Below are 72,089 nucleotides of genomic sequence, written 5' to 3' on the forward strand. Positions count from 1 at the left end.
GCAGAGCAACATCAAAACGCCTGCCACAAATAGGAGGAGCAGCTCGACCAAACAAACAGAAGTGTACGCGCCAATTGTTTATTTATTTTTTTTTTCTATTATGAGTGGGCTACGCACTGCAAGCCGAAAGGTTTGATTTTTGAATTACAAACTTTCATTCATTATAATTTATTGAAATTTATAAAATTTTTGTGAATTTTTTGCAACATTTGAGTCTAGATTTATAAGGGTTTTACTAATAAAATGAACTAGATTTTTATAAAAAAATACAGAAAAAATTGGGAATGAAAAATATTTTGAATATTGTAAAAAGATAAAATCACTTAATTATGTGAGCTCTAGTGTACATGTAAAATGTTGTACCAACGCAGCACATATAGCTATGCAAATATTAATGCATTATGTAAAATCCTCTATCAGTAAACTTGACCACTGCGTACTGCAAGCAACCTTTGTTGCACTAATTAATTTTTGCTGTTATCAGCGCGATCTAATTAAAAGTAAACACATCACAACTATTGAAAAAAAAAAATAGAATGTGATAAGCAAAAATATGACAAAAGAATAGGTATATTTTATCTTGGTGCTAATTAGTTAAGGATCTTGAATGTGACTCCCAAATGCATACACAGGTGTGAGTTTATAGAAAAATGCAATATATTTTTCATTGCAATAGTTAAACGTTGTCATTAAAAAAAATTAATTAAAATTTTACAAACTTTTTTAGGAAACAAAGAATAGTAATGGAGGAAAGTTATCGCTAAAGAATTTAAAGTGGAAGTAAATACCGAACTGAACACTTAAATGCCACAAACATATTGGGAGTTAGTTAAGTTTCGGTTTCTTATTTTTGAATTCTTTAGTATGGCTTTCGAGTTTGCAAAGCCATTTGGCTCAGCTAGTTCAGCTGTTGTCGTTAAATTCTCGATCAATGTTTTTTACTCTCTTCATTACAAATATAAATGCACAAATGTACTCTCGGCCAGAGGCTAGAGCTCTCAAAGCCACTGGATTAGCTCAGAATATCTAAATCATATTCTTATGACGAAATCCAGAGCTTCCTTGACCTATGATTTATGACCCCCCATGTGAATGTGTCCATCTGAGGACACCGTCTTGGACCTCTACCTCGAAGCAATGCGGAAGCAGTCTCGCAGTCCAAGATAAGAGGAGAGATGATTTGAATGAAATCACCACACCCAACCTCACCGACAAAAAAAAAAAACATAACTGTTAATATATTTCTCATAGAAGAAGTGTAGTTTTCTCCGTATAGCTGCCAATTTCTACTCAAATATTGTTTTTGAGAAACATAAACCAGCCACTTTCAGCATTCCCACAGTTTGTACCTCGGGGTAGTCAGACCGATCGATCTCGCTGGTTAACTAAAATCCTCTAATCGAGAAATAGAATAGCCACAAAAGGTGTTTCTCAATATCTCCATATTGTTTTGCGCGATAGCACCAACTTAATGCAAATGCTTGTCCGCCAAAATAATTCGCCGAGTTTCGGTATTAAGAACTTGTTCAGCATCTTCCGATTCTTGTTGCCAGTCTCGGTCACCAACTTTCAATAAACGTCTTCAAATGAATGTGGTCCATTTTTAGGGCCGTGGGTAAACGGCGAATCATACAGACACCTTTTATGGATTGTCTGGTAATGGTTTCTAATGGTGATCATAAGAATTGTCGTCTCCCAAACACTAGGTATTTTGTTCGTTTGTTCGTGTTCAACCGGTCGCCGTAACCGAATTGGTTTGTGTGTGACTACCAAAATATTAGAAAATTATTTTTTCTAATAGAGGTCGCCCCTCGGCAGACAATGGAATTCCTCCGAGTGTATTTCTGCTCTGACAAAAGTTCATCATAAAAAACCATCTGCCTTTTAAAGGCAGCGTGAAACCAGCGGTCCCCCCCATTGAGCTGGACCAAACAATGAACAAAGGACGTAAGCGCCAATATACAACTATGTATATACATCTCCCGAGAATTCAAAGACGCCTCATTTCCCTTTATCTATCACGAAAAAGTCAATCAATTCGTCACTCAGTTGCTGACAGCTGCCGAGCCATCTAACTTTCTCAACGTTTCAACGGAAACGTCTTTAAATCTTTGGTGAAAATTGTTTGAAGGTACTACCCACAAGTGATCAGATCCGTTGTGCGTTTTTCCGTCAATATTGGTGGCTCCTTCTCAGAACCTCTCTTCATAGCGTAGATGTGCTCAAGTAAAGCGCTTGATCGAGGCCTTCTCGATATTTTTCATTGAGCGGTGGCTCTTGACTCTTCAAGTTGTATAAATTTGGTTAGGTATATCTGAGTGCTCTGAATAGATCTGACATAGGTCCGTAATGTTAGCAGTGTTGTTGGACTCGCGTTAAACATAGTTTGTGATACATGTAATGGAGAGTTTTAATAAAGAGTTTAAACGTTTGTCAGCAATGTTCTTCAGAGATGAAAAGTACATATATCGATCCCAAGCAGTTCTAACGAGTTCTACTTAGAGCAGGACAGTGGCAAAGGAGGTGTTCTAACGTACCCCATAAGTTAAACGCGTCGTTCAAGACTAATCTCATTTTAGCTGCGTCCTAATATATTGCATTTTTTCCCTGGAAGTGGTAAAATAAAGTTTGTTGTTTGATCTTGCAGATTTGTAGCTCTATTTGGCAAAACCTGAGGGTGGTCGAGACTTCCCATATAGACTGTGCTTCTAGAGTTAGTTCCTCCTCGAGTTCCGTCTTCACGTTGTGTAACCAGACGTCGAGGGAGGTTGCCAACAATTGAGAATATTATCATTTTCTTCACGGTGGAAAATATGTTCGATATGTTAAAGGTGCAGAAAGAAGAGTTAAAATCATGGCATTAAGATCGAACAGTGAACTATCTTCCTAACTTGTTTTACATGGTTTTAAAAAACGAGATCTAAATGCCTTAATGCTCGAGAGGCAGCTTTAGGATTAACTTCCGTAGAAGGAAATTAACTGAGAATCGGAACTCTGATTTGGGGCGTAAAAAAATATGCAAGAAAATAATAATTTATGAAAGCAAACAAATTTCTAGTGAGTTCTTTCTAAGTAAGCTTTTAGGTACTTCCAAAAATCTAGTATTTCTAAGGAAAGAAGCTAAGCGTTAAAAAACTAAATGCATACGCTGCGAAAAATTTCTATAACACTAGGGATGTTTGGTTTATTCTCTCATAAAAACCAAATAAATCCGAGTTTTAAACTTTTGGGCAAATGTAAAAAAACTTGACTACGTTTTATAAAAATTTTACAGAATCAAAATTTTTAGGATAAATGTTTTTACTCGTTTTATAGCGTATTGACGTAGTTCAAAAATCTCCTTGATTTTTTAAAAATTTTTTACTGGCGGTCTTGTGCATTTTTTCCCTATGACGAAGGCTCTTTTGGAAGAAAAAACCACACATCGTCAGAAAAAAAAATTGCCAAAAATCAACACGATTTTTGAGCCACCTGAGACTCGCAACTTGTGATATCAAAATTCAATGGGGTATAAAACTGCATACCCCAAAATTTTACTAAAAACTCTGATTAAAAAGTGTGATGAAAAATTTGTACGCACCTTTTTTAATTTATTATGACAATAATAAAACTTTATTTGTTTTCTTTTTTTAATTTTCATGAAACTTGAAACTTTGATTTCTGTGGTTTTCGTAGGAGAATGAACTCTATTTTCATACAAAAAATGATTAAACTCAGATAGGAAGCAAAAAAATTGTCAATAGCTGTCGGTGGCGGAATTGTTGAATGAAGTGAATTTCTGACTTTTCGAAATGGCTTCTAATTTTCCAATATTTGTCCGGCCTATCTATTTACTTATTTATATTAGTTGAGTCATTCATTCACACTGCCTGTCATTCACAATGCAAAGCAATTTTTTTTTCTGATTTTCACAAAAAAATAAATAAACAGTAAAAAATTGTGGTAGGACAGTGAAGAAAGAAGTGTGAAATGCACGCCTGTCTATGTGTGTGTAAGTGTGTATATGTGTGCATGTATGAAAAGGTTAAAAAGCAAACACAATCTTCACTACGAGCAGAGCACCAGAAAAAGGAAAAATTTGTAAATATTTGAATAGTGCAATGAAGCCAAGTGTAGAGCAGTCGAAGAGATTGTCATGTTGCAACTATTGCAACAAATGACACCACATATGCCACACATGCATGTATGGATATGTAGCAGACAATGTCATCGACAAAGCATCCGTTTTTTCCCACTCCTTCGTGTTTTTTGACCGCACAAGTTGCTAAGACGTTGTGTTGGCTCAAAAGTGTTAACTAAGTGAGGGGGAAGCGACAAATCCTGGTAGACTGACAAATAAATAGAAATTAAATAGGTGTCTGGATATTTTTGAATCTACAGAGCCAAATAGGTAAAAATGTGTTTACAAAGCGAACTCAGGCTTAAGTAAAGAAAGTGGCAACAACAACAGCTGTTAGTTGTTAAATATTTAATTTTGTTCTGTGTCAAGTCCGAAAAAGAAGCCGCCTCAGTAATTAGTCAAGTCAATAAGTAACTGACACGAGAAAATTACAATGTTTTGCAAACAACAAAGTTCACTTCAGTTGCATGCTACGTTTGTGACCAGTCAATATGCATACAAGAGGATATGTTGCAAGTAGCAAAATGCAATGAAAGTTGATTTAGCTTTGTGTTGTCTTATTCGTTTTTATGTTTACTTAAATTTGTAGGCTCCCTTATTGGGCAGACGAATTCTTTTCTTGGTTTTGAAGAGTTTAAATATTAAAGGGGGTTAATTTTGGATACCCGGTCTGGACATTCACTACCTATTTGTGAATTTTGAAAAGGCTTTTAATAGCATCGATAGAAAGCAACTGCCTTCAATACTTCGTCGGCAAGGAGTGCCGAAGAAGTTTGCGTCTCGGTAAAGCTCAGCGGCTCAGGATGGGCGACAGCGGAATTACGAAAAATAACTTCAACTCTCTTGTTAAAAGTAGTAAAAATCATGGAAGACCACCAAGAAGATATGGAAGCCGATGTTGATGCAGATTTACGCCTTATACATGGTGGTAGAAGCGACGCAATGAACCGAGGCGTAGGGAGCGCGATTGTGGAGGAAGCACTGGCTCACCCCGAGCTGTAATTGCTATGATGATGATGATGAAACTGAACCTTGAAACTGATTTTTGTGGGATACTTACGAGTTTCTACGAAATTTTTTTTTATTTCAGACTTATTACTTGGGAAGTCTGATGCATAGAATACATTTTATTACTCACAGAGGTGGCTAGTGAGGCGCGAGTTCCCAAATCCGAAATGGTTTAGTCGATTGTCAGGATCTTTCAAACCATCTCGATGCTTTCTCTTATAGTTGAATTACCAGTTGCGAATATAAAAAAGCTGATTAAAGAAACAGAAATGTGCGCTTCAACTTTTTTCTGATAGGGATCGCAAACGACGCAATATTTTTTATTTTTCGCTTGTCATTTGTAAACTTCATTAGTATACATTTCATCATGGCACGCTACACACTTGAGCAACGATTGCAAATCATGCAAATTTTTTATGAAAATAATCGTTCTGTTGCTGCTACTTTAAGAGCATTACCGCCATTTTACGGTCCATTTAACAAGCCGTCCCGTTTTGGGGTTATGTGAAGTCATTGGTCTACAGTAACAAGCCGGCGACGATTTGTGAGCTCAGAGCTAATATTGAACACGATATTGCTGGAATTTCGGCCGATTTATGCAAAAGAGTGGTCGAAAATTGGGTTCAACGATTGGACTTCGTAAAACGTGCACGCGGTGGTCATGCAAAAGAAATCGAATTTCATACTTAAATGTATATGTTCAAACTCGATAATAAAAAAAACATTAGTTAAAAAAGTCAAACCGTTTGTGTTTTATTCAAAAAAGTTCAAAAGTTGAAGCGCTCTTACTGAAAAACCCTATATGTATTTATAAAGTCCAAAGAATTAAATATAGATTTTCGGTAATTTTAGTACAAAAAAATTCAAATTTGAAGTATAGAAATTGGCGCATATTTGTACTGGCGTACAAATCGATGAATTTGTATGCAAATATTTTAGGCATGCGGCAAATACGCAAGCGCTGGGTCGATGACCAGCACTGCATCCATATAGGAATTAATAAACTGCATCCCAATGTCAGCCTGGTGGGTATGCTTCCAAGAAAGCGCAAGGCAACCGGCCCACTTCCATCATATGTCGCTCTGGCTCGGCTCGTGGAGAAATATGATTCATGTACTGTGGTACATTTAAGACAATGAATCCTTAAAAATGCTGTAAATTTCTCAGTAAATAAACAGAAAAGAAAATTGGAGATGTTTCAATCTGAGTCTGACGGAAATGTTTGAGGTTGAGCAAGAAGTTACTTCTCGGCACCTCAGAGAAAAAAACGCAATATTAAAAATCAACGATATTTTTTAGTCACTTGAGACTGTCAGTTTATTATATTATAACTCAATGGCTGCGGCCTAGAAAAATTGTAAAAATTCTGGTTAAACATTTTAATGAAATTTTGAAAAATTCTGGTTACAAATTTTGATGAATTTTTGAAAAATTTTAAAAATTCTGGTTACGAGTACAAATTTTGATGAAATTTTGAAAAATTCTAAAAATTCTGGTTACAAATTTTGATAAAATTGTGAAAAATTTTTAAAAGTCCGGTTAAACATTTTAATGACATCTTGAAAAATTTTAAAAATTCCGGTTAAACATTTTAATGAAATCTTGAAAAATTTTAAAAATTCTGGTTACAAATTTTGATGAAATTTTGAAAAATTTTAAAAATTCTAGTTACAATTTTTTTATGAAATTTTGAGAGATTTTCAAATATTAAAACTACGGGTTTTGTTGTAGCATCAACTATATTTTTATTAAAAAAATTTAATAGTGGTTAGAGCAAGTATCATATATCCTTCATGGTGCGATAGCGATGTGGTACCACGACAGCTGAGTCTATATTACCGGACCGATCAAGATTAATACCCAGTTAAGAGTTTAATTAGCGTTCTTAACGCCATATAAAGGAGACCATTAACAGAAAAATTCATATTTACAGAACCCATTAGCCGATTTTTTATTAAAGTTAAAGTTAAAGTAGTAAAGCCAGTATTTTATGGCTTTATTAGTCTCATAAGTTCTATCAACACCCCATCGCAAATTATTTGCTAATAAGATTTCATTTTTATAAAGTTTTGGTATCAGCAAAGCGTTTGCTAACCTTTACAGAGATTAAACCGTAATTCTCAAATTCACCAACGGAACTTCCTCCAAAACTGTCCTACAATTTTCTGCTCTTCAAATTTTTTCGAAAGCTTGCAACATTCAAGGATACTTATTAGATTTCGCATAGAGCATAAAAATGGTTTTAGGCTAAGAAAGTTCGAAACAGAACACAACTCTATAGTAAATCAAGTGACTGCCTCTAGATTACGGAGTTATTAGATCCGGTAAATCACTTCTGTGAGTAAAACGATCTAAACCGTATTGCGATCAGTCCTGACGGGGCTGAAGCTGCAGCTAATGGAAATCCATCGCATACTCACGGAAGCCAGTAGTTTGAGAAATATAATTGTTTAGTAATTATGTGAAGTCCCTGCTCGAGTCAGTAGATTACTTTCACTGAGAGATTCATGAATATTTTATTTATCACGAATTATGTGTAGGTATATAGTAGTGGTGAAAGAGTAGTGGTGAAAAGAGGGACCATTAATTAGAAAACCAGCTAAGTAATACCCATGGAAACATTTTGAGGCGATTGCAAAAGTGACTTTTTACGTCGTATCTCAAAGGAATTAGCTGTACACTACGGAACGATTTCTTGACAAATGTAGCGTTGGTTCTATTTGGTCTACTTCTTACTAGTTACTGCCATTTCTACAAATAAAAAGTTCCTCAGAAATCCCTTTATGTTCACTTTGACTGAACTCCTTAAGTTTCGTTCTACCGTCCTCACTTTTTTTAATAGTAGAAAGGATCTACAGTTTTATACCGTATCCGAATGGCAGCTGGTTTTTATGAGCATGAGTTTTTATTGCAGAAATGCTTCAGAGATTTATATCCCAAACTGTCTTTGAGTTTTTCCTGGTGGCACATCTATAAGTTCGTGGTTTCGAAAGAGTCTGTTCTTCAAAGTTAGCACAAGATTTTGAGTTAAATACTCTTCACTTTAATCACTTCATTTGTTTCGACTGCCACATCCTGAGATGTTCGCAAAGGGAAGTCTGAAAAAGATATTTATTTCGACGGTTTCTTTAAAGAAGATTTCAACTATAATAATTTGGAACTCCCCTTAAAAGTGGACTGGATCCATCGCATGCAGAATGGTTCCCTGGTTCTACTCTCCGTTTAAATGTTGCCTACAAACCGACCTTCCCTCTTCAATGACATGCAGTAATAGGGTTCACAAAAGTTTCAAGCTATTTTGAATATGCAATGTAACCTCTCCTAACATACGCCTCTATTAGCCAGAGAACTCCCTTGAGCGGACATTTTTTTATATACCAAATTTTGTGTATTGGAAGAAGTTACGCTCTTTTGAGTGTACACCTCTCTTGAACAGATAAAAGTTGACTGTTACACATCTGGTGGTTCTGCTAGCACAAAGGCTACCTCATGCCATGCTTCCTTGCACTTTCTACGGTATTCTTAAATAGAAGACTACTTGGCGTCTAGCACTGGAAAGTCAAACTCCGTAAAGAAGCCTAGGCTTTCTTCTTCAATTCTTGTCTATGGCAGCTTTACACGCACACAAAGCTACAGTGATCCTTTTTAAATCTCTTTTTGCTTCTTGTATTCTCTCAAATATATTAAAAAAACACTCAGATTTGCTGAAAAAAAAAGTTAAGAGATTTTGTCGGTAGTCGATGAAAAATTATTTCGGTATAGTTTCTTTTGTCCGTTAACAATAAGTTTGGAGGCTTTAACTATCCTCACTTTATTTTAATATTTGTATTGCTTTTTTATTTTATAAAAAATAGTTTAAAAATAATTCAAGAAACATATTCTCTTACCCAAAAACACGCACAAAAATTCTTTTCTTGACCCACTGTTAGCCGCCTAACCGAAATGCCACAGCGAAATGCCAAACCAAAATGACTGTGAGATAAATGATGCACTTCAATTTTGCACTCACCTTCCGCACCACCACTCCACTTTACTCCTCACCACTGCACTCGACTAAAATTGAACTGCAATGCTGACATCAAAGTTCGCGCAGAACACTGATCGAATTGGTTGTGTTGCGGTGGATGGGCCACCAAATGGACATCATAACCAACACCAGGCACACAATTACCACAAAGGTACGTTACCAACATGGACAGCATGCCGACTACCCATCTGGGTCCACCTGGTTGTAGGTTGCTATGTAAGCAAGATGATGTCGTGAAGTTCGGCATCAATGAGGCTGAACATACAACAACAACACCAACAGCAATAGCAACAAATAAAGTAAGAAGCTTGCTTCGAGCGGTCAAACAATGTGCGGACAACAATAGATCGACAAATGATTCCAACATTGCGACGCTGGCGGTGATGGTGATGGTGGTGGCCCCAACTTGCCTACGTTCGTTTTGGTTGAGCAATTCAAGTGCGCCAACAATCCATGTGAATGGAGTTGGTACTGCTTGTGGCATGCAGTAGAATAAGAAGACTAAAGAATGCTAAAAATATGAGCTGGATATATGGCTATTACGTGAGACAAACGACAAACGAACCGATCCTCGCAGGCATGTGCGCAACGTACGTATAACATGAATGGCAAACAAGTTGCGAGGAGGTGAGGAAAATAATACGTGCATTCATACTTACATACACTTCTATATGCCGTTTGTTTGGATATTAGTTAGCTGCCATGTGGCAAGTGCCGCATCATTGCACGACGATCAGTTCTGGAATCTATCCCTTGCGCGCTTGCCACATTATCCAGCCAAGGCTTGTTAGCAGTCTCACAGCTGGAGCTGTTTGGATCAAGAGGCCTGGAGATACATCATTAGTTTGCGGTGTTCTTTTCATTTTTCTGTTACTGTTGTTGTTATTGTGTCGTTGTTTTGTTTGCGAGGGCTCCAGTTGGCGCGCAATGTCGAAAGTCTCAAATTTGTTATTAATAAATGACAGTCAAATAAATGATCCTTCAAATACTGGGCACTGGCTAAGTGATCGACAGTGATTTGGCCAGAATGGATTTTTATTTTTTGTTTTACATGAGAATGCGAAAGAAGGGTCGGTAAAGTAGGTGGGCTCACAAAGTAAAAACTGAATGTGGAACGCGTAAACTTAACTGTTAAGTCAAAGGTTTTTGTAATTGATTAATCTCCTCCTCTAATGAACTGTTCAGTTTTTTCTTTAGCTAAACCATTTTCTACTATTAAATCTACAACGTTCCTCCAACGCTCCGCAAATCACGTATTTTATCAAAATTTTATGGTTTAATAAAATTTTAATTATTTTTAAAAAGTGCCCACATTTTTTTACGAGTTTTTGAAAAAAATTGTTTTTGCCCACGTGGCCCAATAAAGTAGTTTTCAAGACAGTGAAGAATTGCCTGTGCTACTGATCTTCATATAATAACTGTGAACTCAATTTCGTGCCCAGAAGAAAGTTTTTCAAAAGGTAATAATCATTTGACATAAGTTTGGGGCTCTTTAGCGGATACGATAGAGTCACCCATCCAAGAAATCGGAGCTGCTGGCGCACCCTTAAATATATTTGTGGCATGGTGCTGTCTTGAATGAGCACAACACCCTTGTAATTTGCCAGTTCTAGTCGCTGTGTATAAGTCTGAATTAAGTGTTTGACCCTATGGGAGCAACTCATAGTGGATGATTCCCTTCCTATGATGGATAACACACACCAATTGAATAAATGCTCACATGCCGATCCGATTTGATAATTTCCATGATTTTACAAAGTAAGGTACAAGTAAATATATTCGGGTTGCCAATAATAAGCGAGAATTTTTAGTCATCGAATGCTTACATTTTTTTTTTTAATGAAAGAAAAAACCCAATATTGTCCACAAAGAACTTGTCAAAGGTCAACTGGATTTGAGCTACTTAAAGCTTGCACTTCACGAGGGTCATTTGAAAAGTCCGTTCAACATCGTGCCGGACGCCCGAGCACTTCAACAACAGACGAAAAAATTGATGAAGTGAAGAAAATTGTATTGGTCAATCGTCCAATTACCGTAAGAGAAGTTGCTGAGGGCCTAGACATATCGATTGGCTCGTGTCATTCGATTTTTTTCAATGATTCAGGCATGAGACGGGTCGCCGCATAATTCGTACCAAAACTGCTCAATTTCGACCAAAAGCAGCATCGCATGAACATTGCTATTGAGATGTTGGACTCTGTCTGCGACGACCCAAATTTGCTCCAGCGGGTCATAACTGGTGACGAACCGTGGGTTTATTGTTATAACGTGGAAACCAAAGCTCAATCATCTCAATGGAAACTGCCGCTCGAACCAAGACCAAAAAAGGCGCGCCAAGTTCGGTCGAATGTAAAAGTTTTGCTTACCGTTTTCTCCTATTGCAGGGGCGTTAGGCATCATGAGTTCTTGCCACAAGAAAAAATGGTCAATAAGGAATATTACCTGCAAGTTATGTGCAATTTGCGCGAAGCAATCCGCCCGAAACGCCCGGATTTGTGGAAGAACAAAAATTGACTCTTGCATCACGATAACGCCCCTGCTCACACATCTTTGCTTGTGCGCGACTTTTTGGCCAAAAGTAACACCAACACACTAATGATACCACAGTCACCGTATTCCCCAGATCTGACCCCCTGTGACTTTTTCTTGTTCCCGAAACTGAAGAGGCCCATGAAAGGACGGCGCTACGCTACGATTGACGAGGTAAAGATGGCATCGAAGGAGGAGCTGAACAAGATAAAAAAAATAATTTTTTGAAGTGCTTCGAAGATTGGAAAAAACGTTGGCACAAGTGCATAAGATCTCGTGGCGATTACTTTGAAGGCGACAAAATAGATATTAATGAATAAATAAATAATTTTTGAAGAAAACACAAAATTCGCGATACTTTGTGAAAGCTGATGGTGATAACTATACATTTTATTGAAAACATTTTGTGTAATAAATATTATGAGTCCATACTATGCAGTTTATTAGAATCGAATTGATCGACTACTTTCAAAATTATGTTGGTCACGCTCCTATTCCTTGCCTTTCCGGTAGCATAGAACCGACTGTCGTGGAGACAATCCTCATTATTTTGAATTACTTAGGTGTGCTAAGGACGGCGTTTCTGATGTTTCATATTCTTTTTGTTGTATGATTTGTTATCGGTGCAAATGAAATATTTTCCATTCGGTTTTTTTCACGTAGTCAATCGCAGACAAGATAAAACAGAATCCTAAGACTTTGGGCCAAGAAGCAAGTTGCAGATTGCACCTTCTGTATAGGTGACAAGAGAAATTGAGGCGATTGTTGAAAGCTTTGTAGCTATCTGTATTATTATTTTACAGTTCAACAAACGCTTTTATGCATACAAAATTTGGCGTATTCACGGGTGGTTTGCTTTATGCTTTCTTCCCGCGTACAGTGGAATCATGCAACTGATTTAAAGAACTTAAGAGGTTACATCCGTCCAGAATTTTCAAATAATCGATTCTTTTTTTCACTATTTAGAAAGCAAGGTATCTTAACAATATACTTTGAAATTTTCATGCGGAAACTCCCAATATTATAGCTTCTGCAGCCCATTAACTAGGTAGAGAGCGGTCCGCGCACTTCAAACTTTTGACTCGTTTTTCTCGAAATTACAATACTTTTTCCGGCATGGTCTGCATGATAACTCATACAGTCTTTAATATTTTTTGATGCGGTGTTTTTTTAATTTGAAAGTGTTTTCTCTATAGATTTGATTTTTGATATTTTTATTCAAAAATCTTATAAACATAATTAAAATGTGACATTTATGACATAAAACGCATACATTTTTTTAAAATGACGTAAATTTCAACATTTTTCAAAGTTCAAAGATCCGGCTCGACAGACTATAACTACAATTTTATTTTACAAGAATTTTTTTACTTTTTACAGATTCATCAACATTTTAAGGAGAGATGACGCAGACCGTGAATCAACTTTTTTTCACTGTGCTTTGGGTCACGTGATTTTTTATATACTAATTTTTGTAAAGAAGAATTAAAATACATTTTTTTATAAAGTTTAAGTGCTAATAAAAAAAATATACCACTTCTTATATTTATTTCTATTGTTCTTCTTCTTGATTGGCGCTATAACCGTTTACGCGATTTTGGTCGAGTTTAACAAAGCGCGCCAGTCGTTTCTTTCTCGTGCTAACCGGCGCCAGTTGGACACACCAAGTGAAGCCAAGTCCTTCTCCACCTGATCTTTCCAACGCAGAGGAGGCCGCCCTCTTCCTCTGCTACCACCAGCTGGTGCCGCATCGAATACTTTCAAAGCCGGAGCGTTTGTATCCATTCGGACAACATGACCCAGCCAACGTAGCCGCTGCATCTTTATTCGCTGCGCTATATCTATGTCGTCGTAAAGCTCATACAGCTCATCGTTCCATCGTCTGCGATATTCGCCGTTGCCAACGTGCAAAGGTCCAAAAATCTTACGCAGAATCTTTCTCTTGAACACTCCAAGCGTCGCTTCATCGGATGTTGTCATCGTCCACGCTTCTGCGCCATACGTTAGGACGGGCATGATGAGAGTCTTGTAGAGTGTTAGTTTTGTTCGTCGAGAGAGGACTTTACTACTCATTTGCCTACTTAGTCCAAAGTAGCACTTGTTGGAAAGAGAGGTTCTACGTTGGATTTCAAGGCTGGCATTGTTATCCCTTCTAAAAACAGTTTTTCTTTTAGCGCATTTTTGGCGCTGCTGGACGTACATATATTTATAACCCCTTAAGCCCATAAGAAAAACAGTTTCCAAGTAGTACCCAGAGAAATGTGGAAAATCCAACAACTGCGGCAGCTGCATCTCGAATTTCGGGATGCAGAATTTGTGCTTATATGGAAATAGTTCTACAACTGAAACCTCAACAAAACCGTTTAAATCGATATGATAATTTCCCAATGAAATGAAAAACATTAATTAGAGGCCCTGTGTGCCGCATATGAGTTGAAGAAACCTATGTTCCATTCGGAAAAAAAATGAATGGATGATGAATCGCATTTTCATTTGCAAAAATTACAATTTTTCTTGTATTTGCCGAATGAAATCTTTGCAGCCTTTTGCGTTTCAGTGCAACTGTTAAGGTGTTAGCTTTTAGTGGTTTTGCGCTTTGAATAGTTCGCGGCAGCAGTTGTTGTATTGAGACATTTGACATGCCATTTTTTTATGAAAAAGAAATAAAATTATTACGTAAACTATAAATTCAAACTTCTGATGTGCCGCTATGAGGCAGAACCAATATGTGCTTCCCGTATTCCCACAGTCAAGCCGTAAAGAAAATGCAAACGAAGCAAACAATAAAAAGTTTTATAACAACTTTTAAAAGTATTCGAACGGAAAATAAATATGAATGTCTATATAAGCAAATTAATGTATGTAATAGGGGCAAAACATTTACTATGATATGATATGAATATCAACATGCAACAAAATGCCAGCTCATGTATGTATGTGTAGGTACTTACACAATTATATGCGATTGCTTTGTGCGTCCATTCAACGCTCTTTCATAATTAAAAGCTGGCATTCAAAGGCATCAAAAAATCATAAAAATATTATTTATGATTTGTTGAACATTCAGGAAATACATAATTGCCCGCTGTAAGCTTTGTTGCTTTTGTTATTTTTGGTAATGCGCATGCTCAGCGGCGCATATCAAACAACGGTATGTGCATGGCTACAATAGGAAGAAGCAAATGTACTATATTACATGTATGTATGTATGTATGTATGTAAGTGCACAGGTTAGTTAGCGCCGCTTATTAGTTCGTTGATTTCATAATTTTTTTTTCGTGTTTTTAAACTCTGACACACCCATACTATTACAAATGGCCAAAAACAATTGAAGCTTTAAATTCTCTCTTTTTTCGATTTTCATTGCCGCCAATGCAATGTTTCTGACATTTAGGTTTTTCATTAAAGCGGCAAACGATTTATTTATGTATTTATTTATTACCCTCTGTTTTAATTAGCTAAGCTCACTGAAATATGAATATTTATTCTAATTGTTACATTGACTTTTACGCACCATCAGCGTGAATATGCAATAAATGGCGTAGGTGCAGTTATGGCGGTCAAATAAGGGTGAATGGTGAAGGTTGAAGAGCTGCTGGGCAATTCACAAGCAGATAATGGAAAACTAGAACGCAACACTTTTTCAGGTGGTTAAGGCTGATCATAAGTATTCGCTTTGAAACGTACAAATATCCAATGAAAAGGAGACTGCTCTGGCGAGGTCATTCCACCGTATTCGGCTTATCAGGGTCCGCAGTGTCTGTACATTACGAAGTTTATAAGGGAAAGAAAGCAGTTTTTAGCCGAAATGAATTTTTAAAGCTACTATAAACACCACTAATATGGTTTAGACATCAAATCGTTCTTTATGCGAGAGTTTCCAATGGTAACGTCAAATGACGCTTGCCCACACTAAAATTGCCCAAGGGAAGAAATTTAAATAGCAATCCTCGTATACGTCTGGTAACATATGAAACAGGACACCGTCCAAAACGCTTACGTGGAATTCCCATATTGAGAGAGTTACTTCAAAAGCCACAAGGGCATTCTTTGCCTGTACAAGGCTTTTTGGTAAGACATGGGGACGAAACCCTAGAATGACCTTCTGGACATTCACCACAGTTGTAAAACCCATAGTCACATATGCATCCTTAGCATGGTGGCCCAAGGTCAAGCAAAGAAAGGCGGCAAACGAATTAAGCAAACTGCATCGCCTGGTATGTGTTGGTATTACAGGGGCTATGAAAACATGTCCCACGGATGCATTGGGTGTGCTCCTGAACATACCACCGCTTCCAATTCTAATTGAAAGGGAAGCTCGCTCGAGTGCCTTTAGATTAAAAGGTATATCTGAACTTAAAAGTGGGGATATGAAAGGACATTTAAAGATCTTAGAAGACTTCCTACATAGTCCCTTTCTTCATAGGGATGATATACTATCACCCAAGCCAATACTCTTCAGGAACTTCCAAGTTATAATCAATGAACGAACAGACTGGAGAACTAACTCTATCACTTTCAAACCTGGCTCCCAGCTATGGTTTACTGATGGGTGCAAATTGGAAAATGGTAGAACAGGAGCAGGAAGCAATGGGCCCAAATTCAAAAAATCGATTCCGATGGGATCCTACCCAAAAATATTCCAGGCAGAAATACATGCCACAAGGCCACATTAATGAATTCCTTAAGTAATGGGAAGAAAGAAAACTTGCCGCACACTGGCTAAACTGTGCCGGTCAGCGTCAAGCCAAACTATTCCTAAGTCCCAACAAAGGAATATCTGACAAACTTCTCTCACTAAACAGAGTAGATCTGCGTCTTTTAACCGGATACCTTACAGGTCACTGCAGCCTGAGGTACCATCTAAATAATATTGGTCTATCCGAGACCAATGTCTGCCGCTTTTGCGAAATGGACATAGAAAGCTCAGAACATGTGCTTTGTGAATGTCCTGCGTTGGGCAGACAAAGACTTCACCACCTTGGTGGTATCGTAGTATCTCCATGCAATCTTTGGAACAACAAACCCAAAACTGTGCTAAAATTTCTAAAAAGCCTAAAACTCTAGGGTTACAAAATAGGCCTTTCACAATAGATCAGCTCTGGTCGCAGCGCGTAATGGCCGTCTAATAATAATAATAACAACTTAAGCCCGGTGTGGCCCTCTAGAAATTTTGTGACACGACACTCTCCGAAAGTACTCTTCAGTGCCAAAGATCGATGCAGGTAGCAAGTTCGCAACTAGGGAATAGAAAAAAGTTTTGACAAAGTATTGCATACTAGAAGAAGACTATTTTCGATAACTTTTCTATATAATTTCTTCGATGGTCAGTCACGAAGAAGTATAAGTATATAAGTATTCCAGATAATTAGGATTTGTAGTATTTCATCATGCACAAAAAGGTAGATACTAGAAAAATTATTTTAAAAACTTGAACATAATTATTTAAATTACTATTACAACCTCCTAAAATAAAAAAAAACGCTTATGCTACATAATCTCAAAGACCTTGGAGTAATTTTGGATAGCAAACTATCATGGAAGCACAATATATTGGAGAGGAAGAAAAAGGCCAGTAACGCCCTACATGCAAGTAAAATAATGCTGGTAGTTACATGGGGTATATCTCCTTCAATAATGTGTTGGTGCTACTCAGGTGTTGCAAAGGCAATATTACTCTATGCTGTTCTACTTTGAGAAAAACGACACATAAAACACCTAGGGAAAATATTGAACATCGTGGTGCACTCTGAACGACAGCGGCCATTAAAACTACTCCTATTGGCAATGCGGCAGAAGATCAGCAGCTAGATCTGCCGCAAGACTTAACGCAACGGGTGAATTTACTTGTAAAATATTCGGGCATAGCTCAATAGGTATGAGTTATTGGACCAATACGGACGATATGACTCCGAAATACAATTGGATGAAAAGATTGCAACCAACAATAGAAGAAGAGGGGTGGAAAAGAGGTATGAAACCAAGCCCCAATAAGCTTAATATATTTACTGACGGCTCGAAAATAATGGGGAGAGTAGGTGCAGAGATTTATTGCGCAGAGCTGGACATCAGGCGGCCAATTAAGCTCTCTGACCATTGCAGTATTTTCCAGCAGAAGTCTTTGCGGTAGGAAAGGCTGCAGAAATAGCACTAGCAAGGTCACCGAACAACTCCAACATTAATATATACGTTGACAGTCAATCGGCAATAAACTCATATAAAATTTCATCTAAAAACATTCTTAGAACAAAGGAAGCTCTCTATGAGCTGCAGACAGACGGCTACACATCTATTGGACATAAGCGCATTGCAGGAAACGAAAGTGTAGATGAGATTGTTAAAAGCGCTGTTGACATAGGCTGACAGGAGGCTACTTGTAAAACCGCGAAAATCATGTGTACACAGAATGCACATAAATACGCCAGATTCGTACTAGCCCTGTCTAGAAAAGAAAGCAGAACTATGGTAGGTATACCGATAGGCTAGAAGTTGTTAGCGACACAAGCATATAAGATAGCTGCAGATTTTGCAAAAAACTGGAAGAGAGGGAAACTCTTGAACACCTTTTATGTTCGTGCCCTGCATTAGCTAGAACCCGAATGAAATGTTTAGGAACTCTACAATATGAGCGGTTAGAATATCTCTCGGGGTTAGAGCTTCAGAGCTTTTTTAAATTCCCAAAAGACGCATTCCATCGCCGCACGATTAGCTTTCGTATGCCAATTTCAATGTCTTTGAGCATCTCTTGAAGCGTCGTTCTTCGGCCTGCAACAGGTCGTAATTCAACTGCCATTCGAGTAGCCCTTTCCTTGGGCATTCTAAACTCGAGTCCGAACCTTCTTATTTCCTATGATTTTATAAATCTTATTACAGTTTAATTGTTTGCTAATTGTTCCAGCTCATGATTATAACTAATTCGATTGAAACCGTCTTGCAGTCTACCAGGTGCATATATTTTTCGCAATATTTTTCTTTCAAATACTGACTACTCTCAGTAGTTGTCTATAGTTCACAACCAGAGGTAAGCACAGGGCGGATCAAGCTTTTGTATATCCTTAACTTTTTGGCGAGATAATAATTTAGACTTAGGCAGCTTCAAATTAGAAAAGTAACTTACGCTTTAAAGGCCGAATACCTCGAAAAGATGGCATTTTGGAAGTATTCTGGTGTCAGTTACGGACTCTGCACATCGATCACATTCGAAAAATTTTACTCTGGTTCTTAGTTCTGTAGCGAATTCAAATTCTGTCGGTCCGTAATATTATTAAAATTTTTAAATTCAGTTTGATTTTTGAGCTTCACTGCTCATTTAACCGAAATCAACATTCGCGATAATTAACGTTAATGCTTAGTAAGCCTATTCAGCGTGGCTCGGAATAAACGATTTATGTCATTTTTTCTACAAAAACGGAAATTAAGTCCAAAGTCAAAAATCATTCTGCGCTAATTTTGTAAGTTTTTTAATTGTAATTTTGTAAGTTTTTTTAATTGTAAAATTAGCTGATTTTTGTGCTCATTGTCGGTGATTGCGAGTTCCAGCTGTGTATTATTAATAACAGACGTTACACAGCACACACACATATGTACATACATACTGAAATAAGTTCTTTCACGTATGTATATGTAGATGGATGGTGTTTGACTGTATTTGCAGTGATTGTAAGTACAGCCCTTAGCGAATTGTATTGATTTGATGATTATTAGGGCTTACGAATATAAATTCACGTTCGTATAATTGCATGCAATTGAATATGTATAACGTGTAAAGGCATGATTATTTTAATTCTGCTTAAAAAAAAATGAATTAATTACAAATAAGCATTGTAATGCATATTCTATCAAAGGAGCGATATTTATTTAAATAAAAGTTGCATAAAGCAATAATTTTTTGATAGCTTGTTTTACAATTTTGACCCCCAGCAGAGTTACATATAAAGGGTGATGAGATTGGAGGTACTCTTTCCAATAGGGGTTTTTTGACAGATCACGCGAGACTACTGCCAAACAAAATACATAGTTTTCTTTTTGGTATTCATTGACATTTCATCTTGGAAATACTTACGCCTCAACAACGTTTACAAATCGTATTACAAAAATCGGTGCTCTGCGAAAAGTTTTCATCGCGCGCTCAAGGCAACTTATGATGAGAGCGATGAGGCCCATTTTTGGCTTAATGGCTGCGTCAATAAGCGGAAATGCCATATTTGGGCTAAAGAGCAACCCGAAGCCATTCAAGAAAAGCCATTACATCCATTGAAAACAACCGCTTGGTGCGGCCTATGGGCTGGAGGAATCATCGGCCGATATTTCATCTAAGACGAGGCTGTTGCCAATGTAATAGTGAATGACACCATGATAAACGACTTTCTGATGCCCGAAATTAAAGCTCATCTTGGTTGCAACAAGACGGCGTTACTTGCCATACATCCTGAGAGACAATGGATTCACTGCATCGTCGTGTCGGTGAGCAATTCATCTCTCGTTCCGGACCAGCGGATTGGCCAGCAAGATCACACCTTTGGACTTAGATTTGTGGGTATATGCAAAATCTAAATGCTTTGGGAATCAACTAGCTTCGATTAAAGCATTGAAAGCGAACATTGCTAAAGTTATTCACGAGATTCCAACCGAAGTCCTTCAGCGAATCAGTCAAAATTCGTGTCTACGTATGGCCGAATTATGGTGCAGTTGCGGCCAACATTTAAACGGGATTATCGTTAAAAAATAAATCTCATGAGTGCGGTTCTACACAAAAATAATAAAGATGGCCTAATCAATCTAAAGTTACTTTGTCTTAATTTAAAATTCGATAACTCTGAATTAATCACCTTTTATTATGTATATCTTCCGATTTAAATGCTGATTCTTTAGTAAATTCTGCAATCTGCTACATTTAAACATAGAGAAGCTTTGAAAAACTGTACCAAATTTAAAAATTTTCATTTTCTCCCAAAAAGTTGGACTAAAAAAAATATGTTTTTAAATTTTTGAAAAATCGGAAATATTTATTGAAATTTAAAATTATTGAAAAAATGTTTTTTACATATATTTGATCTAAAAAAAGCATTAAAAATTCACAAAAATATTTACAAGAACCGCAGTTATTTCATTTAAAACAGTTCTAAATCAAAATTTTCTATCTCAAAATTAATAAATTAAAAAAAAAATCGGTTCACTTCTTATATAATACTCAACCCTACAAATACAACAATCAAAAGAAAAAAAAAAAACATTACGAAAATATCCAAAATACAGTGAGGTGCAAAAATGGAACATAAATAACATAAGTTACGTTTAGTACCATATCTACGCAAACAAGCTTGTTTATTTGAATGCAATTGTACATGTATTATATAATTAGTGTGTAAGCTTTCAACTGAGCCCATAACGGTTAAAATCTAACAACAACAACTACTCATTGGAAGAGCTGAAAATAAAAACACAAATGTTCCAATTATGCACCGCTTATTTATTTATAAAAAAAGTAGAAAAAAGAAATTATTTTAATATTTCGTCCAAAGCCCCTTAGATTTTTGTAATGCCTTTATACGGTTAGGCACACTTTCTGTATATTTAGCCACAGTTTGTGGCGGAATGGAGTACCACACATCCTGGACTCGCTCCCAGACCTCATTCATCCCTTTTGGCGGGTTTACATAGTTTGCGAGCTTTTGTTTTACGAGATTCCACAAATTCTCAATGGGGTTCATATCAGGGCTTTGTGCTGGCCACTGCATAACCGAAAATTTTTGGGACTTCAGCCAGCTGGACACCATTTTTGCCGTATGTTTAGGGTCATTGTCTTGTTGAAAAATAACTTTTTCAACAGCAAGACCGGCTTTTTGGATGGCAGCAGGCAAATTTTCTTGCAAGATCGTCAAGTACTGCTCCTTTTTCATTCGTCCTTCGATTTTGATCAAAGGACCCACACCATTACAAGTGATGCACCCCAAACCATTATATTGCCACCACCATGCTTCACGGTTTCTTTCACGCTTGACTTTGTTCACTGCTGGGGATCGTTTGACCAAAACCATGAACAGCCATCCGATTCAAATCGGTTGATTTTTGTTTCATCTGACCATATCACCTGTAAAAAATAAAAATATCCATTAAATGATATTAATTATTGACTTTACTGCTTAGTACCTGCTGCCAATCTGCATTAGTCCAATCGGTGTGTACTTCAGCAAACTTTTTCCTGCTCATTATGGTTTTTTTTTTTGAAAGCAGCGGTTTTTTCTTCTTTTCTGCAGCTTTCAATCCTAATTTTCTTCTCGCTGTCCATTTGCTGACTTTCAAATTCATTGTCTGAATGCGTTCTGACGGTGTCTACGCTACCGCTTGTAACTAATTTAGCCAAATGCCGGTTTTCCCGCTCGGTCATTTTTTGTGGACGCCCAGGATTTTGCTTAACTTGCAATAAATCACGTTTTTTTTAAGCCTTTGCACTGCGGTGTGACTAACTTTGAATTTTTGGGCACATTCTCGAATAGACAACCCGTCCCGCACAGATTTTACAATATTTTCTTCAACACTTGGTTTCATAGTTTTATTTATTAATGACTTGACTCTTTGACACTTTATGACACCAATTCCAGAAAAAGAACAAAAGAAACCACAGCCAAATTTAAAAATAACCGTTAAAATTAAGCATTGAACAACAACGAAGTAAGCGGTGCAAAATTGGAACATTTGTGTTTTTATTTTCAGCTCTTCCAATGAGTAGTTGTTGTTGTTAGATTTTAACCGTTATGGGCTCATTTGAAAGCTTACACACTAATTATATAATACATGTACAATTGCATTCAAATAAACAAGCTTGTTTGCGTAGATATGGTACTAAACGTAACTTATGTTATTTATGTTCCATTTTTGCACCTCACTGTATTTGGATCACTTTAGTTCCTTCAAACAAAACTTCTTTTCTGAAAGTATTGTTGCATTAATTCAGACCTGAATCAAGACTGTTGAATGTTTTTGTTCTTTACCCAGCACTCTCATTGGATGTTGCGTTCTTCACTCAACTTCTTTAACTCTAGCTCGATTAGAGGCGTTAAATTTTTTCCCTGACAAAACGTGGGGATGAGCGTTTTGCTCAGCTAATATATTAAATTATCTTTGCACACAAATTTTTCCATATTTCCATACTAGTTTTGTAACTAGTTGTATGCATCAATTTGAACTAAAGTTGTGGTTAATTGTTCATTCTAAATCTCAACTGAAAATAAAATTGAGACAAATTGGTGATTAAAAGAAATTCACCGTATGGAGTGAAAGGTTTTGTATGGCTGCTGGTTTGTGTGAGGGGAGTACTTTCTTGGTTTTTTCTCCATATATGAAAGGCAACTGATTGGTGCGAAGAATGAGATATTATCAGGTTTGCTTTTTTAGCTATGGTGAAAAAGAAAATTTTGAGGAGAACTTTAACTGCCACGATCATTTCTCATGTATTCCCCCACTCATCCAATCTGTCGTTGTTCAGACGGCAACGAAGTGTCATTGGTTGATTTTTTCGTATATCACCAACCCAGTCTCAATTTTTTTTTAGTAAACACACCTCAAGTGACGTCAGCCAATCAGCTGATTCTGTCCAGTTCGCTTATAGAGGAATAACGGCATGTTATAGAGCTCCCGTTTGAAATCTCTTCACCACGCATTGATGCCTCATGGATAATAGATACCAGGTTTGCTCGTTAGGTATGGTGAAAAAAAATTTTGAGGTAAACTTTGGATTCTACGTCATTCGTTTTGGTGGTGTCACTAAGCTAAAGGTAAATTTTGAGAAACACACAAGGAATGACGTAATATTCAAAGTTCCCTCAATTTTTTTTTTCTGACAAATTCGCTCAGAGCCGAATAATTATCTGCTAGGTAGTACACCTCTAAAAATCTTTTCACCTTGTTGACGCCTGATTGTTAAAGTGAGAGTATTCTTTCTGCTTTCTCTCCTCTTCCTTCTGCTGATATTTGACAATAGCCGGTCAAATTTTTGTATTTGTAGAAGCGATTTAGCTTTATGTACTGTTGCTTTAGGTAGACTGTTAATAGGAACGCCTGGCGACATTTGCACAATAAGGGCATACTTTTTTCGAGAAAAGAAAAGGCAATGAAGGTAAGAATCACACTTTTCCCGAAGGTGTCTTTCCTGTTCAAAACGTTCGTCGGCATGGCAGTTGGTATTACGCGACTAGCAATTTTATGCCAGCTAAAGCTATAGATAAATAACTAAATTTTGAATTATAGTTTAACAGCATTTTTTTGCGTCGCGCATTTGTCACTTAAAGCTTTATGTAGTTTGATTGCAGATACTTTAATATTTTTTAGAGAGTTTTTAATATGATAAAATCTGAACATAAAGGAAGGCACACAACTGTCAACTAATGGAATGTGAATAATGAATGGATCTACGAAGAAAACCTATTATTAAGTTTCAGATCTATGTATGCCTGTATGTCTTTAGCGGTTGCTTAAAATTTGAAAGTTGATTTGATGTAAGCTAAATGATATGGAAACATCTATGTATGTATATACATATGTACGTTCGCGTGTACATACATATGATTTGCCTTTTTGCTATTGTAGCACGCGTCTCTAAATGCCTTTTGGCTATGAATTGGAAATATGTAAGCACAGACTATTTGTCGTATAATTTCTTCGTCAATCTGATAGCTAAATCGTCTTTACAAGCCTCACACAGCTGAAGGTGAAACCAAAGGGCATGCGTACAAATGCACATAAATAAATAACTTATAATTGGTTACAATAATTGAGCACGTCGCAAAGTTATCTTTTCCGCTTTTTTCATTTAAACAACATAATTTTTATAATTCCGATTTTCCGAATTCTAAATTAGCCTAATATGTTTTTTTGATAGACACAGCACGCAGTTCGGAATCACAAAACAAATCAAAAGGTATGAGTAAAATGTTGTTGTGACATGTGTTGGTACATGTGCAACATGCAACATGCGAGTATGCAGATACAACATCCGAGAAACGCACATGTAAAGTGTCTCATGTAAATCACCTTCGGCCAGTGTGGAACGCACATGGAACTCGACAAAGAGGTGGTCTGCCTGAATGTATGGAAATAGGCTCAACTGCAGGTTGGCTCATTATACTTACACAAATATATAAATATATATATATTTATTATGTACGAATTACGTTGATATATAGTATGCTTACAGCTGCAGTTAAGAAAAAAGCAGCGAGCCAAGGAAATAAAAAAATATTAAATTTGTCTATGAAGAAACGAAATTTTATTTATTATTTCTTCAAAAGCATATCGCTGACTTATTCTGAATTCCGAATTCATATAAATAGGTTTAAAATAAATTAAACATTATTTAAGTAATCCAGGTTCTTCGTCAAGTAAGAAAGTCTAAAAGTATATGTGAAAGATTGTGAATTTTTATAGTAAATAATTGTCCTTTTTGTTCATACCTAACCGAAAGCCTCTATCGCCAGTGCTAAGAGTCAGTCATTACGTATTTGTAGAATATTTACTTTTTCTTGAAATAATTTTAATTTTTTATATATTTTTGTAGCTGATAAACCTTTCAATATAATAAATTACATCATGGAATATTGGTCCAACTGCCCTCTATAGTGTCGCAGAGTTTGAGCGCGATCAGTCAATTAGCTTGTTTTTGGCATTTAATTGCATCAATCAACCACAGGTGTGCTCTGCGATTTTCACTATGGATAAAAATATCGCACAAGGATCTTTTCTTGTGTTTTGAACGGGATTTCGTGAGCTGAATCATAGGAAATGTTGCAGAAAGCCTGTGCCAAGTCTGGTTTATGAAAAACACGGGTATACGAGTAGCATTAGGCTTTTTCAGAGGGACGAAAAGTCGTGGACGATTTGCCCCAATCTGGTCGCCCATCATCGTCTTTAATAAATGGAAACGTCGACAAAGTCAAAGAAATGGTGCTGGAAAACCATCATTTACGTTTGAGGCAGGTAGCTCGTGACACTAGCGTGTCGCACGAATCAATTTGCAACATTTTGCATCATCAATAGGGCATAAGACGCGCGGCTGCTCGACTCGTTCCAAAGGAGTTGAATTTATTTCAAAGAATCCATCGGAAGAAGGTGGCTAAAGACATGCGTGAGCAAGTGAAGTCGGACCCATAACAGATGATGAGACGTGCGTATATGAGTTAGATATGCAAACCAGTCAACAGGCGGCTGAATGGCGCTATCCACATGAGCCGAAGCCCAAAAAACCACATCAAAGTCCGTCAAAAGGGAAAGTCGTTCTACTCGTTTTCTTTGATTATTATGGTTCGGAATTCATTCTAAATCGTTCTACGCTAAATAAATAATATTATTTAGAAGTTATGCGACGTTTGAGAGAGAATTTGGGTAGGAAACGGTCTAATTTGTGGAAAGAAAACTCATGAATCTTGCACCATGATAATGCACCGTCTCAGAAGGCTCATATTGTAAACACTTTTTTGGGCAAAAACTTGACAAATATCATCGAACAATCACCGCATTCACCGGATTTAGCCTCCTGTGACTTTTTTTCTTTTTCTACTCCGCGGACGCCGCTTTGCGTCGATAGAGGCCATTAGGGAGAATTCGCTGAAGGAGCTGAAGAAGATCCCTTCACACGCGTTTAGAAGGTACTTTGATGACTGAACTAATCATTGGCATGTCTATGATGATTCAAATGGAGCCTATTTTCAAAGCGACAAAATACATTTTGATGATTAGCCAGTTATTTTGCGTTCTATTGAACAATTCACGCTACTTTTTTGACCGAATGTGCTAGGTTCTTTCAATAAAAAAAGATATTTTGCCACGTTAACTTCCAATAGCTTCTAAACAAATAATGAATTGACAGTACGAAATGATTTCTTTTTGAGTTTTGAAATGATGGATTTGATGATTTGTATAAATTTTGATTCCTCTACTTGTTAGTAGGTGTCGCTTTCTATGTATTCTATTTGGAGCCAAGCGACTTAGAACACCGAAATAGGACCTCCAACTTCCTTGAACCGAAATCCCTCGCATGCAAATTTACAGTTGTGGGTCGTATCATTGACGTTTTGCTTTAACAATTTAATGGACATATTCTAGTAGTCATTACAACCACTGCTGATGTTGTTAACACAGCTGTACTTACAAATATTTACATACTGAAGCCTCTGTCAGTGTTTTTTCGTCAAAAGCCTCATGACAGGTTGTTCACTTGGTTCGTGCGGGTAAAGAAATAAGTTCGTGTTTTTTGGTGACGCACGCAACTTCTTGTCCTAAAGAAATCTTAGAAACCCTAATAAAATCTAAACAAAATTAATTGTTAACTAAATTTTTGAATATTTTACTAATCGAAATATCTTGTTTACCACAATCTGAGTTTTTAGCCCTTAATACTACATTTGATAGGTTTGGAACAAAGCAATTAATAAAAAAAAATAAATAAATAGTAATAATAAACGGGTTAGTTAGTTGAACTAAGAGATGATTTACAACGTAAACATACTTTTTTTAAGATAACGAAAACATTTTCTATATTTTTCCTTTTTCATTTACTTCTTCCAAATAGTTCCCTTCCGCGCAAATAAAGCTGTCCGCGTGGTTAAGCAGAAGAAAGAAAGATTCGCATATCGTGGCACTGTCACTTGGCTTCCGGATTTGATAGAATTTGCTGTTGAGTTGATGGGATTTCGGAGCTTCGTTGACATTTTTTTAATTATATGTAAACAATTTCATCAAGAGCCGCTATTTTTGTACTCCCTGCTTAATTCTCTCACACACTTTATATACCATTTTCCTGTTCAATATACGCAAACTTGATCTGGTATTTTAGATCAACATCGAGGCGAAAACCTGCAATGTAGCCCTTTTGGCCCACAACACTGGTGACAGGCGACCCTGAAAATCGAATGGCATACAGTGGAGTTTATTGCAGCTGAATAACGAAATGCCAGATTTTTTGGGATATTGATGATGAGTGACAAACCGCATTTCGTCTACTTTGACGATGTAAGCAGGAAAGATAGCAGCTGGTTTGAGGAAAAGACATCATCCACAAAAAGTAATAAAATGGCGCACTATTTACTCAGAACGTGAAACTAGGTCATACTGTTCTGAAGACGACTGCATATATGCTTTAACAATCTCTGCCAAATGGTATCCAATTATGTTTAATGAGTTCTTAGTACCGAAACTGCATGGGGTGGAGTTAAAAGGTAAGCGGTTGCATCGTCCACTATAGAAATTTCGATGAACATTTTTTTCAGGCTCGAGATCTACCACGTATTATTTTGTGTTGAGTGGGCAATAGAAAACAATAACCCATTTACGACGAACAAAAACTGTATTCTAGAAGTCTATCACTGATCTCGTCTTTTTGTATGAGGTAAAGACCATAGAGAACAAAGATGTGAAGACAGTAGGCGATGAATGCCGAAAAAAGTGGAATAATTTACTGAACAAGTTTTATTAAAGCAGACAATGGCTATTTGGTTTAGAAGGTCTTGCGTATATACAACCATGCAACAGTGCCATTCCCGAGTACGCTGGAAAAGTCTAGTTCAGAAGCACTTTTTTGCAGTTTATACGAACCACTGACTCATCTGAGTGATTCCAAGTCAAGTGTTCCAAGTATTTTGGACATGGGCTGCAATTTTTTGAAAATTTGCTTTAATTGTAGGCTTGAGTATAATAAGAAGTAAAATAAAGAAATTTTGAAAGAAAATAAAGAAGTTTTGAAAGAAAAAATTTCTTTTATTTTCTAAGATAAACTGTAATTAAAAAAAAAATTAAAATTTTGGGGAAAAAATTAAGATTTTGAAAAATTTTTAATAGCTTTCCAAGTTACATATCTTCGGTTATTTTTAAATTTCAGAATAAGGATAAAACAAAATTTTGGTGCAGTTTTTCAAATTGTATTTGCCTTTCAATTTCAAGAAAATGATGTTTTTACAAAAATAATTTTTTGAAAAAAATTTTTGGGAAAAAATTAAGATTTCAAAGAATTTGGAAGTGAAATGTCCTTGGTGTTTTTTAGATTAAAAAAAGGATAAAACATAATTTTTACATAAATTATTTAAAAAAAAAATTTTATTTGTTGAAATTTTTTTGAAAAAATTCAATTTTTGAAATTTTTAAAATTTTTGTACGATTTTTTAACGTGAAATTGCTTTGATTCTTTTAAGTTTCAAAAAAAGGTTAAAACAAAATTTCCTCAAAAATTATTTTTGAAACAAATTTTTTTTGTTGAACAAATAAAATTTTAAAAAATTTGGTATAATTTTTCAAAGTGAAACTTCTCTCATTCAGTTTATATTTCAGAGAGGAGATAAAACATAAAAAAATTAAATTTTTGTTGTTGAAAATTTTTGGGAAAAAATTAAAATTTTGGTAAAGTTTTTCAAAGTGAAATTTCTTTGGTGCTTTTCAGATTTAAAAAAGGATAAAATATAATTTTTACGAAAACTAGAAAAAGTAAGGGTACAAAAATGTTGGGCAAAAATTAAAATTTTGGTACAGTTTTTCAAAATGAGTTTTTTTTTTTTTTGAAAAAAAATTTACTTTTAGTGTTAAAATTTTTTGGAAAAAAATTAATATTAAAAATTTTCGTATTGTTTTTCAAAGTGACTCTCTTTGTTTCTAGGATAAAACATAATTCTTACAAAAAATTCAGTTTTCAATAAAATGAAATTTTTTGTTAAAAATTTTTTGCAAAAATTTAAATTTTTAAACTTTGAAAATTCTGGTAGAGTACAATATTTCAAAGTGAAATTTTGTCGATTTTTATTTTTATTTAAAAAAAGGATAAGATATAATTTCTACAAAAATAATTTTTTAAAAATATTTTAATTTTTTTGGGCAATACTTTTGCGAAACCAGTTTTTTTTATTTTTCATATCACCAACCTCATATGATATTTTATTTCTTATCGTTGTAAAATGTACCTGACAGTAGCGTCATAAATGAAAACTTAAGCAGAGCTACATGATCTGCTCGGGGGTATGTAATGTACGGCGACAGTATCTTCGGGGATTGAAAGACCAGAATATTCGCTCCTCCAAGACAGCTGTGAAATCCAACATGGAAGTTTTAAATCCTAATCCCAATTTCAGGCATTTCAAATTCGCAAACTGAAAGCGCGTGGAAGAAGCTCATAGACGATGCTTTTCCTGGCCCGCCGAGAGTTTCATCTGAATACCTCTATAAGCAACACTTGCTTTTCAGAATGGCACTGAGAATAGCAATACGTTGGAAGACCTGGCAGAAAATTTGCCACAAAATACTTTCTTATCCACTAGTGCAAATATGTTTTCTTTAAAAGTGAAGAAAAAAGAAATCAAAGTACTTATTCCGCCACACAAAATCATATTAAGTCTGCATACCCATCCAATTTTACGATTCGGCTAAATTCATTTCATTTAATACCGCAATAGCGGCTTTGTAGTGACTGGCTGAAAAGTAAATATTTGAAAAAATCCAAAACGCGAAGTACCTACGAGTACAACTGTTGCAAGTTCACATATCTGTATATGTATGTGTGTGAAACATTGACTACTGTGAAGTCGATTTTATTGAGTTCTTGCACTTGAGATCACACCAACATAGGCCAAAATTTTACTGCAAATTACCTATAAAGAATTTAAGCCAAATTGCTTCGTGTGCCTGCCTTAAACCATAGTCTAAGCCCAAGATGCTTATGCCTGAAAACAATAACAAAATTATTTAAAGCGTAGGCTTAAATGAAACTAAATTCCAGCAAATAGCCAGCGCATCCAAAGTGAGCATAGCCACCGTGGCCAAACACAATTGAACAGCAATGGCAGGTGTAGTGAAATTCAACGCGGCTGGTTTTTTTTTAATTTATTTCAAGGCCTAAAACTATACTTACTCGATTATACGACTGCTGCATTTGCCAGCCATGCAAGCGAGGAAATAACAAATAAAAACCATAAAAAACAAAATTTGCGGAGAAAATGATATACATATTTTTACTTGCTCAGGCAGATCAATACGTTCAGGTTGTGTTATGCGCTTGAGACTGACCAAAACTCATCAAATGCATGTCGAATGTGATGGCAAAAGGGCAAATCAAGTCGCGTCTGGGCAATGGCAAACCATCACGCCTATGCGGTGGTATCCACTCGTATGTATGTATGTGTGATATATATATATTTGCATACATTCCTGCCAATCTGAATACCTTAAATGCAAGGAATTGCTGGCTTTCTATGTGGCCTGGCCATGGCTGTGGCTGTAGCTGTGCCACAAGGGGTAGTACAGCTTAGAAATGTAAGTTGCAGATAGGCAGCAGGAGTTGAATTTTTTTATATTTTTATAATTTATTTAATTGCGTAACTAAAATTTCTCTATAGTACGATTCCAGTAATCCAAGTATTTTGCACATGCTTTTAATTTTTTCCTTAAACTGGCCATCCGGATTTATAGCAAGTCAAGGACCGCCACTTCTGCAACATTCCTCAAAAATGTTAAATGCTGTTTCAGAGTATACAAACAGCCACTATTTTTTCCAATTCAACCGGGTTCGCACTTCGCTATAGGCTGAATTTTGTGAAGCTCCTCCAAAACGGTTTTTATGCCAGAAAAAATCGATGCTGTGCCTAAGCTGATATCGCAAAATTGTTAAGGATGGAATTGAATGTTTGCTCTCATACAAATAAAAAAATTTTGGATTTTTTTTTTAATTTTTCTGACCACCCTGTATTAAAATTTCCGCAAGAATCGTATTTGCATGTGAATGCCAAATGCATTTGCAAATTTGAATTGATTTCAGTTTCATTTGAGTTTGAATTTGCTTACAGATTTTTAATATGGATTAGAATTCATGCATACATACACATAAAAGAGCCAAGGAAAACTCATATCCAGATATTGGGATAAATGCTAAACCAGAGCTTATTCTTCCACTTGATTGGCACACAGTCGGCAATGCCGTTAGGCGATTTCAATTTACAGATTAACGGATGCTATATTTCAACAGCATTAACAAAAGCTTGCAGCGAAAACTGCCGCTTCCAACACTTATTTTACGCAGGCCGCATCAACTCACCATTTCACATCAAACGCATTGCAGTTGCAAATTGAAGATCTAATCTCAGTGTGAAGACAATTTTTTCACTACATTGCAGGTAAAATTACCTTTTTATGCCTGCTGAAATTTACAGAAAAGAATAAACAAAAGCATGTCTCCAATGCTTTTTCTTTCTCCGTATTCTCGGGTACGAGAAAGCTGAATCTGCAATTCGTTCTTACCAAAAACCTCCACTAGGGTGACCGTTTTTGCAAAAAAACTAAACAATTATATATTTCAACGCATATTTAGGCTAAAAAGGTCATAAAATCAAATCGAATGAGGGAAATGTTAACTATTTTAATCTTTTCATCAAGCAAAAAAAAAAAAAAGATAGTACACAATTTACTCTATCACTAATAATTTTACAGCATACTTAAAAACCTGAAAATAGTACGCATGAAATGCTATTAAATTAATTGCAATTACGTAAAATACAAATACATACACACTCGAATACGTACAATTGCTAATCTCAAGCGACTACTTAATAGATAGCAAAATTATATCTAATTGAATTGGCAACCCGTGCGGGCGATACTCGTATAGAGCCAGCCTTGTTTTCTTGGAAAAATTCTTCACGTTTATTGATAAAGGGAAAATCAAGCGAATTAATCATATAAAAATATATGAACAAGTTCAAATACTAGTACAAGGCGGCTGCCATTGCTGAATGTGTACGTGATTTAGAAGTGTTCCAAAAATCCGGGCACGAGGCACCAATTTATAAGAAAAAATTTTTGGTTGGCTCACGCAAAAGAGTTTTTGAACACCCAAAACACCAAGTTAATAGATCATCTGCCTTGCAGCTTCGATATGCATCTAATGATTTTTTTTGCTCCCGAAATATATAAAATAAAATGCGAAGTCAATGTTTTTTAACGCCAGAGGAAGCTGTTGAAGCCTTTAACCCTTTCGGTACGGAAAGCCGCTAACGGAAATACAAATTATTTTATATGTTTAATAGTTGCAATGGGTGAAATAAAAGTCTTTTGTCCCATCAAAATTGTAGGTATCTTCAAACATTGCCGGGACATATAAGTCCCGTTCGGACCGAAAGGGTTAAACAGCTCGTTTTCGTGATATCCACATCTGAGTGGCAAAAGAGATTTGAAACTTAATTCAACTGAAATGCGAATTATTACACTTTTCGGCATTTCTTTGACATTTGTCAAGGTGACAGATTCGGATTTTTTTACGATAGAAAAACGCATTCAAATTATTGCAACTTATTATGAAAATGGTAGATCTGGAAGAACCACAAATCGCAAAATTCGTGACTTTTTTTGTTACAAATAATCATCGAAATGATTCGACTAATCAAAGGTTGATGAAAAAATTAAAAAAAACGGGTTGTGTCGAAAATGGAGAAAGGACTGGCAGGTTAAAAACTGAATGTTCTTTTGCAAATATTGCTGGGTTGGGGTTTGATAAAAAAAATGTCATAGAGTTTGGGTTACCGAAGACTTGGTTTCCACGGGAGGTGTATTTTAGATATATTCGCAGGATAAGGAATCGCAGTTTTTGTATTTTGGTTCCAAGGACGGACTTCAGGTCTAGATGTCCATAGGTCCGTTTTGTGTGTCCTAGTCGGAGTCGTTCAATTGTTTATCATTAAGAAGTTTTTTGCTTGTATTTTTCTGTGGTGTATTTGTTTTCAGCAGACATTGATTTACTCCAATTCAGCTTAATGCCTTTCGTTGAAGATTTGTTAACATATTTTTTTATATCGGACCGGCTGTGGGATCCTGTATGCATTAGTTGAGATTTATGTGATTGACGTGCAGTTAATATACAAATTCGTTTCGGTCTATATTAACGTGACCCTGTTCGCAGAGTAAGACTATTCTGTGATGTTTTTTGATTAGATCGTATTTGGGGTGCGTAGTATTCATTGTTATTTATGTTCGTAATAGAGTCGAAAACTGAGATTGTGCATATTGCGAATTCGTAATTCATCTTCATCATTGTTAACTCAACCGCTCGGTTCGGAACTTGGCATGGATATATAGACTCTGCTCATCACAATAACTCATCTAGACCCAGTTTCCTTTTTAAACTCAGGATAGAGCTGGGTTGAATTGAGCGCATGTGCCTTTCATCCGGCTGCAGTTGGCCGAGATGTCTCAACATTGGAGTCTCCTGGGACTAGTCGCAAAAACACGAAGAATTAGTGGCCCATATCCCGATCACGTGAAGATGAGTATGCCGTCTGCAGTGACCTGTGAGAATGCCCGTGAGCATTCTTAATTTAGGGTCAGTTTGGTCAGGGTCTTGGCTTGCTGTAACATTTGTCCCCACTTCGATATATCCCTCGCTTGAGTTCTCCACAAACAAATACCAAATAGTTCAGCGTCTTGATCTATGCCATCCAACCATCGGAGTTTTGGTCTTACCAATATGTTTTTCTTCGGCACCCAAGACTTTTCGTGGGATTTTACGCTCAAAAATGTTGAGTTTTTGCACATCGGCCTTGCTTAGAGCCCAAGTTTCACTAGCGTACATAAACACTGATACGACAAGAAAACAATAAATTGTTATTTCCACTACTCTTCCAAGAATGCGATGTTTTAGGCGGCTTTGTAAGGCAAAGTGGTTCCCGGCAAATATTCTTGGAACAATTTAAGTGGTTATGTCGTTTTTCTTGACGATTTTATCGGTGCCATATTTGATTTCCTGAACAATTTCAAAATGTAGGGATCTATTTTAAGACTTTGGCTGCTGTTCTGCACTGATTGTATTAGGGGTGATGATACCCTTGCCTTCTTCTTGCCTGCATTAAGTGATAATCCTATTCTTTTTGCCGCTCTATCAACTTTTATAAAAGCTTCTTTAAGGTGATTGATTTCGTTAACTTACTTGAGCTGTAAGGGAGAAAATTCGAGATATTCATGGCTTTGTTATGGTCAAGTATAAAAAACTGTAAGCTCAGAATTTTGAATTGACCCTTAAAATCGGAGCTTAAGAAAAACTAATATTTAATAGGTTCAGCAGTTCCTTTTATTCATTTGGTATTTCATTATATCATCGTCGTCCCAAAAAGAACATTTAATTGCTTGCAATCGTATGCAAAATGGTTATACAGCTTAACCCTACAGTAGTCGCGCCCCTGAAACTGACGTAATTGGTCGCGCGGTCTACATATGTAATCCATTTTAAAATTAAAAATACAAAAGATAAATATTTAATTCTTCCATTGCTTTTGTTTTAAATATTCTTCTTATTGTTTAATTTATTAATATTAATCAAAAATAACATAAATAAACTTTCAGTTCTTGCATAAAATAAATAAAAACCAAAACTTCATTTTTTAACAAAAAATTAAGATACTTCACAAAAGTATAAAATATATATGAAATAACCAGAAGATAATTGAGATATTTTAATTGTTTTCGAAACATGACAAACATACAGTCTTGGAATGATCAGGGCAAATGCGTTTATTGCAAGCGTTACACACTTTACGGGTGCTTTTATTACGGGCCCTTCCACAATCGTGGCAACGGCCGACGTAGTTATTGTGCGTTGGACCTTGATGAGTTACAACTTGTGGAAGATCCAGGAAGTCTTTTATTTTAAATTTTTAGTGTTCTAGGTAGCGTGGTAAGTGTTAATCTTTGGTGAGCCAGTGGTTTCATCCAAGACAAGGCTAAGTCTATGAGAAAATCACGCCTTTTGACAGTTACTGTTTGCAGTGTAAATGCATAATGCGTTGAGAGCACTGAGGTTTACAAGATTATAGAACTTAGTCAGCGGCCACCTTCTCGAATTCCTAGATACGTCATAAAGAGAACACACATTGTCAACCAGATCAACGCCATTTTTAGTGCGATTATAGTATGCTATTATTTCCGGCTTTCGTTGATCTCCGTTGTCAGAATCAATCGCTGTATCGTTGAGCATTGTAGACATGGCTATTACCACTTTCTTGGCTTTTAGTACATAAGAAACCAGAGTATATGGAGAGTGGAATCCAAATTTTGAGGAGTATATTGGATTGCCTCTAGCTATGAATTCCCGGTGAACTTCGCTTTTATCTTTCCGAACGGTAGCAACCATTGTAATTCCATTATCAAATCATTGCTTTGCTATTTTCAGAGAGGAAAACCAATTGTCCATAGTAATATTGATATGTCTATTCGAAATAGGTTGCACCATTCTCATCACGATATCAAATCTCTCGTTGCTTAACCGAAATGGACCTTCGGGTTGTTGGCCGGCGTAAATTTCTAAGTTATAATATAGGTGTAGGGGTAATGAACAAGTGCAAAAACTTTCAGTCCATACTTAGCAGGTTTATTTGGAATATACTGCCGAAAAGAACAACGCCCTCTGAAGGACAAGAGTTGTTCGTCCAAAGTCATTTCAGCAGAGTAGCATACATATGCAAATATTATCAGAAAAGTTCCACAAAATTGTAAAATGAAAAAGTATGCCAAAAGTCCACTTTTCTTTACAAAGTATAACTAGCTATTAGCATAAAACCTAATTTAAAATACTTACGTAATCGGTCGCGCGGCATACATACGTAGACCATGAATTTCACGAACCTCTAGCGATAAAACTGCATTCGACAATTAACAGCGGAACACTGAGAGTGACTCTCTATTTGTTATTTACAAGTAGCAAAAATCTCCGATGAAATCGATGCAAGATTTTCAAGAAATTTAAAATTTAACAATGGTGGATTACATATGTAGACCGCGCGACTACTGCAGGGTTAAGGATTGCCAGAGGAAGAAGATAAAAAATAAAAAAAATTAAATTTTTTTACATTTCGAATGTTTGTACATAATAAAAATCTGCACCAACTCCCAGTATTCTTCAATGTTTTTTGTTTTTTGTTTTCGAATATGATGATTATTTTTATGACGAAACAAATTTCATAGCCCAGCATCGATGGATTTTCATAAATTATAGCAAGAGAATTGAAAGTATATATAGTATTATATTTAGTCATATAAAAACAATGGTACAATAAAAAGTGGTTTAAAATGTTATTAAAAAAATTGTAAATTTCCTGCAGGGCATGTTCACACACATCTACTTGGGCACGTCTGCAAGCTTATGTGTCAAAATATAAGTCAATATAAAAAAAATAAAAATATATAATCAGTAAAATGAGGTCTATTTAACACTGATTTATTTGCGATTTCCGAGAAAATTATGGTACATCCCACGAATTGCAGCGTATGGCTGTTAGATAGTTGAAGCAATTGAGCAAAAACAAGTATACTTGTTGGGTATTCCAAGCAAGTAAAGCAAATGTAGACTAATATGTTGTTCTTTAGTAAATCAAATGCTGTCCATCACATGAACAAACACCTCGCAACTGGGGGACCCAAAACTCTACACATCCAAGCTGGCATCGAGTACATCCCTAAACTAAAAGAATATTTATTCTCCGTCTGCAAACGAAGATTAAATTCAAGTTCGGCTTCGGTTAGAAGCAAATCCTATAGGGCATAGAGTTTTCTTAAGAATTGTTCAGAACTCTTGAGAACAGTCACAAAGGTTGTGAAGTACCCTAGGTAATTTCAGTGGTGCCTTGTTGTGGCGAGCTCAAATGTGTCAAAATCATTTGTGGCCATAGTTAATGCATTTAGCCGGTGGTATCCTCATCAAATACCCAGGAAGAGATTTCCACAGTTCTTTGAAGGTCTAGGTAGCAGTAATTGGCATTCCATTCGGCCCTTAAAACGCCGAAGTTGTCTTACTGAAGGTATCTTATTACCGAGTGCTCAAAAATCTACAAGAAGGCTTAAGCGAGGCAAATTGGAAGTCCGATTTCTCTTTCTCTTTCGCATTAGCAACTATTGATTATTTTTTTTTTTTAATTTGGCGTCATTTCAATTTAGTTACTGCACTTTTGACTAAAAATATTGTATTTATAATGAAGGCGCTGGTTTTGTAAATATTTTCCAGTGGACGTTTACGACATAAACTGGCATTGCAAAGCTTGCGTGAGACATTCTTCCATTGCTCTTCGTATCCGTCATCTGCGAAAGATGGCTAATATGAAAAACTTAGGAGAGTCAGACATCACTCACGCCTTCGTAACTACCAACAGTCCTCTGTGAAGGAACGAAAGACTGACTTGCGCTTGAGCTTAAAACATGCCCGAATTTTTGTATATAGAAGGAAAAGCCTGACAGTCACCAAAAAATCGCTAATAATCAACCTTTTTTTGTAAGCCACTTGAAATTGGCAATAGGCTACAAACTGCATACTCAGGAAAATCCTAAAAATTCTAGTAAAAAATTTTAAAAGTTGATAAAATTTTGAAAATTTTTCGAAATTTAAAAACAAAAAATTCAAAATTGTGTATATAGTTGAACACTTTTTCATACGGTTTTTATTTTAGTATGAACTATATTTTTATAAAAAAAATAGTGGTGTGCTTATAATTTTACAAGGAGGTGTAGATGAAATGAAAACGTAGGTGGACGTATTAAAAGTGGTTAGTGCAAGTAGAATTCATTTCAAAAACACTACCTCAATATAATATCAATAATATTATCTGGTGTACTGGTGCTTTTTGCTTTTGCGGTTGACCTAATTGGAAAGTATAAAACAAAAAACAAATCAATAAAAACTTAAGCAAATCAAATACTTCTTGGAAAAGGTGGCCGACTTTCATTATCTATGTAAGCCATGCAATTGTAATAATAGAAAATAAACCAGCGTGCCACAAGCGGGTACCTCAAATATATACGTTACGAGCATTTTCTATAAATATGCAATAAAGTGTTGCAGGAAAAAACAGTGGTTAATTGTGCTCGAGCTTTACTGCAATTTCAAGCAAACGATGAAAATGAAAACCGGTAAGTGAATTCTGAGGCAAATTGTTCCTTTCTTACTAATTTCCTTTCCTACTACTCTTTACAAAAATATTTTTTTTTTGCTCTATTTTCTCACTTATTAGTCCTTATCCGCTACATCTTAGTCCTGTGCGCTTTGCTCCTGGCTAACTCTGCCTATGCTGCTGATGAGTACTGTGATCCGGACAGCGATGGCAAGCCTATTTGTCAGTCCATTTCAAACGGTCAAACATATCGCAACTTCTGGAATCCCACAAGGTATTGGGTGTGCAATGGAAGTGGTGAACCGATATCCAAACGCTGTCCCAGCGGTACTGCTTTTAGTGGTGAAACTAATAAATGTGTGCCATGGATCGATTGGGTGTGGGTGCCGCCATGTCCTGAAGTTAATTAATTTGATATTCTACATTCGGTACATTGGTTGGCTTTATGTATTTGAGGAAAATCCGAAGAACTACTTTTTTACTAAATAAAAAAATGAGTGATGGAAATTTTTATTTGGATACTTACAATTTGTTCTGTTTAGTCGTAAAGATGATGTCCGTCAAATGACTCAAATCGCATATTCCACCAGAACAGACTGTTAGCCTAACCTACGCTATTAATCCTAATATCCGAAAAATAAATACATATATGAAACACTTATTTTGTCCTGAATTTTTTCGACTTTAACGATCCATTGATTTAAGGTGTTACATGGGTTTCGTCGAGTAAAATTTAATAAAATTTCTTCAGCAAAATTTGTTTTTTTAGTGCCTTGCTACCAAAGATAAATCGGATAAGAAATCACTCTCAATACACTATATTAGGCAGTACATGAAAGATAAACTTAGAAAGGAATCTATTTAGATAACAGAGAAGGTAATTTCGAAAAACGTATTCAGCATCGAAAATAATTTAGACATCGTCAAGGAAAAATTTTAGTAATATTAAAGAACGATCGAATATCGTTAGGTGCAACACGGTGTGAGCTATTAATAAAAAAATTGAAAAAAAACTGGGGAGATTTTTTCTGCCAAAACTGCCAACAAAAAATGTTGAAAAAAAAAATTATAAAATTGTTTTCCAAAATTAGAGCGGAAGTTGTTGAAAATCCAATCCCAACAAAATTTTTTTTTCTCAAAATCTTGGAAATTTTTTTTTTTTATTTTTTAGAAAAAAAATTATTTTTCTGAAAATCTTTACTTTATTTTGCAAACTTTTTTTTTAACAATTTTTAATATTGAAAAAATTTCAAAGTTCATTTTTCGGTTATTTATTATACTCTAGCCTACAAGTAAGCCAATTCGTGTCAAAATCTAAGGCAATATCCAAAATACTTGAATCACTTGAGATGGAATCGTTCAGAGAAAACCTGATGCATTCTTCAGTGTCAGACGCCCGGGTGGAAATTCAATACTAGAACGCATGCAGTGGCAAAGAGATTAATCCAAAGATTCCAATCGCTCAAAATGTGAGTAAAATCATAAAAATAATCAAACGGATATGTGTGCATTTTTTTCTTCACCCAAGTACTGAAGATTATTGGGAAAATTATTTCGAACTATTTGCGTAAGGATAATAAAGCAAAAACCATAAAATACTTTTTACTTCACCTTGTATTAGTTTGGGGAAAAATAAATCCATTATTTTCTAATCCTAAGTACTAATATTTTGAGCAATTTTTGATTATTATTTGAGATACCTTAAACTGTTAGCCAGAAATTTGCTTACCAATCCGATTCTACTTGGAATTTTCTCAGTCACCATCAACTTCGTTATTTTCAAAAGTGAATTTCTGTACTTGACCGAATTCTGATCTGTGCATTATGTGAAGCAATCAAAACTATAAACTTCAGTATTTATGTATGACCCTATGACTCGCAGCTGCGCGCTTGCCTTTAGGTGCGGAAATAAGAAGTTTTCTAACAATGGCTAATTTCTAAAGAAGCTTTTTCGCGACAGAGTATCACTTTAAGGATCGCCATTTCCTGCCGAAGGGCTATTAGAAAAAAAAAATATGCTATCCTTCCATGTTTCATTTCGACAGTACACATTGAACGAACGGTTAGCGATATGAGAGTAATGCACAAGTCCAACTGGCTATGGCGGCTATAATACAAAGCAGCTTAAGGCCATACCGCAATTAGGTGCTGAGAAATACATGGAAGGTTGGGCACAATGCTCTACAAGTCATTGAAAGGCTGGATAAATCACTTTTTCCAAAAATTCTAGCCAATTACTGGCGGAGTTGTAATCAACCAAGATATCAGTTTCAATGAATTAAAGTAGATTATTTAGGTTGTCAACATTAAAGTAGAAATATTTTACGTCTTCACTGGTACATTAATAATCATAGAGCTCGTTTTAGTTAGCGTTTTCAATAAGTTATGGAAGTATAATAATATATCATAAATAAAAATATAGTAAAATATCATTTAAAAAAAATAACATTTAATTTGGCGAATGTTTATGAAATCTTTACCATTTGTCTTAATTCAGTTCCAAAATTATTGAACAACTTTGTTTCCTCATGTAAGGCCAACCTCGTCTGTAAACTATTGATTTAAATATCAGCTCTTGTTATTGATTGTGGCTTTAAACGAAATTATACTAATTAGCATTTAACAGCGCCTCCGGCCATTAGTTTGTACGAATATTCGCTGAGGCGTTTATGTCTCTGTGGCCAACCGCCCAGTGGCAACAACTCCACTCAACTGGCCTAAGCTCGATGCGCAGCAAACTACCTGCGGGCCATTTATGTTAGCAGCTTATTGACTCGCTACTATTACTACAAATTCCACTACTACTAGCTGGCGACTATCAATTATCGATTACCAACAACTACTGAATAATTGCTAATAAGCGATAACAGCAACGAACACCGGGAGGGTGTACGAGTATACAGAGGTATCCAATGCTTAAGTGTTGAAAGAAAAATATAGTCAGGAAAATATATACATAAGTATGTATGTATATATGGGACATACATGCACATACATATGCACATGTCTGTGTATATGAAGAGAGGAAGATTACTATAATTGGCCGGTTGATGGCTATTTCCTTTTACTAATTGATTATTTAATAAGATTTAATGGCATATATTTTAAAGTGAGTGAGCTGAGCTTATTCTAAATTTTCCATTTAAGTTAAGTATTAACGCACAAGCGATACAGAAAAATTATGGACAAAGAAAACGAGCAAGTAAAGCAAAACAATGCGTTGACCATATCTAAAAAAGGGCCAAGTTCAATTTGTATCCGTAGAATTCTTACCAACTTTATAGTTTTTGCATAACCTTCATTTAACGAACCAATTGCTATCTTTCACTACACTCGCCCAGCACTTTGAGTTTTATCAATTTCTGAAACTTTTACTAAATCAATCAAATGTTAACGCTAATTAAATGATAAAGCAAACTTCAAATCTAAAAATTAATCAGCAACCAATTGCAAATATTAAATGACTAGTTTCTTAGTACATAACTTTTGAAAAAAATCTTTAGTGCATGCGAATTCTTAATTAGCCCTTTTTGCCCCTCTCCAGCATGCAGCTGATAGCGATACTACCAGAAGCACATATAGAAAAAATTTTGTATAAAAGCTACGAGAATGCAAGGAATTGTCATTCGCTTTCTGTTTCTTTGACGTCTTCTCTCGAGCCTAAAACAGCAGTACAATGAAATTTGGTATGTTGTAAGTTTGGTAAAAAATTTATATATTTTTTATAAGAAATTATACTTCTAATGGTGCGAAAAAGACAAAATTTACAAAAGTTCTAACGGTTACTTCTGTCTTTCGTGGAATGAAAAACAGAAATAAATTACCATTCGCTGCGAAAGTGATGAAAAAATCACTTAAACGAAAATTTTCAAATTGTTTTTTTTATAATTCAAAGTATTTGAAATATTATAGTGGAAAAAAATAAAAAAATTAAAAACAAAAAAAATAAAACAAAATTAAAAATAAAATAAAACCAAAAATTTAAAAGCAAATAAATAGAAATAAAAAAAATTAAATTAAAAAATATTAAAAACATTAAAATAATATTACTAAAATTTCTTTGAAAATTCAAAGTTTTTAAAATATTATAATAAAAAAGTTTTACAACTTAAAAAAAATTAAAATATCAAAACAAAAAAAAAAATAAGAAAAAATGTATAAGTTGAAAACTATTAACAAAAATTAAAACTATATTAAAAAAAAAATATATATACCTATATAATTGGCTCGTACACCCATTTTGGGTGTTTGGCCGAACTTCTCCTCCTATTTGTGGTGTGCGTCTTGATGTTGTTCCACAAATGGAGGGACCTACAGTTTCAAGCCCACTCCGAACGGCAGATATTTTTATGAGGAGTTTTTTCATGGCAAAAATACACCATTGCCTGCCGAGGGGCGACCGCTATTAGAAAAATGTTTTTATTAATTTTGGTGTTTCACCGAGATTCGAACCAACGTTCTCTCTATGAATTCCGAATGGTAATCACGCACCAACCCATTCGGCTACGACGGCAGACATTAAAAAAAAAAAAAAATATAAAAAAAATCTAAAAACTAAATAAATAATAAATTAAACTTAAAACTCAAACCGAAAATTTATGAATAATTTAACTTAAAAAAATGTTTAAATAGCATTTTATAAAAGGTGTGACCATCCTTTCCTCCCAGCATCCGAGAGGAAGTGTCTCTCTACGTCATATGTGGTAAAAATGTATACAAAATTATCAAAAATTTTGAGTGTCAAAAAATCACTTAATCAAGTAAAAAAAAGAATTTTTAATTAAAAAAATTAAAAAGAATTTTAAAATTGAAACACAAAAATTTAAATTAAAAAAGAATAAAAACGATAAAAAAAATAAAAATAAATAAAAGAACTTTTAAAAATCAAAAATTAATTTAATAAATTTTTGCATAAAAAATATTAAAACAGTACTTGAAAAAATGTTAAAAACATTTAAAACCAAATTTAAAAAGATATGTGTTTAAAAAATCGTAAAACTTAAATAATTGATTTAACTCAAATAATTGCATCCAAATTTTGCTCCACAATTTATTAATAATCCAACTTTTTAAATAAATAAAAATTTTAGTAGCATTTTATAAAAAGCGTGGCCATCTTTTCTTACCAAAATCGGCAAAGCATTGCCTTTCTGCGCCATTTGTTTATAAAATAATCGAAAATTCTGAATAGCGAAAAAATCACTTAAGCGAAAATGTTTCAAGTCTAGCCGGGTAAATTGACTTTTTGGCCCAAAATTTTGTGATGGAAATGATAAACTAAAAAGATTTTAATTAAATGTAAAAACAAATTCAAAAAAATAAATGAAGAAAAAAATTATTTTAGATAAAACAAAAGTTTAAATAAAAAGTTTCGAAAAAAAATAGTATTTTATAGTATAAAAAATAATTAAATTTAAAAATGAAAATTATTAAAAAAATACAATTTTAAAACAAACAAAAATAATTAAAACTAAATTAAACTCTTAAATCTAAATTTTGTTCGAAAATTTTAAATAACTCAAATTAAAAAAAAAAAAATGTTGCTTAAATAGTATTTTACAATAAAAAATGAGGGCCGCCATTGCTACCAAAATCCGTGAAGAGTGACTGCCTTGTGCCCTTTGTAGTGAAAATATCTATAAAATGGTAAAAAATTCTGCACGGAGGGAAGTTTAGCAACGCTTCAGGTGGAAATGTGATCACTGCTTTTTTATTGAATAACCGGTAACTAACAATAACCCGAGAGTTGGGAGCGGATTCCGTACGGAGTCTACTTCTGAAGCGAGCATCAAATTTAAACAGTAGGCAATATTAGGCTAAGAATCTTCAGAAAGCTGAAGAGTTCTAGGAAAATAGATTGGAATCTCCATGAAACATTTTTGAGACCAAGTTATCTTGTCTAATTCATACAACTCTTGTTCCACTGAAAGCGTAGAAGATATCACCATTCGTTTGGAAAACTTCTGGAGAGAGATTCCGAGTAGTAAAATGTTTGGTTGTTATACAGAATGGATCGTAATAAGATTATATAAATATAAATCTAACTCATCACTACATGAATATAACAAATATTTAATATTCTATTTTTCACTTCATTTCCCCCAGTCTACGCTTTCGCCTTCCTGGCATTGGCCTTTGCCGTCTCAGTCCATGCAGAATGCGACCCTGATGGAGATGGAAAACCCACCTGCACTACTGCTAATGAGGGTGACATATCACGTAACTTCTGGGATCCAACTCGTTACTGGGTGTGTAAAGAAGGTGTTGCTACTTCGGTACGGTGTCTTGAGCAAACTGGTTTCTTGACCTCTGCTAAAGGCTGCGTGCCATGGGGTCAATGGACCTGGGTACCACCATGCGACTCTTAATTTTTTAGTTTGTAGTATTTTCGATTCGGTCTGTTGTTCAGCTCTAAATAAATGAATATGTATATAATGACAGCTTAAGAACTGTAGTAAATGTTCTCATTTTAATGTTTAAGAAGCAACCATGGCACGAGTACGCCCTTGTGGGCGAATGATGTCAGAATTATTACGAGAATATGAGCGTAAATGTGTTGTGTTTGTGACAAGATACCCGAATTGGCATAAGGTGAGGAGGTCTAGTGTTATTTCTCAACTCAAATTTAATAACAAATATGTATTTGCTAAAAATGTCGTTAGGAATATAATATTTTAGGCGACCTTATCGCTTACTGTAGAAATTGGGTTTCCTAAGGCTTCAGTGAGCAAATGAAAAAAATTAAAATCCTTTTAGAGGACTAACAGAATGGCATAGCGTTTGCTTCGGTAGTGATACCATCTAACGTTATCAGGAGCTACCCACCACGGAAGTATTTTGTGTGAGGTATTGAGAGAAAAATTTTGCGGCCAATTTTTGACCTTTGCACATTGGCGACGGCGAATATCGTAGGCGATAGAACAATGAGCTGTGTACGCTTTACGACGGCACAGACATAGCGCAGCGAATGAAGATCCAGCGGCTACCTTGGGTTGGGCCGTGTTGTCCGAATGAATACAAACTATCCGGCTCTGAAAGTATTCGATGCGGTATCAGCTGGTGGTAGCGAAGGAAGGCCTCCTCTGCGTTGGAAAAATCAGGTGTAGAAACACTTGGCTTTACTTGGTTTGCTCAACTGGCGCCGGTTATCCCGAGAAAGAACCGACTGACGCGCTTTGTTAAACTCGGCCAAATCAAGAAGAAGAAGTTAATCATAGAAAAAAAAAACCAATTAAAAAAGTCGTAGATATACTTCGCATCATATCGGTTGTAAGGCTATGGGTGCCTAGCCAGAGAAGCAAGGTTTAATAGTAATGGTTAATGGTTAATGGTAGTAAAGGGTTAAGGTATGGCCCTTTAGCACTGCGACCATATTGATCTATTGTGCACCCTATGCTGGCCGCCGTAGCCGAATGGGTTGGTGCGTGATTACCATTCGGAATTCACAGAGAGGTCGTTGGTTCGAATCTCGGTGAAAGCAAAATTAATAAAAACATTTTTCTAATAGCGGTCGCTCCTCGGCAGGCAATGGCAAACCTCCGAGTGTATTTCTGCCAAGAAAAAGCTCTTCATAAAAAATATCTGCCGTTCGGAGTCGGCTTGAAACTGTAGGCCCCTCCATTTGTGGAACAACATCAAGAAGCACACCACAAATAGGAGGAGGAGCTCGGCCAAACACCTAACAGAAGTGTACGCGCCAATTATTTATTTTTTTTTTTATTTTATGCTGTCTATTGACTGTTAAGTATGCTTATGAATTGTACCAGCTCCTTCTGAGGGAGTGATTGAAGGTCTTCATCTGCTAGCCAAGACTGCTAGCTCTTTTAGCGTTGAAACTTAGGAACTTTTTGGAGTGTCTAAGACCCTCTACGTTGTTCCAATGCTGATTTAATAGACTTTTTGCCCAAGGGTTTAATAGTAGCAGGGACAACAACAAATTCACCACAATAATGCTCTACAAAGTTCGGAGCATGCACCCATCGTCAATCACGCAGTGTGGATGATTTTTTTTTTAATTGCACTCCGCCACACTCGTTCGTTATTTGTGCGCTGAGTAACATTTTTCTATACGAAAAAAAAAAATTTATGTGTAACAACAACAAGAATTTTTTTTTTGTTTTTCACCTATCAAGATCATTTCATTCAATGTTGACTCTCAACACCTTTGGAGGTACAGACTTCGAATTCGCCGACCAACCGACCATACACCCGCCCCCCCGCCTAACTAGTACGAGTACCCACGCTCATTGTCTAACGGCCGCTGCAGCCAACTAACTGCCAAGCATTCCTATTCAACTGATCAATTGGCATTGATAGTGAGCACACGTCGAGTGGTGAACACTATTTGTAGACACTGTTCGTATTTATTTATTTTCAGGTGTTTATGGGTGTTCTACCGTACTTTTGAGAATACTTGTGCACATACATACACACATACATATATACTTGTGTAAATACGCTTTATAGTTCTATATTCGCATAGCTTACTGCATTCAGTTATCCTGAGCAAAATCTACATACAGTCGTACATACTTTTTCATGTAACGGCGTAACCCATTTTCGGTACAAATTTATATAAAATCATGTCTGTTTTTGGAATTTTTTTTTCAAAATTCTCCTTTCCAGTTGTTCAAGGTGGAGATGCTGATAGTCAAGTTACAGCAGCTACTGTGCTTTACATTTGTGCACTTATATATGGAATATACTTTTATACATACATACACACTTATCCATACATACATATATATGTGCATAGTTGCGTAGGTAAATCTTCACAATTCACACCCAAACCTGCTGTCTACCTGAGAAATTCAATAAAAAAGCAGATCGTCTTAATCTTAACAATAATCAGGTATTATTTTATTTGAATTGTCGCGGTTCAATGCTTTATCATTAACTTCGAGTTCAAAGCTCAATCTCCATAGCTTTCAAATGACATACGACATACATACACTTGTGTTCGAAATAATAGGAGCGCGAAGAATTACCAAGTTTTAGCTTTTTTATTTATTTTTTCTTATTTATTTATTTTTTAATTTTTTTTTATAAACCCTTAATGAATTCTAAAACAAAAACTTTATGGCTCAAAGCGCCAAGCTTTGTACAAAATTCAACTAAAATTTCATCAAATTATAAAAAAATATTTCATCAGAACTTTCAAATTTTAATCAGAATCTTTAAAAAATTTCAAGCTATGCAATTTATACTCCATTAAATTATTATTCAGAGTTTTTAGAAAAATTCTGTGTAGGCAATTTTATAGCCCATTTAAGTTTAATGCAATAAATTACAAGTTACAATTACAAAAATCGCGTTGATTTTTGAGAATTTTTTACATGCGATATTGACAATTTTGCTACATAAAAAGCACACCAATGCTGTGAATTCTTTCATATGGAGAAAAATGCTCGACACCTCAGGAAAAAGATTTTCAAAAATCAACAAGAATTTCGAGTAGCTTGCAACTTGCACCTTGTAAGCTAAAATAAAATGAGCTACAAAACTGCTTACCCAGAATATTTCAAAAATTATGTACAAAAATATGAACATTTTTAATTAACTTTTAAAAATTTTTGGAAATTGTCTGCAAACTTTTCAGCTTTCAGTAAAATAAATTTTAATTTATTTTTTAATTTTTTTTTTTTAACTTTTTTCTTTGAGTTTTAATTCTTTTTTGTTTGGTGAGATTTTTTTTTGTACAATACCCGCTACCTTTATAAAAAACGTAAAAAAAAAAATAAAATACAGACAAAAACAAAATTCTTAAAACTTAGTATTATTTTGAATACAGGTGTATGTACGAGTGAGACGAAATTGAGTTTGTGCTCCACTTTGAGATCAAGCTCGTCTCTTATTAGTCGCGCAAAACTCGTTACCGATACGCATCTTAGTCGATAGTCGTCTGGAGCTCTTACTTAACCTAGCGAGTTAAAATCCTCCCGAATTCAATACTAGGCACACTGTTTATTGAGTCATTTTGAATTGGAACTCCATCAGGAAGTTCATTTGTTCCTTAATTAATTCTGTAGTTTCGAATTAAGCTAAGTGTGTTAGACTTTTTCATCTCAGTGATGAGTTACACAGGGCTTTTTAAGGAAGTTTTTATTTATGACCTGCACGGGTTGGAACCTCCACATGATAGAACACATTTTTTTCTAATAGCGGTCGCCCCTCGGCAAGCAATGGCACACCTTCGAGTGTATTTCTGCCATGAAATACTTCTCATAAAAACTATCTACCGTTCGGAATCGGTTTAAAACTGTAGGTTCCTCAATTTTTGAACATTAACCCATTAAATCCCAACCTTATATTTATAAAACAATTTTTTTTTAAATGCGTTTATAAAACGTTTATTGAAATAGTGTAATTAAGCTCCTTAAAAAAAAAACACGAAAAAAAATCAAAGAAATGCATTTTTTGGGCTGTACCCAATCGAGTACAATGGGATAATATGTATATACATCGCCTGTATATGAAAATATGGAGTATTAAATAAAAAGACACTTTCAAAGACTTCCTTGGTTATTAGTTCGGTTAACAGTATGGAAGTTTTTGAAACATTCTCTCTCCACGCAAAGGGCTACATTGCATAACTCGCAAATCCATCGAATTCTTTGGTGACACTCCCTGCACCTCAGCTGATTCGATATCCTTTTGGGAAAATGGTTATATGAGGAACCAGCTATTGATGCCGTTGTCGATTGTTTTGAAGATATGTCCCGGATATTATAATTGCGTAAATCAAATCGCACAATTTCACGTTGGTATTGCAACAAGTCGCATTGACTCTTTCTTGCCATTTTATAAAGCTTCCATGCGTTTACTACGCACGAGCTTATCATTGTGGTGAAAAGAGGCCACCACCATTTCTTTCCTCTAAGCTTTATATTGTAAGTATTCAAAGCTTGGTCGTGGAGGTCAACTCCTCCCATTCCTGAGTTGTATTCCGCTATCAACTTCGGCTGATGGGCATTCACCTTGCGCCTCTCTTGTCTTGACCATCGTTTGACGGTATGTAAAGGTTCAATTCTATCAAAGTTTGTTCCCACTGTCACAACGCTATTGTCATTGCACGTCACAAAAAGTATTCCTGAGTCAGAAAACCTACAAAATTTGTTACAAAACAACTATTCAAATAAATCATTATGATAAACTTACATAAAATCAAACGGGGAGACCGTTGCTTCTTTTGTAGTTATTTGTTCGTTTTCAGAGGACATTTTTTGGTCTGCCGTTCACGAACAGTCCCGGTAGCCTTAAATCCTTGTTCTTTCAAAATTCTAAGAAGGTCATATGACGTAAAGAAGAATCGAAAAATACGATTCCAAGGTTGGAATATCATCACGCAATATATTATCCTCTTCAATGTCCTCCTCATCTGTGTCACAGTGGGTATTTGGCGGTATAATAGTGAAGTCGAAGTGACTACGGTCGCTTGATTCAATATAGTCGGTGGCCGCAAAAAGGTTATGAAACCTCTTTCCGTAAAATTTTTTTACATCCATTACCAAATCTACATGAAATATACATATATACATATATATGAATGTTCCCACTGTACCCATGCGAGTACACTAGAATTTAAACCTACCGAAATGCACTTTTTTGGTATAAAGTATACAAATTATATGTATTATGAATACTACAACACTGAACTTTTTCCGTGATAACTTAGATTTTGTCAAACAGAGAGCTTATTGCAAACTAAACCATGAAAAGAAGAAAAATAGCAAAGGTGCACGCAAAGACAAGTGAATAACGGATAACGGGACTCAAAAAAAAAGAAGGAGAAACATGTGTATTCCTTTTCGACATTGCTCTGTATTATAAAGTGGCGAGTACATTTAAAAATTTGTAAGCGTTGGCTTTTGACGTCGTTTCGAAAAAGATGCTTTTTCTGTACTCAAGCGAATACAATGGGATCGAATGGGTTAACATTGAATCATTGGAACATGGAATGTGAACCACCTGGGCTAGTCCTCCTTCGAGTTGGGACTTGCATCTTATCGCTTTTGTTGCTCGCTCTCCAACTTTTTCCGCCTACTACTGACTTTGTTTAGAGTTCTCGTCGTCAAACTGAAATAAATATCCATATATCATCTTCAGTGACTACTCAACTCATCCTCTCTCTGTTCAAACCTGTGAGACAATAAATACACACAAATCGTTATATTGTGGCGTCACTAAAAACGATGCTTGCGAAATGCACGCGTAAAACCCAAACCAAGAGGGCTATCGACTTCAAACTTCGACTGGAAGTAAAGAGCTTTACTCCCATATATGTAAAGGACGCAATGTTTTCAGCACCCGAGCTAAAGCCACATTCACGGCACTTAATTGTCATACCACTCATATAGTCGCAGTGTGACTCTTTTTTCCTCCGTGGAACTATATGAAATAAATTTATATTCGCAGTTGGAGACGTTCCGAACCTGCTGCTGCCTGCACAAATACATACAAAGATGTCAACTCCGAGAAGGCTTCGACGCCGTAGACGGGTTAGCCGAGTTTCGCTAGATTTCATTATCATTTCCAGAAATATTTTTGTGCTTCTTTTTGAAAAAATATAAAAAAATATTCATTTCAAGTAACATCCTTTCACAGCCAATCGATCAAAATTGTTGGCTAGCAAGAACATTATCTCGCCTTAAGGTATGTATTTGCTGGTGCCACACTGCGAAGTGCTGTGGTGCAACAACTTATCTGATTTGTGCACAAATATTTACATGCTTTCCGGTGCACGATGTTTGACTTCCCGCAATATGCACCAGCACACGTAACTATATTTCTAAGTAGATACAGCTATTGGGACTAGGTCAACTCTTAGCCGCTGCACAGTTCATTTAGTGATTTTCAATTACAATTGAATTAGAAACGACCGCAATTCCGAGTCACCCTTAATCGGTGTCGTTGCGGTCGCACCGGTGGTGTTGGTTGGTTTGGGCCGTTATTGACGATGTCATGAGTGCTTACTGTTGCTATTGTTGTTGGTGTTGTTAACCTGCTATCTATGCTACTCATCGCAACATAGCGGTATTAGCTTTTCGCACGTTGACTTGCTGCTTTTTTCTTCCTCTTTGCTTTTCAGTTTCGACTCAGCCTTTTAAGCTGTGTGTGCTGGTTTGGGCAATGCCGCTCAATGCACTTCAGACTTGACTTTGTGTTTCTAGCAGTTTGTGACTGAGGAGTGAGTGAGCACGAGCGCGCGTGCGCCATTTGCCAATTGCGACCGCTGTGTGCAGCATGTGGCAACGCTGTTGGCATGTGAATGTCATGTCGATCGAGCGACACGATCCTTGCACGTCCAAATGCGCGTCATCTATATTTGTGTTTGGCTGCTATTGTATGTATTGTAGTGTTTATTTGTTTGTGTTTTTGTTTTTTTTCTTTACAGACTTTTTCCAATCGACAAATTTACATAAGAAACATGTTGCAACTGCTGCAAAAAAACAACAGCAACAGCATAAAAGTTCTGGGATTCTCTATGCAGCACATCAACATTCCGCCCGAATGGGCCGACACATTAAGCGGTGGCAAAGCAAGCCGCGTTAAGGTCTCGTGAGGATCTTCACCATTAGACACAAGTTGCATATTTTGTTGGTGGCACTTAGGTATGTACACTCAGCACCTCAATTTTGGTGGAATGTTTTTTTGATGTTTACATTTTACGTTGAAAATATTGATTTGACTTGAAGAAGTAAACAAATTTTGAGAAGCCTCCAAAATAATAACTAAACCGTTAGTGCAAAGGCGGATCGAGGAAGCTGCTGATGCTAAGAAATCCGTTGCTTTCAAAATGGGTGGGTATGCTTACCGGGTATTGTCCCTTAGGTGCCCATGCGGGGAGATTGGGATAGCCTCAAGTCGTTTCTGCAGAAGCTGGTTGGAGAACGAGGTGAAATCATCTCAGCACTTTCTCCTCAGCTGAGCTGCTCTCGTCCGGCTAAGATTCAGATATTTGAGCTCTCACTTTATTGTTACACCTGCGGATATAGCAGATTTAAACATTACGCACCTGGTGAATTTCATTAGCAGATTAAAGTGATTAACATAATTAGTCATTATTTAGTCAGCAACTTCCTTCTTCCCACCTTTTGGTTTCTATTTTGTTTTTCTCCTCTCTGTTTTTCCTCGATATGCGTTTTGATGTTGTTCCACAAATGGCGGGACCTACAGTTTTGTGCAGCTTCCGAACGTCAGATAATTTTTCTTTTCATGGTAGAAATACACTGGAGGTTCACCACTGCCGGCCGGGAGACGACGGGTAGTAGAAAAAACTATTTCTATACTTTTGGTGTTTCACGCTTAGAGCAGGATTCGAACCTGGATATTACCAAATGGTAGTCATACACCGATCCATACGACTAAACGGGCTGTGAAAGTAAAGAATAGGTCATTTAAATTTTGGATTTAATGAGGAAAAATACATCCGAATGGAGGCAGGAAAAGTCATGAGCTCTACACCAAAGCAATTCGACAAGTCATCCTGCATTGTTGGTGAAATGTGGAGTGGAGTGCAGTGGAAAAATTGTGGAGGCGTTGTCAGAATAGAGGTGGGCGGGTTCCTGTTTCTCCCACCTTAGCATAGGGCCTCATTAAAACACCTCCATCTGATTCAATTTTTTGCAAGAAGCTTGATTTCCTTCCAAGTTTTTCCTGACGTTTCAACTCTGGACAGTTCTCCTCCAAGAAATTTTTGGACGGCCAACCTTGCGGGCTCCTTGTGCATTCCAATCCAGTGTTTGAGGACAGATTATGCCCAATCCACATTCACTTTCGCAGTTTTATTATATGAGCTACCGGCTGTCCGTTGGGCCACCAAGTCTGCAATATCCTGCGTAAACATCTGTTCGCACAGCTTTGAATTTTGTTTTCGATCCAATTGTTTGTTAGCCAAGTTTCCGATCCGCACAAGAGTGCTGATAGTACATTTGCCTTAAAGATCCGTAATTTTGTATGTACGCTGAGGATGCTCGAAGACCATATAGCTTAGAGCTGTGCATAGGCGCCGTTCGCTTTATTTATCCTGCGATAACGTCTAGTTTCGCACTGTCTTCAGTGGCAATAATACTACCCAAGTAGGTAAAGGTGTCAACGTCCTCAATTTGATCACCATTTAAGAGGAACGGGCGGCTGCTGATGGATCGAAGTTAATATTAAGAAAAGTTTATCTTCGAATCAATGAGAGGAAAATCGCAGGGGTCTCCAGGAGGCGGCGCTGAGCTTGAGATTATAGTATTAATGGTCCGGTTTGGCACTAATTCGACTCACATATTTAAAAAGCAATATGTTGTTCCAAAATTGACTCCATTGGTGTCGCTGTAGTCGAGTTATATTTAAAAATCGTATTCATGGTTCGCTTTCGCTTAAATTCAAAAGATAATTATTTGCACGGAGATAAGTATTGTATCTCAAAATTGATTGATGATTTCTTACTGTTTTATAGAGTAAAGCTCATTAACTGTAGAGCTCACATTACGCAACCAAACCATTGCACTTTTCTATCACCAGTTTTTTTCTAGTTAGAAGAGTCTTTAAGTAAAGTGAATGGTATTCAGTATAAGATAAAAACTCCTCACAGTTCGAAAACTTGATAAGCTATTTTTCTGTTTCTTCCGCCCACTTAAACAAAATATTGTTACTGCTGCTGAAAGTTACACTGAAGCCTAGACTTATTCTCTTCGGAGTATACATAATTTTTGAAACCTATGAAAAATTTATTTAAAATGAGCATTTTAACTTTCCAGTTAGATTAGGTAACTGTACGCTCAGCAAATTAAAGTGAGCTTCTTCTTGAGCCAGCAATATCTATTAAACGCATTTAAATTCAAATGATTTTTTTTTTGTTTTTGTATTTCAGTCTTTGTCCTTTAATCTAAGTTACCTGAATAGGATCAGACTAGGTGCCAGTGATCTGTTAGAATTAATACGATTGAAAACTCGCCATTTTCAGAGCGCACGTTTGGTAGCCTTCTAGTAACCCAGCCGGTCGTTGCTTAACAGCGTGAGCAAACTGGAAAGCTAGTCAAACTATCAACAAAGCTGAGGAAACCTTTCGAAACTCCAACCTCCATCTGGTACCCAGTTACCATATAAAAAGAAACTGGAAAGCTGATCAAACTAGCATCAAAGCTGGAGTAACCTTTCTGAACCTCAACCTTCCATTTAGTACCCAGCTATTTCAAGAGAAACTGCATTTCGAATGGCATTCTGAACTACACAAGACTTATGCAGTTATGAGCACTCCCTCTAAGCAGCCTTTACCAGTCAACGGGAAATACTTTCAAAACCTGCGACTTCTTTGCCAAAGCTGAGAAAATCAGTCACTATTACCTTTGCTACTTAAGTGTACACTTTTCACCAATGTTCGTACATTATATGTACCATAAAAGCGCATTGTTGCACAACACTCCAAGCAACGGTTTTTTCTGCACGTCAATTTGAATTGGAAATATTTTACGCGCCAAATGTGGCGTTGAAACATTCCTGTCACTGTCACCATGAGCAAATGGTCGTATCTGTTTTTTTTTCTTTTCGCTCGTCGTTTTCATCATTCAACAGCCAATTATTTAACACCATCACCATAGACAGAGGGTGACAACACCAACTAAAACAACGGTGCGCGCAATGATAAACCCCACGCCAAATACAAAAAAAAAACAAAAAACAAAACAAAAAAAACCAAACAAAAGCAAAAACTCAAACACACAGGATCTGCAATTGAATGCCTGGAGAGGAGCTAAAGGCGATAGAGTTGGGGAATCAATGAAGGTAACAGATCGGCTGTGGCAGATGACAGGCAGTAACGGCCTCAAATGTAGCTAACGACGCCACACAAATAGCAGAAATCACGATTTTTCCATAGAAATGTTCAGTGGTTACAACATGAGTTTCATGATCGTATAAAAACCGCTTGAATAAAATGAATGACAAACGAAAAAAAAAAAAACCACAAAAAACAAAAAATAGTATAGCAAACTAAGGGAAAGAACAAAGTGAATGCAGTATAGAAGTGGGCGGCACGTGAACAGAACGGGCAAGAAGTAATAGAATGGTGGTAGAGGCGAGGCGAACGCCGAGGGACGATGGCAATTAGAATAAATAAACAACTCGCACTAGCTGACGCTTTCGAATTCATTGCCCGAAACTAAGGCTTACTCAGATGAAAAGTTTTAAAAAATAAAATGTAATAAAAATTAAAAAAAAAATAAAAAGAAAAAAATGTATGACAAGAATGAAGACAAAGGTGGTATTAATACAAGGTGGTCCTTCCAGCGTTTGAATTTTCAACTTTTGATGTTTTTGCCGCTAGTGGCTAAAATAATATTCATGATGTGTCAATGTTTACAAAAATAATTGTTTTTTTCTTAAACTGATAAACTCAAAAATATATAATATTGGAAACCCAATAATCAGTAGAAGCGTCATTGTCATTTGCCCCAATTAAAGCTTATGCATGGAAGCCATTAAGGAGGTTGCACTTCGTCCTCATGGGATTTTGTGCCCCCTACTCAGCACATTACCTCATCCAAACTCAGTTTTCTTATTAAACTTAAGATAAAATTGGGTTGAGTTGAGCGTATATGCCTTCATTCTGGTTGCAACTAGCCGAGATGTCCTAACCTTCTCCGCGCTATGGTGCCACAGGTGTATTGGAATCTGTGGAGGCTGGTCAAAAAAACGAGAAGTGTTAGTGGGCCATATCTCAATCCTGTTCAGATGACAATGAAAGAATGCCCGTGAACATTCGCAATTTATCCTTAAAGAGGGATATGCGTTTTTAAACTTCTTTTAATTGTACGTCCCAGTAATTTGGTGCCAGATAACATCTCTTAGCTTTGGCTCTTTCCTCCTATGCATCTCCTTGATGGTGTGTTATCCCGGCTCTCTCGCCAATGCATCCGCTACTTCATTCGTTGTACCCCTGTGTCCTGGAACCCTTATGAGCCGTTTGCGATTGTGCGTTTTTAAAAAAAAACTCAGCTTATTGATACACTCTATGAAAAGAGAGATGACAATCCCTTGAGTGCCGCCTGACTGTCGCTTAGAATGGCAATTCGCTCCTTCTGAAGATTTCTGTCTGAGTTGATCTCTGCTCATAGACAGATGACATACACCTCCGTTTGGAAGATGCTGAGAATCCTGTTTACTACAGCTGAGTACCCTCTTGGAGTATCCTTTCAGTTGTAGATGTACTCCAGTTTACTTTATCGTCCAGTTCAATTCTGAACTTCTTCTCAAATTTAATGACTTCATCTCCGGTTAGCTGGAAAAGTGGGAGCTGCAGGATCAGCGATTCCATGTTCTTGGATGAAATCATTTTTGCTTTACCAAAATCTTCCCTAGTAACTTTCAATAGAGTACCCTTGGCTGAGTGCTGAATGAATATGTGAAGCGGCTTAAGCTCGAGCCTCACCTCAATCGAAGCTGTATGGCTAGTCAGTGCTGCCCGCGCCATCGAGAGACAGTAGCTATCAAGTTCAAGCTACTTAACTTTGCCGAAAGCATGTAGCAACCCCTGCCATACTGATTTTCCTTATTCTAGGTAAGACTCTTTTGCTGGTGAAAGGAATGATGGCTGGTTTTGTGGGTTTATATTCAGACTCACCCCAGCACACCATCTCTTTGTCAGGTTTGAAGCTCTTTGTCGCAAAGAGGGTTCTTGAACTTGTTTCTTGTAATAATTACAAAGTCATCCGCGTAGCTCATCAAAGAGTAAGTACAGATATTTAAAAAAAAATTTGAAAACCTGGGAAAGGAGCTCATTTTTGTCAAAAGGCGCTTGAATATAACTTTGTTGCGGAACTTCGTCACAACTTAATTAAAGCTGTTATAATAATTTGCATAGTTCTTAACACAAATCTTTCGAAGCACTGACGCCACCGAGTCCAAAAGACTACTACCACGATTTAAAGAAAAGCAAACTTTTCTTCCATTTTTTGTTGTGCATATTTGACATTAAGACACAAATGGACGAATCTACAATATTATGTTGCCTTCGAGCGGCGAATGTTTATTATGAGAAGCCTTTTAATGTCCTTCATTGACCAGGAGCAACAGTTATTAGAAAAAACATTTATATCATTTGATTTCTCATGTCCATAGTGCTCGAGTGCTTGAGTTCTCAACCAACTGAATAGTAATCTCGCACAAGCTTCTTTACTAACCAAAAAATCTCAACTAACATTCATTATAAAATTGCGCCAACCAGATTCGGCTTTTGAACAGAGTATATTTCGATTATCTATGCAGCTACCGAATTACTTTTCGCCCAGTGTCCGCAACCGCACCCAACTAGCCACATGAATCATTACATGTATATGTATTAGTACCCTGCAGGAAAACCTCCAACTAGGGAGACAAATTTCTTTTGCTCAAAACTAGTACGACTTAATCAATTTCGAAGCACTGCCTTACTGATATCGTTAGCGGCGAATTTTATCTTCCGAGTGTGGCAGTGTAAAAGCTGAAAAGTAGAGGGAATATTGCGAATGTCACAGGAGTTGGTGAGTACAGCCACTTTTCTGTAAGGGCTGGATTTGATTTGGGAATGTGGTTTAATGTGATTCTTTTGAATTCAATAATTCAACAAAAGTATAGAGTATTAATTCTAAAATACAATACGGATAATTAATATATAAACTACAATAAAATAATTGCTACTAAAAATGTAGTGGCTGCCTCAAGAATCGAGCCTTGGATATCCCAAATGATACTGTTACTTTAGAGTACTATTAGATTTACCTCTGAGCGATTTCTTTAAATTCGATCTTTTTTTCCTGTTTTTTGTTTTTGATAGTTTACAATCACACAATCGGAACTTCTGAAGCCTTTGAGAATCCATCTCGAGAATATCTTATTTAAAAGGTCATTTCTCAATATTCTTAATGATTACTACTGTGGGCAAAAAGTAAGGTGAATTTATTTGTCAAACTTCGCGGGATTAAAATTTCGCTCTAGTTATTTTTTTCATGAGTTGGCAGCACTGTTAATAACATCTGGGCCAACTTTCATGTGAATGTACAGCCCAGTCAAAAAAATGATGGAAATATGGAGAGAAATTTTGAATATTAAAAAGTAGAACCTTTTAAAAAGAATTTCGTGCAAAAAATTATGAAGATAGTCAACCCGAAGTACTGTATGTCTCAAGACCTTTCCGACGATACCCCATTTACGCAAATCCGATCAGAAAAATTCTGCTTAAAAAGCTGTGAATATTAAAAAGTAGAAACTTTTAAAAACAAATTTGTATGAAAAGTTAAAATACTGTCTGATCCAAGGTATTCGCGATAATATCCCATTAATGTAAATTGGATGGAAAAATGCAAGGTTGTAATCCTCTTTTGATTAAGGTCTTTTTTGATTTTTGTCGCCTCCATAACTTCTGAGCAGAAATTTTAAAATTTGTTTTAAGTCCATTTCTGTCAGTTTGAGCACGAATTTAGTCCATGTAAAAGGGAAAACCATGTTGTAGGAAATGAACACTTTTTGCTGCATTTCATATGGAATATACAGGCAGCGTCAAAATAAAGTGCACACTACATATTGATAAGTTTTGCTTATTAATTTATTTATGATGTCTCTCATTTTTGTTAATTCCTGATATTTTTTTTCTTATACAAATATAGTTCTTACTACAATAACTACCATATAAAGAAAAGTTTCGAACTTTATATAAAAATTTAAAAAAATCGGCAATTCATCCTCGAAATTTATAATTTTTTATACAAAATTTGTAGAAGAATTTCGGGTATGTATTGGGTGTGCAACTAAGTTTTAAAGGTTTTTTTTTTCGATTTCAAAAATTTATTGTTAAAAATTGCTACAACCTATTTTATCCGAAATACTGCCCATCACTAGCTATAACTTTTTCCCACTTCTCTGGTAATGCATGGATTCCGTCCCAATAAAACTGCTCGCTTTTGGAGGCGTAGAACTCATCAAGCCAATTTTGGATACCTTCAACCGAAGTGAAACGCACTCCCGTAAGGGCATTCTGCATCAACCGGAACAAATAGTAATCTGATGGTGCAAGATCTGGGCTATAAGGCGGGTGGGGTAGAACTTCCCATCCGCTACCATCGAGATAGGTTTTGACCACATGTGCGACATGCGGCCGAGCATTATGATGAAAGATCAATGTCTCATGTCTGGTTTCCCATTCCGGACGTTTTTCCGCAATTGCTTGCTTCAATCGCATAAGTTGTTGTCTGTAGAGTGCTCCGTTTATCGCCTCACACAGCATCCGATAACTTTCCGCTGCACTTTTCTTCAGATGGAAGCAAAATAGCAATGCTTCATTCGCGAGTTTTGTAGGCACAAAAGCTGACATAGTCTTTGTATAAAAAAATTTTTTGTTTGCACTTCGACGAAATGACACAAACTAAGAAACGACACTTAATGATGACGCTTTCACATGAAACTCGTTACACAAATACTCAGTACAATTTGACACTAGTATTACTATATGTTTTAAATCCTTTAAAACTTAGTTGCACACCCAATAGTTTTATAGATCATTTTAATATATATTAATAAAATGTAAGTTTCAAGTAGATCAAAACTCACACTGATTTTTGAAAATTTTGTCTTGTCTATTTTATATGGAAGTAAATACCCAACACCTTCAGCAGAAAAAACTATCAAAAATCAATGCAATTGTTGAATCACTTAAAACTTTAAAATTAACTGGGCTATAAAACTGCATACCCGAAAATTTTCTAAAAATTCTGAGTAAAGAGCTTGAAATTTCGTTGAAAATTTATCAAAAGTTCGAAACATTATTTTATAAGGTCATTCAAGTTCATTACTCATCCGAATTCACTAAATAGTGCTCGCTACTCATCCACTTCCCTGCAGGGTACCTGAAGCGTGGTCAATGTGATTAGTGTGCGTAAAAGCATTTCCGCATTCACCAGTCGCGAAGCACCAGCGCAACACGATTAATACTTACAGGGTGGGTGGCAAACAACGTCAATGGTAAGCCACTTTGCGCCACTCAGTTATTAAAGAAAGTAAAGCGATAAGCCATGGCCCACCAAGTAGTCAGCGCAGTCGAACTCTGAGTAGCACAAATCACATATTCATATACACATACATGCACATAAGCATACCAAAGCACCATTGAATATTGCACTACTGCTGTGTTGCGCACGCTGATGATGCAACGTTGTACCTCCAAAAGAAACAATAACAATAAAAAGCACATTACCTGCATTTTTTATGAATTTGTTGCATCGCTAACCGGCATAGACTGCGGCTTCTTGCAACATGCGTTCGTTGCACATGAAAAATGACACGTTCAGGTCAATGTCATTTTCGTGGGTTGTACTTTTCGTTTTGCACACAGAAGGCACAAACTCTTACAAATACGTAAATATTTTCAGTTGTGTGTCTGTGTGAATGTTGTGCAATACTTTGCTTTGAATTCATTACTTTTGCATAGGCAGCAACACTTTCTTCCTTGCCGCTCTGCTACCTTTAGTTTTGGTTTTGGTTGCGGCTGTGGCTTTGGCTATGGCTTTGGTGGCTGTTCCACTTTGCCACAACACGCATCATAACTCACAAAGCATGGTGGGTGGGTGCCGAATTTCCATGACTCCGTTGGATCTATTACATACAAACACATGCTTACAAATACTTACACAAATGCTTAGCTTTGAAAGTTTTTCTTAATTTATGGATATTTGCTGCAAATCCTACTCGCATAATGACTCTGGAAAGACACAAATAGTTAGTTTGGAATTTGACGTATCTTTCGTGCTTTCGCATACACTTTGAGTTGAACTTAAATTTTGGAAAAACATTAGAGGTTACTCAAATTTTATGGAATACTTATAAGAGACTACAAATTAAAGAAGTAAAATTTATTGAAGTGAAATGAAAACGATTCAGAATTAAATGGGAAATAGAATGAATTGGAGAGGAGCAAAATGACTTGAAATTGAACTAAACGAAATTCCTCAATTTACTTTTTGCGATGCTTGACTAATCCATTTCAATGATTTACTTATAATTGTACAGGAGTACTTCGCTAGACCAGTATTTTGCATTGATTTGCTGTAAGTATTTTCGTATAACCCGAAAAATTATGAGAGTCCAACTATGAAACTTGCAAGGACTACTGAACATATATATATATGTATATATATATATAATTGGCACGTACACCCTTTTTGGGTGCTTGGCCGAGCTCCTCCTCGTATTTGTGGTGTGCGTCTTGATGTTGTTCCACAAATGGAGGGACCTACAGTTTCAAGCCGACTCCGAACGGCAGACATTTTTATGAGGAGGACTACTGAACATAGTGTCAGAAATTAATGAACAATAAAAAAAACAAAACACCTGAGTGAGGGTGTTTTTGAAAAAGGGCAAAAAAAATATTTACAACAAAAAAAATAATATTTTCTAGAAAACTGTTTTTTTAAGTAGGTATATTATGGACCAAAAGATATAAAAGAAATACAAAAATCTTAAAAAGAACCGATAATATTGCACTTTGCTTTAAAAGCACAATTGAAAAAAAATGTATACAAAATCACAAATCTCCAAGCCCCAAAAGTTTGTATCTGTACAACTGATCGACTCAGCCACTCATCGCCTTGGCGAATATTTAATTCCTCAGGGGTATGTTTTTTAAATGAATCCCTAAATAAAAAAAAGTCAGTTAACGTAAAGACCGAAAAAACGTGATACTTCCTGTTCCTTATAAAGAGCTGATTTGATCGCCTGAGCGTCCATGTCTTCATTCAGACCTCAACAAAAGCCTGCAAGTCCAGGGCTCCAACTAGTGGCGATCAGTTAAATGTAGGCAAAGGACGATCTTGCGATCAAATTGAAGCGGAATGTGTTTGGAACGAGTTGTGATTTGTGAAATAAGTTCTCAGTAACTGGCGCAGAATCCTCTTTTCTATGGGCTACCCCACACGGTGGTATTTTAGTAGCTCAATTCATAAGAAATCACCTTCCACAGATTTGTTATTCTTAAGTCGCGTTCATGGTATTCATAGTTCATCATAATCGGCTGACAATATGTCAACTCCAGTGAACGCTATAGAGCGATTCCTTGTCATGCGATCCGATTTTGATCAATGTCGTACATTTTTTATAAAAATTGGTATATTTGTAGGCTTGAGTATAAGAAGAAGTAAACTGAAAACATTTTGGAAAAAAATTTTTAATTTTGAGATTTATTCAGATTTTACAATTTTTGTATAGAGATTTTTAAAGTGAAATATTTACGTTTTTCTCAACATTAAACTTTTTTTTTAGGAAAAAATATATTTGAAAAAAGAAATCTTTTGGGGAAGAATTTTGGGAAACAATTGTATGTTGTCTTTTTGTGTTTTATTATTTTCAGAAAACATCCCCCTCAGATTGTTTTTAGTTATTTCTTTAGTAGCTGAGACTTTGCTCAGTAGTCCCTGAAAGTTTCATATTGGGATACCCATAAATTTTCAAAAGAAAAAATTAAAATATTTTTTTAAAGAAAAATTGTTTTTACAAATTTATTTTAATTATGAAAAATTTACGTTATTTAAATTTTATTTTAATGAAAACTAAAAAGAATTTAAAAATAAAAAAAAAAAATTTAATTTTTATTTCACTTTAAAAAACTCAAAACTCAAACTCAAATGCAACAAAATTTTCAACAATGAAAAAAAGTAACAAGTTTCGACAACTCATTTTGGTAGGGAGGAGCAGAAAAAAAAGTTACGTTTACCGGCGACTTGAAAGCTTACGTCTGAATTTTAGTATAGTGCTGCGTCAAAGTTTTCACCCTTTGGCACATTTTTATCGTAATTCGTCATAGCAAACTATGTGATTTTTACATTTTAGGCTTATAATTTGTTAAGTATTTCTATGGAAAAATCAACGGGCACCATTTCTGTGGTGGAACATTTCAACCCTTTAACTCTTCAATAGATTCGGCCTTATTGGCCTCCCTTGGAGAAAATTGCCAAAAAGCTTATAACGAAGGAGAGCTACAAGTTAAAACGTACAATACAAACATTTATCATAAAATTTTACTATCATAAATATTTACTATATACCGCTTAATATAGCAAAGCTCAAATTTCAACAGAAGTGCCAGAAATGAGTCAACCCGGAAAATGTGTTAATTTCATTGGAGGGTACAGAAAAATTTGTTTCCAATCTATATTTGCTTTTCGTTGTGACATATTTACATCCAGCTCCAGCCATTTGAATGAAGTTGAAGTCACTATTAATGAGAAAGTGTATTACTTCTAATAATCTATAACTCATTGAAATACAAGATGGTGCAGAATCAATCATCGAAATTTGGTTTAAACAACTTTTATGCATTAGATAGTTTTGAGTGATGGAGATATTTATTTTGACCTTTGTATACTGCAGCTGTCTAGTTCACAAGTGTCAAATATGATTGACTTACGACGTCGTTTGCAAAAATGATAAGTCTTCCAATAGGGTGATTAATTTGTCGCCACCTTGAATAATGAATTATTAAAGCAGAGCAAATAACCTGTCATCAAGGTATTTGTAATTTAACTTGGAAACAGAACAAAACAATGTAATATAATAATATATATTTTTTATCACAATTCGCTCATGCCACACAGCCCCTTCATCTGCGCTTAATTGTGAATTGCCCTATTATTTCTTACACCTTTTTTATTTCTTTTTTTAAAGAATCCAGCTAATGTGTCATACTTATATTCACATATTGCTCCTTAGTCACACATTGTATTCATGTCATGTCATGCCTTTTTTTCAGATTTTTCTAAGATTTCTAAAAGTGTGCGATTTTTCACATTTTGCATTTCTGAGCACTTCGCTACCAACTGCGCTGTCACGTTTGCATTTCGAGTTCTTTTTCTGCGCAATAAAACTGCTTTGCATTCATTGTTCAAAATGTAGAATTGTCTTGTATGCGCATAGGTGTGTGTGTGAGTGTTTGCGCCTGCATACAAATATTTGTTTTGGCGATTCGTGTGCGCATTGTTTTTCCATCGAAATCTCGCAAAATGCACCCTTCGCGGCCAATCCAGCTCGGCTGTAGAAACCAAAAATCAAAACAATTATTTACAAGCATTTAAATTGGCCAACGTTCATATGCAAATTATTGGAAAATCTCAAACACATTGGAAAATTAGCCAGTATATGAGATGCAAACAAAGGAGTTGAGCAAAGCAAATATTTTTTGTACCCAAATTGCCGCATTTGTGGCTTTGGGTAAATGGCGAATATTTATTTTGGACACACACAACGAGAGGTGTTGTGAAATTCGAATTCGTCGCTTGTTTGTCACGAACATGATTGGCATTTTTAAGCTGGAATGTATGCACGGACTACAACTACTAGGTGACTAACAAGTCTGCCCATTTTGTGTATAAATATTGCAAAAAGACAGCTTCCAGATTATCGTAGACCAACGGAAAATACAATTTATTGAAAACAAAAAAAAAATTTTCAGGTGATTAAATATTAAGGCTGTTAGATTGAAGCAATGTAAGATGGAAAAAGCACCACTTGCTGGTTCTAAAAGCAAATATGACTCGAGTGGGCTTGCAAATTTAGCACGAAGTGTGTACTCTTCGAAATATATTATATTTTTCAGCTCTACTCTGCCTGTTTATTGCTGCACCTCTTAGTGGAGTTCCCCATTTGGTGAGCTTACAAAAACACAGGAATATTTTTCTTTCCTTTAAATTTTAATATTAACATTAAATAATTGACAAATTTGATTAATGCAGATTGATAGTTTAGGATTTGAAGTTTTATAGCAAACTAACAGTACTTTAATCAGTTTAGTCGTTTTCGATTTGTTACAGTTTAAAAATAAACTTTAAACACACAGTTTTTGTCTTATTCTCGTTTGAATATTTAGACAATTCAAGTCGAAAAAAACCTTTCAAGAGAATTAGTTTCAAAACACAAAACAAAGCTCTATTCAAATCGGTGCTTTCTATGCATGGAAGAAGCTGGGCATGCCTTTGAGGAGCTGCTGCGAAAAATAGCAGAAATACTAAGGTAGAAGAAAATATTTCTGATATCACCTGTAATTAATCCGCACATATGCAAAAATGGTTTCGTCATTTGGGAGCACAATTTTTCGTTTTGTTACTTGGCAAAAAGCGCCTGAGAGATTTTGGATAGCTAGGGCTAGCAGACGTGAAGTAGAAATACGGCAAGTAAAGCCAAGTTCTTCCCCCACTTGGTTGATTTTCCATATACAGAGTGGCCTTCTTCTACTCTCTAACACAGCCAGCAGGAACGGCATTGAAAACTTTCTTGGGTTACCTGTTTGTATCCATTTAGGCAGTGGAGCCGCTGGATATTTAGTCACTGCATTACTTTTTCTTTACCATCCTTGATTACACAAATTTCAAGACTAACAGCCACTTTTCCTTTACGAGGATATTATATTCAGATTCTTGTAGGGTAGTTTTTAGCCGATATCGTACATGACACCACAGATTAAATTTTATTTAAGATCGCTTTGGGCTTATTGCTGACTGATCTCCATAAATTGAAGCTCTTAACCTAAGGCCTTATCTCGCAGCCGTGCCCTAAAAAAAGAGCCATAAAGTTAGGAAGTGGAAAATCATACTCAAGCCCAATCAGCTCGTATTCTGTTAAGCTTTCTAATTCTTGGCTGCTATCTTGTCATGCCTTAAATGAAGCTTAATAATGTTAAGATGTGAGAAATCCCTAAGATGTGATAATCAAACTTAGTCAGTTTTTATTTTATTAAGCCATCCCACTTCACTTTAATCAAAGATCGCCTTGTATTTATCGTTAACTGGTATCCAGGGGAGTAACAAAGAGTATGGAGTTCCGAAATGCTGCTTGGAGCAATTCAAGTATTTTGGATTTGCCATCTATTTTTCTAAAAATTCGATTTCGAAAAATTGCAAGCAGAAAAAAATTTGGAAAAAATTAATACTAGTAATTTGAAGATTTCTTCAATATTTAAAATTTTTATACGCAATTTTTTAAAATGAAATATTTGCACTTGTTTTTAAATTTTTTGAAATACTTTCCTTATTTTTTTAATACAATATGCCTTATAAACAAATCTTTTTGCGGGAAAAAGATCTAATTTTTTTTCTTCCGAAAATCCATGGAATTTCTGCTATGAAACTTTGAAAGATTACTGAGTATAGATAGTCGGAGTTATAAAAGAAAATGGTTAGAAAAAATTTGTGGAGGTGTTTTTCAAAAATGACAAATAAAAATTTTCTTAATTTTTTTAATTTTTAATAAAAAAATTTCACCAAACAAATTTATTTTTAGTTTAGTTAGTTTGCAGGGTTTAGTAAAAAAATAAATTTTAAGTAAATTAAATATTAAAAAAAAAAATGTAAAATATTAAAAGGAATCGAAGGTAATTCAAGATTGAATATATTTCAATTTTAAACATTTTTTCAGTTCTCTCCTTATTACTTATAGATATATATATATATAATTTCACGTACAACCTTTTTCGGTATTTGGCCGAGCTCCAGATATTTTTTATGAGGAGCTTTTTCATGGCAAAAATACACTCGGAGGTTTGCCATTGTCTGCTATTAGAAAAATGTTTTTCTTAATTTTGGTGTTTCACCGAGATTCGAACCTTCTTTCTCTCTGTAAATTCCGAACGGTAGTCACGCAACAACCCATTCGTCTACGGCGGCCACCTTACTTATAAATAGATAGTCTCAGTTATTAAAAAAAACTAGAAGAAAATCTGAAATGCGACATTGACACAAAAGCATTTTCACGAAGAAAACTTAAATTTTTAGTAAAAAAATTTCCCCACAAAAAAGTTAAATTTTTATTAAAATATTTTCACCAAAAAATTTAATTTTTAGAAAAAAAAATGTTTATATATTTTATTCTAAAAATTAAAAAACAAAATGTAAATTTTAAAAGGAATCGAAGTTAATACAAAATAGATTATATTTTAAAATTATAATTTTTTTTTTAATTTTTTCAGAGGACGTTGGAGCTGATGTCCAGTCACTGGAGTATTACAAACTACGAATGCCATAAACGCTGCTTAAGAATCACAAAGCTGTGGGAGCTGATAACTTATGAAATGAGCTATAAAAATACCACTGCGTGGAGTAGCCCACAGAAAAGACAACGAAGCTATGCAACAGTTACTGAGAACTGATTTCGCAAATTACATCTCGTTTCAAACACATTCGGCTTCGATTTGATCAAAGGTCGCAAGATCGCCCTTTGCCTATACTTAACTGATCTTCATTGGTTGGGGTCCTCGACTTACAGGCTCTTTTTGAGGCCGTGAGTTGAATGAAAACAGGTGCCTTTAAGAGATTAAATTCATCCCTTCTTCAGACACCCGAAGTACTACGTTTTGGCAGGTTTTGTACGTAAACTGACTTATTTATTTAGGGATTCATTCAAAAAATGTACCCGATGTGTGACTGACGCGAAGTGTTGCATAAATAAAAAGTGTTAGAGCTTAAAGAATCGCCATTTCCCATATATTTTTTCAAATTATTTCTATTGTTGTTTAATGTCTCAGTCAACACAACTACATAAGCACGCACACACACACACACACACACTAGCGCATGTATGGCATTTCGCTTGACATTGTTGGCTGTCAGCAACTCTTCTCCGGTGCTGCAGTTGCAATGCATAGCAGTAGTTAATGCTGTTGTTTTTGTAATGCTTGTAGTTTTTGTTAGTTTTGGCAACAGTGCAAAACCAACATTTGCATAGGCAAAGCAAAGCAAATTATGCCGGCCGCATAGTGTTGGTGAATGTTTGAATTTTTATTTGTCGAAAAAAAGCAAAAACAACTAAAAACAAACAAATATTTTTTGCCAATTTTCAACGCTTCGCTGAAACGTGCATTTCTATTGAATTGCTCGTTTGCCCGCTTCGTTGTTGACTTAACTTGGTTGGCCAGCTGGTGTTATGCAAAAGCTTTATTTGTTGTCATTGCAAATGTTGTATATTCAATCAAATCGTCAACAGCAGATTTTATGCTGGTTTGTTGCATGTATAATATTTGTTGTAGTTGGCATTGTTGCTGCCAGCTTCAACGCCGTTTTAGTTGGCCATTAAATGCTAAAATGTGCCACATGTTACAAGGCGTGCGAAAAATGTGTCGCCAGCCGCGAAAGCGCACACACTCATACACATACAGACACTTGCATAAATTTATTTAGGTAATTCTACTGGTTAGGCAGCGATGCCATGCAATGCAGAATTGGCGAAGGGGAAAATACGTTTTCTCTTATTTACATATTAGGTGACAAATTTTTACATATCCCGTTGTAAGCAACAACACAATGCTGGTGGCAGTGGTACGAATAGAAAAGTAATATACAAAAAAACAAATTATTTTAAAAGTAACAAAAAGCTTGTCAGTAACACTTCAGCTACCATCAATTGTCACATATATGCACATACATACATACATATATAAATACATTAGGGCCGGTCGATTCAAAAATCGCTCATTGCTCTGTGAAAATCGTATTCTATGGATCAAAATAAGAAACTTTGCCGAAGGAGCCATACCTCTAAAACGAATTCTGATGTCCCCCAATTGCGGTCGAACGAAAAATCCCACTTTGACCCATTTAGAGTGCTCCAATCGAGTCCAAATGTATGACTGACCCCCACTAACTTTGGACGGCCGATCCACCCATGCCTATGGCACACCCCTGGAACTCCCCTGTTTTCATGTCATTTCAAAATATCACCATTTTTGGTCTTTACATGAGAAAAGAAACTAAAAATTTGGACCCAAATTGGGGGACATCAGAATTCTTTTTAGAGGTATGGTTCCTTCGGCAAAGTTTCTGTTTTTGATACCTAGAATATGATTTTCACAGAGCAAGGGCGATTTTTTTGCCTCCCCACAAATAGACCCGGCCTAACATACATGCATATATATACAAATTCATACATATGCAAATGGCCTCAAAGACCATTGTGCTGCCCAGTTGGACTCCTGGCTAAGTGGGACCAACAAAAAATTAAAGCACATTCAGAAGAGTGAGCAATTGCTCCGTTACGGCGCGCCGCGGCGGCTCTTATTCAAAATTCTAATAGTATTTCATCGAACCTCTGCGCTCCTATAAGCCGTCATAGTCGAAAGGATTAGTGCGTTACTACCGTTCGGTAGGTCCCGGACTTGAAAGCCACTGGGGGCATGAAATATAAAATTTGGGAAAGAGTGAGTCACTTCTCTGCCCAGAGCAGGTTCAAAAATGTTTAGTGGTTGGAAAGTTTACGTTAAAAAGTTACCTTTCGAGCGCCGTATGCCCCAAAACTGATGATCAAAAATTTAGGGGTTGATGAAATCAATAAGCTACAAAATAAATAAAATGCAATTTGTCTCGCATGAAACTTGTAATTCGGATTTTCTAAAGATATTTAACATAGAATTTTAAAGCACTTAATGCGTCTAAGAATAATTCGGTGAAAATAGAATTCCTTCGTCTGCAATGGAATATAGTTTTATTAAGAGGCTTTCCTCTGGTGGGTTGGAGAAAGCATACATTTTGTTGCATTTTTGGATTGGCTAAGCCACGCAGTATATTTGATTTAGCGACTTTTTTGCAAGCTGATTCATTACTTGAAAGAAAATTTTAATACTGGAAAATTCATCTTTCATCCAGTGGTAGAAAAAATCAGGTCCATAAACAGAACCCATACTGACTTTCTGTTTATGGAGTTTGCAAGCTAAGTCGTACTGCATTTTGTGTAAAACTTATAGCTGCGAAATCAACAAACAGGATAAAAATCCGGAATCCTCTATAGTGCACAGTGCCAAAAATTTTTAAAAATAGGTTTCGTTTGTCATTAGAGAAATCCAATTCCAACTGGGCATAAGTACAAATGCATAGATGGAGTGATAAGCAGCTCGTTTTGTTGCTGTCATCGCCATTTGTTTAACAGTTTGTCGCAAAACTCACACAATTTTCTTTTTTGGTGTCTTAAGTGAATATGTTTGGCAGAAAGTGAATATTAGAAATATATTGTAAGCCTACATACACACACACATACATCCCTATATCTATGCATACTATTTCTTTTTACATAAGAAAATCTGAAATTTCCGTACGAAATTGAGGTCAGAAATATATAAAAAAAAATATATATACCAGTCTAACGGTTAGACGCGATAGAAGTGAAACCTTCCGTAAAACAAACTGAGAGAGAATGAGACGAAAGCAGCATTAGGATCGGGATAATTATAGGTTCATTATAATATTGCTATAAAGTTCATGTTTTATTTTCTTCATTTTATTATTATTCATCCTCAAATGTTTTCAATTTCAACAAATGATACGAGTGGCTTATGATAGCTAAAATATGATACAAATGCTTTGGTTTCGATGTTGTCAACATATCTTTGAAATACCGCGTCAATTGTTGTTTTTTCAGTGCGATTGTTACACATTTTTAAATTGAATGTTGCATTGAGAAAGTCAATTAAAGGAACCGCTGCGTCCAATGCAAAATTTACGTTAAAATCGCCACTTAAAATAATTGGAGCTTTATCGTAATCTTTTCTAAGTATCCGCGATACTTCTGGTGTATACTTTATTAAATTGTCGTGAATGAATTCCGTGATGCTATTTATTGATTGATTCGGTGAAATATAAATTATGAGCGTCGTAACGCGTATATTACACAGACGTACTAACATACACACAAACATTCGTAGGACGCTTGGTCTAAGCAAGTATTAGGTAGTGTAGTATAGCTATACATAATGCCTTCTCGCTCACCGTGGCTCCGTTATACGCAGGCGCGCACACATACGTACTAACATACATACAAACATACATACGTATGACGCTTGAACTAAACATCAAAGCAAGTAATAGGCAGTGTAGTATACATACTACAATACTCACTATACTAGCGTGGCTCAGCAGTACGCAGCCACACACATATACGTATATCAACATATAACGCTTCGTAGCCAAGAGTGTCGCTTTTTCGTTTCATCAAGTCTCAAATCACTCCCAACGATTCTAAAGAAGTTTTCACTTCAAAAATTGTAAAAACAAATATGAGTTGAACGAACAAAATGGTTACGATAAAATAATTAACATTTGCGAGTAGGAAAAAAGTAATCAATTACATTTATTATTGCGGAATAAAATAAGTAAGCAAGTAAGTTTTACGCGAAGAAAATAATTTGAGTAAAACCCACATATTTGTATTTCATTTTAGCGACTCGGAGTTGAAGAGCAGTAAAGATCGCCTTTTGATATACCGATAAATCTTAACGGAGAGCCAAACAAATCTTGGATTACCGCGAAGTGTTTTTACACAACTCGTACTTAACTCAACAAAATAAGAGGATACCAAAAACAATTATTTCACTTTACTTTGACGTTCAAATTAGCAACAGTTATAAATATGATTTCTGCCTAAACTTCAATAAAATAAGTGCGGTTTCCATAATTCAACACTTGTTTAACCATTAGCTCCTTAGATTTTCTTTGCTATTGAGCGATTCGATGCCAAGTGATTCAGGTATTTCGCTAATTGT

General features: G+C 35.7%; 2 protein-coding genes across 2 annotated transcripts; both read left to right on the top strand.

Moving 5' to 3' along the window:
* The first annotated feature begins 38,483 nt into the window (after nt 1–38,483).
* Nucleotides 38,484–39,253, top strand: LOC128862024 (uncharacterized). Its single transcript, XM_054100420.1, has 2 exons — nt 38,484–38,588; nt 38,690–39,253. The coding sequence occupies exons 1-2, from the start codon at nt 38,573–38,575 to the stop codon at nt 38,977–38,979; spliced, it is 306 nt and encodes a 101-aa protein (XP_053956395.1). The 5' UTR covers nt 38,484–38,572; the 3' UTR covers nt 38,980–39,253.
* Nucleotides 39,254–42,173: 2,920 nt separating this feature from the next.
* On the top strand, nt 42,174–45,018 carry LOC128860031 (uncharacterized). The gene is made up of 2 exons (XM_054097256.1): nt 42,174–42,255; nt 44,675–45,018. Exons 1-2 carry the CDS (start codon nt 42,246–42,248, stop codon nt 44,935–44,937), a joined length of 273 nt encoding a protein of 90 aa, XP_053953231.1. The 5' UTR covers nt 42,174–42,245; the 3' UTR covers nt 44,938–45,018.
* Nucleotides 45,019–72,089: the final 27,071 nt, after the last annotated feature.

The sequence above is a fragment of the Anastrepha ludens genome, chromosome 4 (genome assembly GCF_028408465.1).
Source record: "Anastrepha ludens isolate Willacy chromosome 4, idAnaLude1.1, whole genome shotgun sequence".
NCBI classification, from domain to species: Eukaryota; Metazoa; Arthropoda; class Insecta; order Diptera; family Tephritidae; genus Anastrepha; species Anastrepha ludens.